Genomic DNA, 72089 nt, shown 5'->3' on the forward strand with positions numbered 1-72089 from the left:
TGGCGAAAGAAAGCGTTTTTGTACAACTTCATAGAAATAGCTGTAACTTTTGATAGAAGACTCAGACAAACATGTTTATGGCCTTATCTTATAGAACTCAAGGTCTCCGTGCTGGGAAAACAGGTTTTGCAGCTGAGTTCCCCATTCAAATGCATGTAACAGTGAGAAACGCACTGTCTTGGCGAAAGAAAGCGTTTTTGTACAACTTCATAGAAATAGCTGTAACTTTTGATAGAAGACTCAGACAAACATGTTTATGGCCTTATCTTATAGAACTCAAGATCTCCGTGCTGGGAAAACAGGTTTTGCAGCTGTTTGAGCTAAGATTTCCAAGTTATTCACATAATGAAAACCTATACTTTGTTTCGGTCGAGTTCCCCATTCAAATGCATGTAACAGTGAGAAACGCACTGTCTTGGCGAAAGAAAGCGTTTTTGTACAACTTCATAGAAATAGCTGTAACTTTTGATAGAAGACTCAGACAAACATGTTTATGGCCTTATATTATAGAACTCAAGGTCTCTGTGCTGGGAAAACAGGTTTTGCAGCTGTTTGAGCTAAGATTTCCAAGTTATTCACATAATGAAAACCTATACTTTGTTTCGGTCGAGTTCCCCATTCAAATGCATGTAACAGTGAGAAACGCACTGTCTTGGCGAAAGAAAGCGTTTTTGTACAACTTCATAGAAATAGCTGTAACTTTTGATAGAAGACTCAGACAAACATGTTTATGGCCTTATATTATAGAACTCAAGGTCTCTGTGCTGGGAAAACAGGTTTTGCAGCTGTTTGAGCTAAGATTTCCAAGTTATTCACATAATGAAAACCTATACTTTGTTTCGGTCGAGTTCCCCATTCAAATGCATGTAACAGTGAGAAACGCACTGTCTTGGCGAAAGAAAGCGTTTTTGTACAACTTCATAGAAATAGCTGTAACTTTTGATAGAAGACTCAGACAAACATGTTTATGGCCTTATCTTATAGAACTCAAGGTCTCCGTGCTGGGAAAACAGGTTTTGCAGCTGAGTTCCCCATTCAAATGCATGTAACAGTGAGAAACGCACTGTCTTGGCGAAAGAAAGCGTTTTTGTACAACTTCATAGAAATAGCTGTAACTTTTGATAGAAGACTCAGACAAACATGTTTATGGCCTTATCTTATAGAACTCAAGGTCTCCGTGCTGGGAAAACAGGTTTTGCAGCTGTTTGAGCTAAGATTTCCAAGTTATTCACATAATGAAAACCTATACTTTGTTTCGGTCGAGTTCCCCATTCAAATGCATGTAACAGTGAGAAACGCACTGTCTTGGCGAAAGAAAGCGTTTTTGTACAACTTCATAGAAATAGCTGTAACTTTTGATAGAAGACTCAGACAAACATGTTTATGGCCTTATATTATAGAACTCAAGGTCTCTGTGCTGGGAAAACAGGTTTTGTAGCTGTTTGAGCTAAGATTTCCAAGTTATTCACATAATGAAAACCTATACTTTGTTTCGGTCGAGTTCCCCATTCAAATGCATGTAACAGTGAGAAACGCACTGTCTTGGCGAAAGAAAGCGTTTTTGTACAACTTCATAGAAATAGCTGTAACTTTTGATAGAAGACTCAGACAAACATGTTTATGGCCTTATATTATAGAACTCAAGGTCTCTGTGCTGGGAAAACAGGTTTTGCAGCTGTTTGAGCTAAGATTTCCAAGTTATTCACATAATGAAAACCTATACTTTGTTTCGGTCGAGTTCCCCATTCAAATGCATGTAACAGTGAGAAACGCACTGTCTTGGCGAAAGAAAGCGTTTTTGTACAACTTCATAGAAATAGCTGTAACTTTTGATAGAAGACTCAGACAAACATGTTTATGGCCTTATCTTATAGAACTCAAGGTCTCCGTGCTGGGAAAACAGGTTTTGCAGCTGTTTGAGCTAAGATTTCCAAGTTATTCACATAATGAAAACCTATACTTTGTTTCGGTCGAGTTCCCCATTCAAATGCATGTAACAGTGAGAAACGCACTGTCTTGGCGAAAGAAAGCGTTTTTGTACAACTTCATAGAAATAGCTGTAACTTTTGATAGAAGACTCAGACAAACATGTTTATGGCCTTATCTTATAGAACTCAAGGTCTCTGTGCTGGGAAAACAGGTTTTGCAGCTGTTTGAGCTAAGATTTCCAAGTTATTCACATAATGAAAACCTATACTTTGTTTCGGTCGAGTTCCCCATTCAAATGCATGTAACAGTGAGAAACGCACTGTCTTGGCGAAAGAAAGCGTTTTTGTACAACTTCATAGAAATAGCTGTAACTTTTGATAGAAGACTCAGACAAACATGTTTATGGCCTTATATTATAGAACTCAAGGTCTCCGTGCTGGGAAAACAGGTTTTGCAGCTGTTTGAGCTAAGATTTCCAAGTTATTCACATAATGAAAACCTATACTTTGTTTCGGTCGAGTTCCCCATTCAAATGCATGTAACAGTGAGAAACGCACTGTCTTGGCGAAAGAAAGCGTTTTTGTACAACTTCATAGAAATAGCTGTAACTTTTGATAGAAGACTCAGACAAACATGTTTATGGCCTTATATTATAGAACTCAAGGTTCCCGTGCTGGGAAAACAGGTTTTGTAGCTGTTTGAGCTAAGATTTCCAAGTTATTCACATAATGAAAACCTATACTTTGTTTCGGTCGAGTTCCCCATTCAAATGCATGTAACAGTGAGAAACGCACTGTCTTGGCGAAAGAAAGCGTTTTTGTACAACTTCATAGAAATAGCTGTAACTTTTGATAGAAGACTCAGACAAACATGTTTATGGCCTTATATTATAGAACTCAAGGTCTCCGTGCTGGGAAAACAGGTTTTGCAGCTGTTTGAGCTAAGATTTCCAAGTTATTCACATAATGAAAACCTATACTTTGTTTCAGTCGAGTTCCCCATTCAAATGCATGTAACAGTGAGAAACGCACTGTCTTGGCGAAAGAAAGCGTTTTTGTACAACTTCATAGAAATAGCTGTAACTTTTGATAGAAGACTCGGATACACATGTTTATGGCTTTATCTTATAGAACTCAAGGTTCCCGTGCTGGGAAAACAGGTTTTGTAGCTGTTTGAGCTAAGATTTCCAAGTTATTCACATAATGAAAACCTATACTTTGTTTCGGTCGAGTTCCCCATTCAAATGCATGTAACAGTGAGAAACGCACTGTCTTGGCGAAAGAAAGCGTTTTTGTACAACTTCATAGAAATAGCTGTAACTTTTGATAGAAGACTCAGACAAACATGTTTATGGCCTTATCTTATAGAACTCAAGGTCTCCGTGCTGGGAAAACAGGTTTTGCAGCTGAGTTCCCCATTCAAATGCATGTAACAGTGAGAAACGCACTGTCTTGGCGAAAGAAAGCGTTTTTGTACAACTTCATAGAAATAGCTGTAACTTTTGATAGAAGACTCAGACAAACATGTTTATGGCTTATAGAACTCAAGGTCTCCGTGCTGGGAAAACAGGTTTTGCAGCTGTTTGAGCTAAGATTTCCAAGTTATTCACATAATGAAAACTTGTACTTTGTTTCGGTGGAGTTCCCCATTCAAATGCATGTAACAGTGAGAAACGCACTGTCTTGGCGAAAGAAAGCGTTTTTGTACAACTTCATAGAAATAGCTGTAACTTTTGATAGAAGACTCAGACAAACATGTTTATGGCCTTATCTTATAGAACTCAAGGTCTCCGTGCTGGGAAAACAGGTTTTGCAGCTGAGTTCCCCATTCAAATGCATGTAACAGTGAGAAACGCACTGTCTTGGCGAAAGAAAGCGTTTTTGTACAACTTCATAGAAATAGCTGTAACTTTTGATAGAAGACTCAGACAAACATGTTTATGGCCTTATATTATAGAACTCAAGGTCTCTGTGCTGGGAAAACAGGTTTTGCAGCTGTTTGAGCTAAGATTTCCAAGTTATTCACATAATGAAAACCTATACTTTGTTTCGGTCGAGTTCCCCATTCAAATGCATGTAACAGTGAGAAACGCACTGTCTTGGCGAAAGAAAGCGTTTTTGTACAACTTCATAGAAATAGCTGTAACTTTTGATAGAAGACTCGGATACACATGTTTATGGCTTTATCTTATAGAACTCAAGGTTCCCGTGCTGGGAAAACAGGTTTTGTAGCTGTTTGAGCTAAGATTTCCAAGTTATTCACATAATGAAAACCTATACTTTGTTTCGGTCGAGTTCCCCATTCAAATGCATGTAACAGTGAGAAACGCACTGTCTTGGCGAAAGAAAGCGTTTTTGTACAACTTCATATGAATAGCTGTAACTTTTGATAGAAGACTCAGACAAACATGTTTATGGCTTTATCTTATAGAACTCAAGGTCTCCGTGCTGGGAAAACAGGTTTTGCAGCTGTTTGAGCTAAGATTTCCAAGTTATTCACATAATGAAAACCTATACTTTGTTTCGGTCGAGTTCCCCATTCAAATGCATGTAACAGTGAGAAACGCACTGTCTTGGCGAAAGAAAGCGTTTTTGTACAACTTCATATGAATAGCTGTAACTTTTGATAGAAGACTCAGACAAACATGTTTATGGCTTTATCTTATAGAACTCAAGGTCTCCGTGCTGGGAAAACAGGTTTTGCAGCTGTTTGAGCTAAGATTTCCAAGTTATTCACATAATGAAAACCTATACTTTGTTTCGGTCGAGTTCCCCATTCAAATGCATGTAACAGTGAGAAACGCACTGTCTTGGCGAAAGAAAGCGTTTTTGTACAACTTCATAGAAATAGCTGTAACTTTTGATAGAAGACTCAGACAAACATGTTTATGGCCTTATATTATAGAACTCAAGGTCTCCGTGCTGGGAAAACAGGTTTTGCAGCTGTTTGAGCTAAGATTTCCAAGTTATTCACATAATGAAAACCTATACTTTGTTTCGGTCGAGTTCCCCATTCAAATGCATGTAACAGTGAGAAACGCACTGTCTTGGCAAAAGAAAGCGTTTTTGTACAACTTCATAGAAATAGCTGTAACTTTTGATAGAAGACTCAGACAAACATGTTTATGGCCTTATATTATAGAACTCAAGGTCTCCGTGCTGGGAAAACAGGTTTTGCAGCTGTTTGAGCTAAGATTTCCAAGTTATTCACATAATGAAAACCTATACTTTGTTTCGGTCGAGTTCCCCATTCAAATGCATGTAACAGTGAGAAACGCACTGTCTTGGCGAAAGAAAGCGTTTTTGTACAACTTCATAGAAATAGCTGTAACTTTTGATAGAAGACTCAGACAAACATGTTTATGGCCTTATATTATAGAACTCAAGGTCTCTGTGCTGGGAAAACAGGTTTTGCAGCTGTTTGAGCTAAGATTTCCAAGTTATTCACATAATGAAAACCTATACTTTGTTTCGGTCGAGTTCCCCATTCAAATGCATGTAACAGTGAGAAACGCACTGTCTTGGCGAAAGAAAGCGTTTTTGTACAACTTCATAGAAATAGCTGTAACTTTTGATAGAAGACTCGGATACACATGTTTATGGCTTTATCTTATAGAACTCAAGGTTCCCGTGCTGGGAAAACAGGTTTTGTAGCTGTTTGAGCTAAGATTTCCAAGTTATTCACATAATGAAAACCTATACTTTGTTTCGGTCGAGTTCCCCATTCAAATGCATGTAACAGTGAGAAACGCACTGTCTTGGCGAAAGAAAGCGTTTTTGTACAACTTCATAGAAATAGCTGTAACTTTTGATAGAAGACTCAGACAAACATGTTTATGGCCTTATCTTATAGAACTCAAGGTCTCCGTGCTGGGAAAACAGGTTTTGCAGCTGTTTGAGCTAAGATTTCCAAGTTATTCACATAATGAAAACCTATACTTTGTTTCGGTCGAGTTCCCCATTCAAATGCATGTAACAGTGAGAAACGCACTGTCTTGGCGAAAGAAAGCGTTTTTGTACAACTTCATAGAAATAGCTGTAACTTTTGATAGAAGACTCAGACAAACATGTTTATGGCCTTATATTATAGAACTCAAGGTCTCCGTGCTGGGAAAACAGGTTTTGCAGCTGTTTGAGCTAAGATTTCCAAGTTATTCACATAATGAAAACCTATACTTTGTTTCGGTCGAGTTCCCCATTCAAATGCATGTAACAGTGAGAAACGCACTGTCTTGGCGAAAGAAAGCGTTTTTGTACAACTTCATAGAAATAGCTGTAACTTTTGATAGAAGACTCAGACAAACATGTTTATGGCCTTATATTATAGAACTCAAGGTTCCCGTGCTGGGAAAACAGGTTTTGTAGCTGTTTGAGCTAAGATTTCCAAGTTATTCACATAATGAAAACCTATACTTTGTTTCGGTCGAGTTCCCCATTCAAATGCATGTAACAGTGAGAAACGCACTGTCTTGGCGAAAGAAAGCGTTTTTGTACAACTTCATAGAAATAGCTGTAACTTTTGATAGAAGACTCAGACAAACATGTTTATGGCCTTATATTATAGAACTCAAGGTCTCCGTGCTGGGAAAACAGGTTTTGCAGCTGTTTGAGCTAAGATTTCCAAGTTATTCACATAATGAAAACCTATACTTTGTTTCAGTCGAGTTCCCCATTCAAATGCATGTAACAGTGAGAAACGCACTGTCTTGGCGAAAGAAAGCGTTTTTGTACAACTTCATAGAAATAGCTGTAACTTTTGATAGAAGACTCGGATACACATGTTTATGGCTTTATCTTATAGAACTCAAGGTTCCCGTGCTGGGAAAACAGGTTTTGTAGCTGTTTGAGCTAAGATTTCCAAGTTATTCACATAATGAAAACCTATACTTTGTTTCGGTCGAGTTCCCCATTCAAATGCATGTAACAGTGAGAAACGCACTGTCTTGGCGAAAGAAAGCGTTTTTGTACAACTTCATAGAAATAGCTGTAACTTTTGATAGAAGACTCAGACAAACATGTTTATGGCCTTATCTTATAGAACTCAAGGTCTCCGTGCTGGGAAAACAGGTTTTGCAGCTGAGTTCCCCATTCAAATGCATGTAACAGTGAGAAACGCACTGTCTTGGCGAAAGAAAGCGTTTTTGTACAACTTCATAGAAATAGCTGTAACTTTTGATAGAAGACTCAGACAAACATGTTTATGGCCTTATATTATAGAACTCAAGGTCTCTGTGCTGGGAAAACAGGTTTTGCAGCTGTTTGAGCTAAGATTTCCAAGTTATTCACATAATGAAAACCTATACTTTGTTTCGGTCGAGTTCCCCATTCAAATGCATGTAACAGTGAGAAACGCACTGTCTTGGCGAAAGAAAGCGTTTTTGTACAACTTCATAGAAATAGCTGTAACTTTTGATAGAAGACTCGGATACACATGTTTATGGCTTTATCTTATAGAACTCAAGGTTCCCGTGCTGGGAAAACAGGTTTTGTAGCTGTTTGAGCTAAGATTTCCAAGTTATTCACATAATGAAAACCTATACTTTGTTTCGGTCGAGTTCCCCATTCAAATGCATGTAACAGTGAGAAACGCACTGTCTTGGCGAAAGAAAGCGTTTTTGTACAACTTCATATGAATAGCTGTAACTTTTGATAGAAGACTCAGACAAACATGTTTATGGCTTTATCTTATAGAACTCAAGGTCTCCGTGCTGGGAAAACAGGTTTTGCAGCTGTTTGAGCTAAGATTTCCAAGTTATTCACATAATGAAAACCTATACTTTGTTTCGGTCGAGTTCCCCATTCAAATGCATGTAACAGTGAGAAACGCACTGTCTTGGCGAAAGAAAGCGTTTTTGTACAACTTCATATGAATAGCTGTAACTTTTGATAGAAGACTCAGACAAACATGTTTATGGCTTTATCTTATAGAACTCAAGGTCTCCGTGCTGGGAAAACAGGTTTTGCAGCTGTTTGAGCTAAGATTTCCAAGTTATTCACATAATGAAAACCTATACTTTGTTTCGGTCGAGTTCCCCATTCAAATGCATGTAACAGTGAGAAACGCACTGTCTTGGCGAAAGAAAGCGTTTTTGTACAACTTCATAGAAATAGCTGTAACTTTTGATAGAAGACTCAGACAAACATGTTTATGGCCTTATATTATAGAACTCAAGGTCTCCGTGCTGGGAAAACAGGTTTTGCAGCTGTTTGAGCTAAGATTTCCAAGTTATTCACATAATGAAAACCTATACTTTGTTTCGGTCGAGTTCCCCATTCAAATGCATGTAACAGTGAGAAACGCACTGTCTTGGCAAAAGAAAGCGTTTTTGTACAACTTCATAGAAATAGCTGTAACTTTTGATAGAAGACTCAGACAAACATGTTTATGGCCTTATATTATAGAACTCAAGGTCTCCGTGCTGGGAAAACAGGTTTTGCAGCTGTTTGAGCTAAGATTTCCAAGTTATTCACATAATGAAAACCTATACTTTGTTTCGGTCGAGTTCCCCATTCAAATGCATGTAACAGTGAGAAACGCACTGTCTTGGCGAAAGAAAGCGTTTTTGTACAACTTCATAGAAATAGCTGTAACTTTTGATAGAAGACTCAGACAAACATGTTTATGGCCTTATATTATAGAACTCAAGGTCTCTGTGCTGGGAAAACAGGTTTTGCAGCTGTTTGAGCTAAGATTTCCAAGTTATTCACATAATGAAAACCTATACTTTGTTTCGGTCGAGTTCCCCATTCAAATGCATGTAACAGTGAGAAACGCACTGTCTTGGCGAAAGAAAGCGTTTTTGTACAACTTCATAGAAATAGCTGTAACTTTTGATAGAAGACTCGGATACACATGTTTATGGCTTTATCTTATAGAACTCAAGGTTCCCGTGCTGGGAAAACAGGTTTTGTAGCTGTTTGAGCTAAGATTTCCAAGTTATTCACATAATGAAAACCTATACTTTGTTTCGGTCGAGTTCCCCATTCAAATGCATGTAACAGTGAGAAACGCACTGTCTTGGCGAAAGAAAGCGTTTTTGTACAACTTCATATGAATAGCTGTAACTTTTGATAGAAGACTCAGACAAACATGTTTATGGCTTTATCTTATAGAACTCAAGGTCTCCGTGCTGGGAAAACAGGTTTTGCAGCTGTTTGAGCTAAGATTTCCAAGTTATTCACATAATGAAAACCTATACTTTGTTTCGGTCGAGTTCCCCATTCAAATGCATGTAACAGTGAGAAACGCACTGTCTTGGCGAAAGAAAGCGTTTTTGTACAACTTCATATGAATAGCTGTAACTTTTGATAGAAGACTCAGACAAACATGTTTATGGCTTTATCTTATAGAACTCAAGGTCTCCGTGCTGGGAAAACAGGTTTTGCAGCTGAGTTCCCCATTCAAATGCATGTAACAGTGAGAAACGCACTGTCTTGGCGAAAGAAAGCGTTTTTGTACAACTTCATAGAAATAGCTGTAACTTTTGATAGAAGACTCAGACAAACATGTTTATGGCCTTATATTATAGAACTCAAGGTCTCTGTGCTGGGAAAACAGGTTTTGCAGCTGTTTGAGCTAAGATTTCCAAGTTATTCACATAATGAAAACCTATACTTTGTTTCGGTCGAGTTCCCCATTCAAATGCATGTAACAGTGAGAAACGCACTGTCTTGGCGAAAGAAAGCGTTTTTGTACAACTTCATAGAAATAGCTGTAACTTTTGATAGAAGACTCGGATACACATGTTTATGGCTTTATCTTATAGAACTCAAGGTTCCCGTGCTGGGAAAACAGGTTTTGTAGCTGTTTGAGCTAAGATTTCCAAGTTATTCACATAATGAAAACCTATACTTTGTTTCGGTCGAGTTCCCCATTCAAATGCATGTAACAGTGAGAAACGCACTGTCTTGGCGAAAGAAAGCGTTTTTGTACAACTTCATATGAATAGCTGTAACTTTTGATAGAAGACTCAGACAAACATGTTTATGGCTTTATCTTATAGAACTCAAGGTCTCCGTGCTGGGAAAACAGGTTTTGCAGCTGTTTGAGCTAAGATTTCCAAGTTATTCACATAATGAAAACCTATACTTTGTTTCGGTCGAGTTCCCCATTCAAATGCATGTAACAGTGAGAAACGCACTGTCTTGGCGAAAGAAAGCGTTTTTGTACAACTTCATATGAATAGCTGTAACTTTTGATAGAAGACTCAGACAAACATGTTTATGGCTTTATCTTATAGAACTCAAGGTCTCCGTGCTGGGAAAACAGGTTTTGCAGCTGTTTGAGCTAAGATTTCCAAGTTATTCACATAATGAAAACCTATACTTTGTTTCGGTCGAGTTCCCCATTCAAATGCATGTAACAGTGAGAAACGCACTGTCTTGGCGAAAGAAAGCGTTTTTGTACAACTTCATAGAAATAGCTGTAACTTTTGATAGAAGACTCAGACAAACATGTTTATGGCCTTATATTATAGAACTCAAGGTCTCCGTGCTGGGAAAACAGGTTTTGCAGCTGTTTGAGCTAAGATTTCCAAGTTATTCACATAATGAAAACCTATACTTTGTTTCGGTCGAGTTCCCCATTCAAATGCATGTAACAGTGAGAAACGCACTGTCTTGGCAAAAGAAAGCGTTTTTGTACAACTTCATAGAAATAGCTGTAACTTTTGATAGAAGACTCAGACAAACATGTTTATGGCCTTATATTATAGAACTCAAGGTCTCCGTGCTGGGAAAACAGGTTTTGCAGCTGTTTGAGCTAAGATTTCCAAGTTATTCACATAATGAAAACCTATACTTTGTTTCGGTCGAGTTCCCCATTCAAATGCATGTAACAGTGAGAAACGCACTGTCTTGGCGAAAGAAAGCGTTTTTGTACAACTTCATAGAAATAGCTGTAACTTTTGATAGAAGACTCAGACAAACATGTTTATGGCCTTATATTATAGAACTCAAGGTCTCTGTGCTGGGAAAACAGGTTTTGCAGCTGTTTGAGCTAAGATTTCCAAGTTATTCACATAATGAAAACCTATACTTTGTTTCGGTCGAGTTCCCCATTCAAATGCATGTAACAGTGAGAAACGCACTGTCTTGGCGAAAGAAAGCGTTTTTGTACAACTTCATAGAAATAGCTGTAACTTTTGATAGAAGACTCGGATACACATGTTTATGGCTTTATCTTATAGAACTCAAGGTTCCCGTGCTGGGAAAACAGGTTTTGTAGCTGTTTGAGCTAAGATTTCCAAGTTATTCACATAATGAAAACCTATACTTTGTTTCGGTCGAGTTCCCCATTCAAATGCATGTAACAGTGAGAAACGCACTGTCTTGGCGAAAGAAAGCGTTTTTGTACAACTTCATAGAAATAGCTGTAACTTTTGATAGAAGACTCAGACAAACATGTTTATGGCTTTATCTTATAGAACTCAAGGTTCCCGTGCTGGGAAAACAGGTTTTGTAGCTGTTTGAGCTAAGATTTCCAAGTTATTCACATAATGAAAACCTATACTTTGTTTCGGTCGAGTTCCCCATTCAAATGCATGTAACAGTGAGAAACGCACTGTCTTGGCGAAAGAAAGCGTTTTTGTACAACTTCATATGAATAGCTGTAACTTTTGATAGAAGACTCAGACAAACATGTTTATGGCTTTATCTTATAGAACTCAAGGTCTCCGTGCTGGGAAAACAGGTTTTGCAGCTGTTTGAGCTAAGATTTCCAAGTTATTCACATAATGAAAACCTATACTTTGTTTCGGTCGAGTTCCCCATTCAAATGCATGTAACAGTGAGAAACGCACTGTCTTGGCGAAAGAAAGCGTTTTTGTACAACTTCATATGAATAGCTGTAACTTTTGATAGAAGACTCAGACAAACATGTTTATGGCTTTATCTTATAGAACTCAAGGTCTCCGTGCTGGGAAAACAGGTTTTGCAGCTGTTTGAGCTAAGATTTCCAAGTTATTCACATAATGAAAACCTATACTTTGTTTCGGTCGAGTTCCCCATTCAAATGCATGTAACAGTGAGAAACGCACTGTCTTGGCGAAAGAAAGCGTTTTTGTACAACTTCATAGAAATAGCTGTAACTTTTGATAGAAGACTCAGACAAACATGTTTATGGCCTTATATTATAGAACTCAAGGTCTCCGTGCTGGGAAAACAGGTTTTGCAGCTGTTTGAGCTAAGATTTCCAAGTTATTCACATAATGAAAACCTATACTTTGTTTCGGTCGAGTTCCCCATTCAAATGCATGTAACAGTGAGAAACGCACTGTCTTGGCAAAAGAAAGCGTTTTTGTACAACTTCATAGAAATAGCTGTAACTTTTGATAGAAGACTCAGACAAACATGTTTATGGCCTTATATTATAGAACTCAAGGTCTCCGTGCTGGGAAAACAGGTTTTGCAGCTGTTTGAGCTAAGATTTCCAAGTTATTCACATAATGAAAACCTATACTTTGTTTCGGTCGAGTTCCCCATTCAAATGCATGTAACAGTGAGAAACGCACTGTCTTGGCGAAAGAAAGCGTTTTTGTACAACTTCATAGAAATAGCTGTAACTTTTGATAGAAGACTCAGACAAACATGTTTATGGCTTTATCTTATAGAACTCAAGGTTCCCGTGCTGGGAAAACAGGTTTTGTAGCTGTTTGAGCTAAGATTTTCAGGTTATTCACATAATGAAAACCTATACTTTGTTTCGGTCGAGTTCCCCATTCAAATGCATGTAACAGTGAGAAACGCACTGTCTTGGCGAAAGAAAGCGTTTTTGTACAACTTCATAGAAATAGCTGTAACTTTTGATAGAAGACTCAGACAAACATGTTTATGGCTTTATCTTATAGAACTCAAGGTTCCCGTGCTGGGAAAACAGGTTTTGTAGCTGTTTGAGCTAAGATTTCCAAGTTATTCACATAATGAAAACCTATACTTTGTTTCGGTCGAGTTCCCCATTCAAATGCATGTAACAGTGAGAAACGCACTGTCTTGGCGAAAGAAAGCGTTTTTGTACAACTTCATATAAATAGCTGTAACTTTTGATAGAAGACTCGGATACACATGTTTATGGCTTTATCTTATAGAACTCAAGGTCTCCGTGCTGGGAAAACAGGTTTTGCAGCTGTTTGAGCTAAGATTTCCAAGTTATTCACATAATGAAAACCTATACTTTGTTTCGGTCGAGTTCCCCATTCAAATGCATGTAACAGTGAGAAACGCACTGTCTTGGCGAAAGAAAGCGTTTTTGTACAACTTCATATAAATAGCTGTAACTTTTGATAGAAGACTCGGATACACATGTTTATGGCTTTATCTTATAGAACTCAAGGTTCCCGTGCTGGGATAACAGGTTTTGTAGCTGTTTGAGCTAAGATTTCCAAGTTATTCACATAATGAAAACCTATACTTTGTTTCGGTCGAGTTCCCCATTCAAATGCATGTAACAGTGAGAAACGCACTGTCTTGGCGAAAGAAAGCGTTTTTGTACAACTTCATAGAAATAGCTGTAACTTTTGATAGAAGACTCGGACAAACATGTTTATGGCCTTATATTATAGAACTCAAGGTCCACATGCTGGGAAAACAGGTTTTGCAGCTGTTTGAGCTAAGATTTTCAAGCTATTCACATAATGAAAACGTATACTTTGTTTCGGTCGAGTTCCCCATTCAAATGCATGTAACAGTGAGAAACGCACTGTCTTGGCGAAAGAAAGCGTTTTTGTACAACTTCATATAAATAGCTGTAACTTTTGATAGAAGACTCGGATACACATGTTTATGGCTTTATCTTATAGAACTCAAGGTTCCCGTGCTGGGAAAACAGGTTTTGTAGCTGTTTGAGCTAAGATTTCCAAGTTATTCACATAATGAAAACCTATACTTTGTTTCGGTCGAGTTCCCCATTCAAATGCATGTAACAGTGAGAAACGCACTGTCTTGGCGAAAGAAAGCGTTTTTGTACAACTTCATAGAAATAGCTGTAACTTTTGATAGAAGACTCAGACAAACATGTTTATGGCCTTATCTTATAGAACTCAAGGTCTCCGTGCTGGGAAAACAGGTTTTGCAGCTGTTTGAGCTAAGACTTCCAAGTTATTCACATAATGAAAACCTATACTTTGTTTCGGTCGAGTTCCCCATTCAAATGCATGTAACAGTGAGAAACGCACTGTCTTGGCGAAAGAAAGCGTTTTTGTACAACTTCATAGAAATAGCTGTAACTTTTGATAGAAGACTCAGACAAACATGTTTATGGCTTTATCTTATAGAACTCAAGGTTCCCGTGCTGGGAAAACAGGTTTTGTAGCTGTTTGAGCTAAGATTTCCAGGTTATTCACATAATGAAAACCTATACTTTGTTTCGGTCGAGTTCCCCATTCAAATGCATGTAACAGTGAGAAACGCACTGTCTTGGCGAAAGAAAGCGTTTTTGTACAACTTCATAGAAATAGCTGTAACTTTTGATAGAAGACTCAGACAAACATGTTTATGGCTTTATCTTATAGAACTCAAGGTTCCCGTGCTGGGAAAACAGGTTTTGTAGCTGTTTGAGCTAAGATTTCCAAGTTATTCACATAATGAAAACCTATACTTTGTTTCGGTCGACTTCCCCATTCAAATGCATGTAACAGTGAGAAACGCACTGTCTTGGCGAAAGAAAGCGTTTTTGTACAACTTCATATAAATAGCTGTAACTTTTGATAGAAGACTCGGATACACATGTTTATGGCTTTATCTTATAGAACTCAAGGTCTCCGTGCTGGGAAAACAGGTTTTGCAGCTGTTTGAGCTAAGATTTCCAAGTTATTCACATAATGAAAACCTATACTTTGTTTCGGTCGAGTTCCCCATTCAAATGCATGTAACAGTGAGAAACGCACTGTCTTGGCGAAAGAAAGCGTTTTTGTACAACTTCATATAAATAGCTGTAACTTTTGATAGAAGACTCGGATACACATGTTTATGGCTTTATCTTATAGAACTCAAGGTTCCCGTGCTGGGATAACAGGTTTTGTAGCTGTTTGAGCTAAGATTTCCAAGTTATTCACATAATGAAAACCTATACTTTGTTTCGGTCGAGTTCCCCATTCAAATGCATGTAACAGTGAGAAACGCACTGTCTTGGCGAAAGAAAGCGTTTTTGTACAACTTCATAGAAATAGCTGTAACTTTTGATAGAAGACTCGGACAAACATGTTTATGGCCTTATATTATAGAACTCAAGGTCCACATGCTGGGAAAACAGGTTTTGCAGCTGTTTGAGCTAAGATTTTCAAGCTATTCACATAATGAAAACGTATACTTTGTTTCGGTCGAGTTCCCCATTCAAATGCATGTAACAGTGAGAAACGCACTGTCTTGGCGAAAGAAAGCGTTTTTGTACAACTTCATATAAATAGCTGTAACTTTTGATAGAAGACTCGGATACACATGTTTATGGCTTTATCTTATAGAACTCAAGGTTCCCGTGCTGGGAAAACAGGTTTTGTAGCTGTTTGAGCTAAGATTTCCAAGTTATTCACATAATGAAAACCTATACTTTGTTTCGGTCGAGTTCCCCATTCAAATGCATGTAACAGTGAGAAACGCACTGTCTTGGCGAAAGAAAGCGTTTTTGTACAACTTCATAGAAATAGCTGTAACTTTTGATAGAAGACTCAGACAAACATGTTTATGGCCTTATCTTATAGAACTCAAGGTCTCCGTGCTGGGAAAACAGGTTTTGCAGCTGTTTGAGCTAAGACTTCCAAGTTATTCACATAATGAAAACCTATACTTTGTTTCGGTCGAGTTCCCCATTCAAATGCATGTAACAGTGAGAAACGCACTGTCTTGGCGAAAGAAAGCGTTTTTGTACAACTTCATATGAATAGCTGTAACTTTTGATAGAAGACTCAGACAAACATGTTTATGGCTTTATCTTATAGAACTCAAGGTCTCCGTGCTGGGAAAACAGGTTTTGCAGCTGTTTGAGCTAAGATTTCCAAGTTATTCACATAATGAAAACCTATACTTTGTTTCGGTCGAGTTCCCCATTCAAATGCATGTAACAGTGAGAAACGCACTGTCTTGGCGAAAGAAAGCGTTTTTGTACAACTTCATATGAATAGCTGTAACTTTTGATAGAAGACTCAGACAAACATGTTTATGGCTTTATCTTATAGAACTCAAGGTCTCCGTGCTGGGAAAACAGGTTTTGCAGCTGTTTGAGCTAAGATTTCCAAGTTATTCACATAATGAAAACCTATACTTTGTTTCGGTCGAGTTCCCCATTCAAATGCATGTAACAGTGAGAAACGCACTGTCTTGGCGAAAGAAAGCGTTTTTGTACAACTTCATAGAAATAGCTGTAACTTTTGATAGAAGACTCAGACAAACATGTTTATGGCCTTATATTATAGAACTCAAGGTCTCCGTGCTGGGAAAACAGGTTTTGCAGCTGTTTGAGCTAAGATTTCCAAGTTATTCACATAATGAAAACCTATACTTTGTTTCGGTCGAGTTCCCCATTCAAATGCATGTAACAGTGAGAAACGCACTGTCTTGGCAAAAGAAAGCGTTTTTGTACAACTTCATAGAAATAGCTGTAACTTTTGATAGAAGACTCAGACAAACATGTTTATGGCCTTATATTATAGAACTCAAGGTCTCCGTGCTGGGAAAACAGGTTTTGCAGCTGTTTGAGCTAAGATTTCCAAGTTATTCACATAATGAAAACCTATACTTTGTTTCGGTCGAGTTCCCCATTCAAATGCATGTAACAGTGAGAAACGCACTGTCTTGGCGAAAGAAAGCGTTTTTGTACAACTTCATAGAAATAGCTGTAACTTTTGATAGAAGACTCAGACAAACATGTTTATGGCTTTATCTTATAGAACTCAAGGTTCCCGTGCTGGGAAAACAGGTTTTGTAGCTGTTTGAGCTAAGATTTTCAGGTTATTCACATAATGAAAACCTATACTTTGTTTCGGTCGAGTTCCCCATTCAAATGCATGTAACAGTGAGAAACGCACTGTCTTGGCGAAAGAAAGCGTTTTTGTACAACTTCATAGAAATAGCTGTAACTTTTGATAGAAGACTCAGACAAACATGTTTATGGCTTTATCTTATAGAACTCAAGGTTCCCGTGCTGGGAAAACAGGTTTTGTAGCTGTTTGAGCTAAGATTTCCAAGTTATTCACATAATGAAAACCTATACTTTGTTTCGGTCGAGTTCCCCATTCAAATGCATGTAACAGTGAGAAACGCACTGTCTTGGCGAAAGAAAGCGTTTTTGTACAACTTCATATAAATAGCTGTAACTTTTGATAGAAGACTCGGATACACATGTTTATGGCTTTATCTTATAGAACTCAAGGTCTCCGTGCTGGGAAAACAGGTTTTGCAGCTGTTTGAGCTAAGATTTCCAAGTTATTCACATAATGAAAACCTATACTTTGTTTCGGTCGAGTTCCCCATTCAAATGCATGTAACAGTGAGAAACGCACTGTCTTGGCGAAAGAAAGCGTTTTTGTACAACTTCATATAAATAGCTGTAACTTTTGATAGAAGACTCGGATACACATGTTTATGGCTTTATCTTATAGAACTCAAGGTTCCCGTGCTGGGATAACAGGTTTTGTAGCTGTTTGAGCTAAGATTTCCAAGTTATTCACATAATGAAAACCTATACTTTGTTTCGGTCGAGTTCCCCATTCAAATGCATGTAACAGTGAGAAACGCACTGTCTTGGCGAAAGAAAGCGTTTTTGTACAACTTCATAGAAATAGCTGTAACTTTTGATAGAAGACTCGGACAAACATGTTTATGGCCTTATATTATAGAACTCAAGGTCCACATGCTGGGAAAACAGGTTTTGCAGCTGTTTGAGCTAAGATTTTCAAGCTATTCACATAATGAAAACGTATACTTTGTTTCGGTCGAGTTCCCCATTCAAATGCATGTAACAGTGAGAAACGCACTGTCTTGGCGAAAGAAAGCGTTTTTATACAACTTCATATAAATAGCTGTAACTTTTGATAGAAGACTCGGATACACATGTTTATGGCTTTATCTTATAGAACTCAAGGTTCCCGTGCTGGGAAAACAGGTTTTGTAGCTGTTTGAGCTAAGATTTCCAAGTTATTCACATAATGAAAACCTATACTTTGTTTCGGTCGAGTTCCCCATTCAAATGCATGTAACAGTGAGAAACGCACTGTCTTGGCGAAAGAAAGCGTTTTTGTACAACTTCATAGAAATAGCTGTAACTTTTGATAGAAGACTCAGACAAACATGTTTATGGCCTTATCTTATAGAACTCAAGGTCTCCGTGCTGGGAAAACAGGTTTTGCAGCTGTTTGAGCTAAGACTTCCAAGTTATTCACATAATGAAAACCTATACTTTGTTTCGGTCGAGTTCCCCATTCAAATGCATGTAACAGTGAGAAACGCACTGTCTTGGCGAAAGAAAGCGTTTTTGTACAACTTCATAGAAATAGCTGTAACTTTTGATAGAAGACTCAGACAAACATGTTTATGGCCTTATCTTATAGAACTCAAGGTCTCCGTGCTGGGAAAACAGGTTTTGCAGCTGTTTGAGCTAAGACTTCCAAGTTATTCACATAATGAAAACCTATACTTTGTTTCGGTCGAGTTCCCCATTCAAATGCATGTAACAGTGAGAAACGCACTGTCTTGGCGAAAGAAAGCGTTTTTGTACAACTTCATAGAAATAGCTGTAACTTTTGATAGAAGACTCAGACAAACATGTTTATGGCTTTATCTTATAGAACTCAAGGTTCCCGTGCTGGGAAAACAGGTTTTGTAGCTGTTTGAGCTAAGATTTCCAGGTTATTCACATAATGAAAACCTATACTTTGTTTCGGTCGAGTTCCCCATTCAAATGCATGTAACAGTGAGAAACGCACTGTCTTGGCGAAAGAAAGCGTTTTTGTACAACTTCATAGAAATAGCTGTAACTTTTGATAGAAGACTCAGACAAACATGTTTATGGCTTTATCTTATAGAACTCAAGGTTCCCGTGCTGGGAAAACAGGTTTTGTAGCTGTTTGAGCTAAGATTTCCAAGTTATTCACATAATGAAAACCTATACTTTGTTTCGGTCGAGTTCCCCATTCAAATGCATGTAACAGTGAGAAACGCACTGTCTTGGCGAAAGAAAGCGTTTTTGTACAACTTCATATAAATAGCTGTAACTTTTGATAGAAGACTCGGATACACATGTTTATGGCTTTATCTTATAGAACTCAAGGTCTCCGTGCTGGGAAAACAGGTTTTGCAGCTGTTTGAGCTAAGATTTCCAAGTTATTCACATAATGAAAACCTATACTTTGTTTCGGTCGAGTTCCCCATTCAAATGCATGTAACAGTGAGAAACGCACTGTCTTGGCGAAAGAAAGCGTTTTTGTACAACTTCATATAAATAGCTGTAACTTTTGATAGAAGACTCGGATACACATGTTTATGGCTTTATCTTATAGAACTCAAGGTTCCCGTGCTGGGATAACAGGTTTTGTAGCTGTTTGAGCTAAGATTTCCAAGTTATTCACATAATGAAAACCTATACTTTGTTTCGGTCGAGTTCCCCATTCAAATGCATGTAACAGTGAGAAACGCACTGTCTTGGCGAAAGAAAGCGTTTTTGTACAACTTCATAGAAATAGCTGTAACTTTTGATAGAAGACTCGGACAAACATGTTTATGGCCTTATATTATAGAACTCAAGGTCCACATGCTGGGAAAACAGGTTTTGCAGCTGTTTGAGCTAAGATTTTCAAGCTATTCACATAATGAAAACGTATACTTTGTTTCGGTCGAGTTCCCCATTCAAATGCATGTAACAGTGAGAAACGCACTGTCTTGGCGAAAGAAAGCGTTTTTGTACAACTTCATATAAATAGCTGTAACTTTTGATAGAAGACTCGGATACACATGTTTATGGCTTTATCTTATAGAACTCAAGGTTCCCGTGCTGGGAAAACAGGTTTTGTAGCTGTTTGAGCTAAGATTTCCAAGTTATTCACATAATGAAAACCTATACTTTGTTTCGGTCGAGTTCCCCATTCAAATGCATGTAACAGTGAGAAACGCACTGTCTTGGCGAAAGAAAGCGTTTTTGTACAACTTCATAGAAATAGCTGTAACTTTTGATAGAAGACTCAGACAAACATGTTTATGGCCTTATCTTATAGAACTCAAGGTCTCCGTGCTGGGAAAACAGGTTTTGCAGCTGTTTGAGCTAAGACTTCCAAGTTATTCACATAATGAAAACCTATACTTTGTTTCGGTCGAGTTCCCCATTCAAATGCATGTAACAGTGAGAAACGCACTGTCTTGGCGAAAGAAAGCGTTTTTGTACAACTTCATATAAATAGCTGTAACTTTTGATAGAAGACTCGGATACACATGTTTATGGCTTTATCTTATAGAACTCAAGGTTCCCGTGCTGGGAAAACAGGTTTTGTAGCTGTTTGAGCTAAGATTTCCAAGTTATTCACATAATGAAAACCTATACTTTGTTTCGGTCGAGTTCCCCATTCAAATGCATGTAACAGTGAGAAACGCACTGTCTTGGCGAAAGAAAGCGTTTTTGTACAACTTCATAGAAATAGCTGTAACTTTTGATAGAAGACTCGGATACACATGTTTATGGCTTTATCTTATAGAACTCAAGGTCTCCGTGCTGGGAAAACAGGTTTTGTAGCTGTTTGAGCTAAGATTTCCAAGTTATTCACATAATGAAAACCTATACTTTGTTTCGGTCGAGTTCCCCATTCAAATGCATGTAACAGTGAGAAACGCACTGTCTTGGCGAAAGAAAGCGTTTTTGTACAACTTCATAGAAATAGCTGTAACTTTTGATAGAAGACTCAGACAAACATGTTTATGGCTTTATCTTATAGAACTCAAGGTCTCCGTGCTGGGAAAACAGGTTTTGCAGCTGTTTGAGCTAAGATTTCCAAGTTATTCACATAATGAAAACGTATACTTTGTTTCGGTCGAGTTCCCCATTCAAATGCATGTAACAGTGAGAAACGCACTGTCTTGGCGAAAGAAAGCGTTTTTGTACAACTTCATATAAATAGCTGTAACTTTTGATAGAAGACTCGGATACACATGTTTATGGCTTTATCTTATAGAACTCAAGGTTCCCGTGCTGGGAAAACAGGTTTTGTAGCTGTTTGAGCTAAGATTTCCAAGTTATTCACATAATGAAAACCTATACTTTGTTTCGGTCGAGTTCCCCATTCAAATGCATGTAACAGTGAGAAACGCACTGTCTTGGCGAAAGAAAGCGTTTTTGTACAACTTCATAGAAATAGCTGTAACTTTTGATAGAAGACTCAGACAAACATGTTTATGGCCTTATCTTATAGAACTCAAGGTCTCCGTGCTGGGAAAACAGGTTTTGCAGCTGTTTGAGCTAAGACTTCCAAGTTATTCACATAATGAAAACCTATACTTTGTTTCGGTCGAGTTCCCCATTCAAATGCATGTAACAGTGAGAAACGCACTGTCTTGGCGAAAGAAAGCGTTTTTGTACAACTTCATATAAATAGCTGTAACTTTTGATAGAAGACTCGGATACACATGTTTATGGCTTTATCTTATAGAACTCAAGGTTCCCGTGCTGGGAAAACAGGTTTTGTAGCTGTTTGAGCTAAGATTTCCAAGTTATTCACATAATGAAAACCTATACTTTGTTTCGGTCGAGTTCCCCATTCAAATGCATGTAACAGTGAGAAACGCACTGTCTTGGCGAAAGAAAGCGTTTTTGTACAACTTCATAGAAATAGCTGTAACTTTTGATAGAAGACTCGGATACACATGTTTATGGCTTTATCTTATAGAACTCAAGGTCTCCGTGCTGGGAAAACAGGTTTTGTAGCTGTTTGAGCTAAGATTTCCAAGTTATTCACATAATGAAAACCTATACTTTGTTTCGGTCGAGTTCCCCATTCAAATGCATGTAACAGTGAGAAACGCACTGTCTTGGCGAAAGAAAGCGTTTTTGTACAACTTCATAGAAATAGCTGTAACTTTTGATAGAAGACTCGGATACACATGTTTATGGCTTTATCTTATAGAACTCAAGGTTCCCGTGCTGGGAAAACAGGTTTTGTAGCTGTTTGAGCTAAGATTTCCAAGTTATTCACATAATGAAAACCTATACTTTGTTTCGGTCGAGTTCCCCATTCAAATGCATGTAACAGTGAGAAACGCACTGTCTTGGCGAAAGAAAGCGTTTTTGTACAACTTCATATAAATAGCTGTAACTTTTGATAGAAGACTCAGACAAACATGTTTATGGCTTTATCTTATAGAACTCAAGGTCTCCGTGCTGGGAAAACAGGTTTTGCAGCTGTTTGAGCTAAGATTTCCAAGTTATTCACATAATGAAAACCTATACTTTGTTTTGGTCGAGTTCCCCATTCAAATGCATGTAACAGTGAGAAACGCACTGTCTTGGCGAAAGAAAGCGTTTTTGTACAACTTCATATAAATAGCTGTAACTTTTGATAGAAGACTCGGATACACATGTTTATGGATTTATCTTATAGAACTCAAGGTTCCCGTGCTGGGAAAACAGGTTTTGTAGCTGTTTGAGCTAAGATTTCCAAGTTATTCACATAATGAAAACCTATACTTTGTTTCGGTCGAGTTCCCCATTCAAATGCATGTAACAGTGAGAAACGCACTGTCTTGGCGAAAGAAAGCGTTTTTGTACAACTTCATAGAAATAGCTGTAACTTTTGATAGAAGACTCAGACAAACATGTTTATGGCTTTATCTTATAGAACTCAAGGTTCCCGTGCTGGGAAAACAGGTTTTGTAGCTGTTTGAGCTAAGATTTCCAAGTTATTCACATAATGAAAACCTATACTTTGTTTCGGTCGAGTTCCCCATTCAAATGCATGTAACAGTGAGAAACGCACTGTCTTGGCGAAAGAAAGCGTTTGTGTACAACTTCATATAAATAGCTGTAACTTTTGATAGAAGACTCAGACAAACATGTTTATGGCTTTATCTTATAGAACTCAAGGTCTCCGTGCTGGGAAAACAGGTTTTGCAGCTGTTTGAGCTAAGATTTCCAAGTTATTCACATAATGAAAACCTATACTTTGTTTCGGTCGAGTTCCCCATTCAAATGCATGTAACAGTGAGAAACGCACTGTCTTGGCGAAAGAAAGCGTTTTTGTACAACTTCATAGAAATAGCTGTAACTTTTGATAGAAGACTCGGATACACATGTTTATGGATTTATCTTATAGAACTCAAGGTTCCCGTGCTGGGAAAACAGGTTTTGTAGCTGTTTGAGCTAAGATTTCCAAGTTATTCACATAATGAAAACCTATACTTTGTTTCGGTCGAGTTCCCCATTCAAATGCATGTAACAGTGAGAAACGCACTGTCTTGGCGAAAGAAAGCGTTTTTGTACAACTTCATAGAAATAGCTGTAACTTTTGATAGAAGACTCAGACAAACATGTTTATGGCTTTATATTATAGAACTCAAGGTCTCTGTGCTGGGAAAACAGGTTTTGCAGCTGTTTGAGCTAAGATTTCCAAGTTATTCACATAATGAAAACCTATACTTTGTTTCGGTCGAGTTCCCCATTCAAATGCATGTAACAGTGAGAAACGCACTGTCTTGGCGAAAGAAAGCGTTTTTGTACAACTTCATATAAATAGCTGTAACTTTTGATAGAAGACTCGGATACACATGTTTATGGATTTATCTTATAGAACTCAAGGTTCCCGTGCTGGGAAAACAGGTTTTGTAGCTGTTTGAGCTAAGATTTCCAAGTTATTCACATAATGAAAACCTATACTTTGTTTCGGTCGAGTTCCCCATTCAAATGCATGTAACAGTGAGAAACGCACTGTCTTGGCGAAAGAAAGCGTTTTTGTACAACTTCATATAAATAGCTGTAACTTTTGATAGAAGACTCGGATACACATGTTTATGGCTTTATCTTATAGAACTCAAGGTCTCCGTGCTGGGAAAACAGGTTTTGCAGCTGTTTGAGCTAAGATTTCCAAGTTATTCACATAATGAAAACCTATACTTTGTTTCGGTCGAGTTCCCCATTCAAATGCATGTAACAGTGAGAAACGCACTGTCTTGGCGAAAGAAAGCGTTTTTGTACAACTTCATATAAATAGCTGTAACTTTTGATAGAAGACTCAGACAAACATGTTTATGGCTTTATCTTATAGAACTCAAGGTTCCCGTGCTGGGAAAACAGGTTTTGTAGCTGTTTGAGCTAAGATTTCCAAGTTATTCACATAATGAAAACCTATACTTTGTTTCGGTCGAGTTCCCCATTCAAATGCATGTAACAGTGAGAAACGCACTGTCTTGGCGAAAGAAAGCGTTTGTGTACAACTTCATAGAAATAGCTGTAACCTTTGATAGAAGACTCAGACAAACATGTTTATGGCTTTATCTTATAGAACTCAAGGTCTCCGTGCTGGGAAAACAGGTTTTGCAGCTGTTTGAGCTAAGATTTCCAAGTTATTCACATAATGAAAACCTATACTTTGTTTCGGTCGAGTTCCCCATTCAAATGCATGTAACAGTGAGAAACGCACTGTCTTGGCGAAAGAAAGCGTTTTTGTACAACTTCATAGAAATAGCTGTAACTTTTGATAGAAGACTCAGACAAACATGTTTATGGCTTTATATTATAGAACTCAAGGTCTCTGTGCTGGGAAAACAGGTTTTGCAGCTGTTTGAGCTAAGATTTCCAAGTTATTCACATAATGAAAACCTATACTTTGTTTCGGTCGAGTTCCCCATTCAAATGCATGTAACAGTGAGAAATCTACTGTCTTGGCGAAAGAAAGCGTTTTTGTACAACTTCATATAAATAGCTGTAACTTTTGATAGAAGACTCAGACAAACATGTTTATGGCTTATAGAACTCAAGGTCTCCGTGCTGGGAAAACAGGTTTTGCAGCTGTTTGAGCTAAGATTTCCAAGTTATTCACATAATGAAAACATATACTCTGTTTCGGTCGAGTTCCCCATTCAAATGCATGTAACAGTGAGAAACGCACTGTCTTGGCGAAAGAAAGCGTTTTTGTACAACTTCATATAAATAGCTGTAACTTTTGATAGAAGACTCAGACAAACATGTTTATGGCTTTATCTTATAGAACTCAAGGTCTCCGTGCTGGGAAAACAGGTTTTGCAGCTGTTTGAGCTAAGATTTCCAAGTTATTCACATAATGAAAACCTATACTTTGTTTCGGTCGAGTTCCCCATTCAAATGCATGTAACAGTGAGAAACGCACTGTCTTGGCGAAAGAAAGCGTTTTTTTACAACTTCATAGAAATAGCTGTAACTTTTGATAGAAGACTCAGACAAACATGTTTATGGCTTTATCTTATAGAACTCAAGGTCTCCGTGCTGGGAAAACAGGTTTTGCAGCTGTTTGAGCTAAGATTTCCAAGTTATTCACATAATGAAAACCTATACTTTGTTTCGGTCGAGTTCCCCATTCAAATGCATGTAACAGTGAGAAACGCACTGTCTTGGCGAAAGAAAGCGTTTTTGTACAACTTCATAGAAATAGCTGTAACTTTTGATAGAAGACTCAGACAAACATGTTTATGGCCTTATATTATAGAACTCAAGGTCTCCGTGCTGGGAAAACAGGTTTTGCAGCTGTTTGAGCTAAGATTTCCAAGTTATTCACATAATGAAAACCTATACTTTGTTTCGGTCGAGTTCCCCATTCAAATGCATGTAACAGTGAGAAACGCACTGTCTTGGCAAAAGAAAGCGTTTTTGTACAACTTCATAGAAATAGCTGTAACTTTTGATAGAAGACTCAGACAAACATGTTTATGGCCTTATATTATAGAACTCAAGGTCTCCGTGCTGGGAAAACAGGTTTTGCAGCTGTTTGAGCTAAGATTTCCAAGTTATTCACATAATGAAAACCTATACTTTGTTTCGGTCGAGTTCCCCATTCAAATGCATGTAACAGTGAGAAACGCACTGTCTTGGCGAAAGAAAGCGTTTTTGTACAACTTCATAGAAATAGCTGTAACTTTTGATAGAAGACTCAGACAAACATGTTTATGGCCTTATATTATAGAACTCAAGGTCTCTGTGCTGGGAAAACAGGTTTTGCAGCTGTTTGAGCTAAGATTTCCAAGTTATTCACATAATGAAAACCTATACTTTGTTTCGGTCGAGTTCCCCATTCAAATGCATGTAACAGTGAGAAACGCACTGTCTTGGCGAAAGAAAGCGTTTTTGTACAACTTCATAGAAATAGCTGTAACTTTTGATAGAAGACTCGGATACACATGTTTATGGCTTTATCTTATAGAACTCAAGGTTCCCGTGCTGGGAAAACAGGTTTTGTAGCTGTTTGAGCTAAGATTTCCAAGTTATTCACATAATGAAAACCTATACTTTGTTTCGGTCGAGTTCCCCATTCAAATGCATGTAACAGTGAGAAACGCACTGTCTTGGCGAAAGAAAGCGTTTTTGTACAACTTCATAGAAATAGCTGTAACTTTTGATAGAAGACTCAGACAAACATGTTTATGGCTTTATCTTATAGAACTCAAGGTTCCCGTGCTGGGAAAACAGGTTTTGTAGCTGTTTGAGCTAAGATTTCCAAGTTATTCACATAATGAAAACCTATACTTTGTTTCGGTCGAGTTCCCCATTCAAATGCATGTAACAGTGAGAAACGCACTGTCTTGGCGAAAGAAAGCGTTTTTGTACAACTTCATATGAATAGCTGTAACTTTTGATAGAAGACTCAGACAAACATGTTTATGGCTTTATCTTATAGAACTCAAGGTCTCCGTGCTGGGAAAACAGGTTTTGCAGCTGTTTGAGCTAAGATTTCCAAGTTATTCACATAATGAAAACCTATACTTTGTTTCGGTCGAGTTCCCCATTCAAATGCATGTAACAGTGAGAAACGCACTGTCTTGGCGAAAGAAAGCGTTTTTGTACAACTTCATATGAATAGCTGTAACTTTTGATAGAAGACTCAGACAAACATGTTTATGGCTTTATCTTATAGAACTCAAGGTCTCCGTGCTGGGAAAACAGGTTTTGCAGCTGTTTGAGCTAAGATTTCCAAGTTATTCACATAATGAAAACCTATACTTTGTTTCGGTCGAGTTCCCCATTCAAATGCATGTAACAGTGAGAAACGCACTGTCTTGGCGAAAGAAAGCGTTTTTGTACAACTTCATAGAAATAGCTGTAACTTTTGATAGAAGACTCAGACAAACATGTTTATGGCCTTATATTATAGAACTCAAGGTCTCCGTGCTGGGAAAACAGGTTTTGCAGCTGTTTGAGCTAAGATTTCCAAGTTATTCACATAATGAAAACCTATACTTTGTTTCGGTCGAGTTCCCCATTCAAATGCATGTAACAGTGAGAAACGCACTGTCTTGGCAAAAGAAAGCGTTTTTGTACAACTTCATAGAAATAGCTGTAACTTTTGATAGAAGACTCAGACAAACATGTTTATGGCCTTATATTATAGAACTCAAGGTCTCCGTGCTGGGAAAACAGGTTTTGCAGCTGTTTGAGCTAAGATTTCCAAGTTATTCACATAATGAAAACCTATACTTTGTTTCGGTCGAGTTCCCCATTCAAATGCATGTAACAGTGAGAAACGCACTGTCTTGGCGAAAGAAAGCGTTTTTGTACAACTTCATAGAAATAGCTGTAACTTTTGATAGAAGACTCAGACAAACATGTTTATGGCTTTATCTTATAGAACTCAAGGTTCCCGTGCTGGGAAAACAGGTTTTGTAGCTGTTTGAGCTAAGATTTTCAGGTTATTCACATAATGAAAACCTATACTTTGTTTCGGTCGAGTTCCCCATTCAAATGCATGTAACAGTGAGAAACGCACTGTCTTGGCGAAAGAAAGCGTTTTTGTACAACTTCATAGAAATAGCTGTAACTTTTGATAGAAGACTCAGACAAACATGTTTATGGCTTTATCTTATAGAACTCAAGGTTCCCGTGCTGGGAAAACAGGTTTTGTAGCTGTTTGAGCTAAGATTTCCAAGTTATTCACATAATGAAAACCTATACTTTGTTTCGGTCGAGTTCCCCATTCAAATGCATGTAACAGTGAGAAACGCACTGTCTTGGCGAAAGAAAGCGTTTTTGTACAACTTCATATAAATAGCTGTAACTTTTGATAGAAGACTCGGATACACATGTTTATGGCTTTATCTTATAGAACTCAAGGTCTCCGTGCTGGGAAAACAGGTTTTGCAGCTGTTTGAGCTAAGATTTCCAAGTTATTCACATAATGAAAACCTATACTTTGTTTCGGTCGAGTTCCCCATTCAAATGCATGTAACAGTGAGAAACGCACTGTCTTGGCGAAAGAAAGCGTTTTTGTACAACTTCATATAAATAGCTGTAACTTTTGATAGAAGACTCGGATACACATGTTTATGGCTTTATCTTATAGAACTCAAGGTTCCCGTGCTGGGATAACAGGTTTTGTAGCTGTTTGAGCTAAGATTTCCAAGTTATTCACATAATGAAAACCTATACTTTGTTTCGGTCGAGTTCCCCATTCAAATGCATGTAACAGTGAGAAACGCACTGTCTTGGCGAAAGAAAGCGTTTTTGTACAACTTCATAGAAATAGCTGTAACTTTTGATAGAAGACTCAGACAAACATGTTTATGGCCTTATCTTATAGAACTCAAGGTCTCCGTGCTGGGAAAACAGGTTTTGCAGCTGTTTGAGCTAAGACTTCCAAGTTATTCACATAATGAAAACCTATACTTTGTTTCGGTCGAGTTCCCCATTCAAATGCATGTAACAGTGAGAAACGCACTGTCTTGGCGAAAGAAAGCGTTTTTGTACAACTTCATATAAATAGCTGTAACTTTTGATAGAAGACTCGGATACACATGTTTATGGCTTTATCTTATAGAACTCAAGGTCTCCGTGCTGGGAAAACAGGTTTTGCAGCTGTTTGAGCTAAGATTTCCAAGTTATTCACATAATGAAAACCTATACTTTGTTTCGGTCGAGTTCCCCATTCAAATGCATGTAACAGTGAGAAACGCACTGTCTTGGCGAAAGAAAGCGTTTTTGTACAACTTCATATAAATAGCTGTAACTTTTGATAGAAGACTCGGATACACATGTTTATGGCTTTATCTTATAGAACTCAAGGTTCCCGTGCTGGGATAACAGGTTTTGTAGCTGTTTGAGCTAAGATTTCCAAGTTATTCACATAATGAAAACCTATACTTTGTTTCGGTCGAGTTCCCCATTCAAATGCATGTAACAGTGAGAAACGCACTGTCTTGGCGAAAGAAAGCGTTTTTGTACAACTTCATAGAAATAGCTGTAACTTTTGATAGAAGACTCGGACAAACATGTTTATGGCCTTATATTATAGAACTCAAGGTCCACATGCTGGGAAAACAGGTTTTGCAGCTGTTTGAGCTAAGATTTTCAAGCTATTCACATAATGAAAACGTATACTTTGTTTCGGTCGAGTTCCCCATTCAAATGCATGTAACAGTGAGAAACGCACTGTCTTGGCGAAAGAAAGCGTTTTTGTACAACTTCATATAAATAGCTGTAACTTTTGATAGAAGACTCGGATACACATGTTTATGGCTTTATCTTATAGAACTCAAGGTTCCCGTGCTGGGAAAACAGGTTTTGTAGCTGTTTGAGCTAAGATTTCCAAGTTATTCACATAATGAAAACCTATACTTTGTTTCGGTCGAGTTCCCCATTCAAATGCATGTAACAGTGAGAAACGCACTGTCTTGGCGAAAGAAAGCGTTTTTGTACAACTTCATAGAAATAGCTGTAACTTTTGATAGAAGACTCAGACAAACATGTTTATGGCCTTATCTTATAGAACTCAAGGTCTCCGTGCTGGGAAAACAGGTTTTGCAGCTGTTTGAGCTAAGACTTCCAAGTTATTCACATAATGAAAACCTATACTTTGTTTCGGTCGAGTTCCCCATTCAAATGCATGTAACAGTGAGAAACGCACTGTCTTGGCGAAAGAAAGCGTTTTTGTACAACTTCATAGAAATAGCTGTAACTTTTGATAGAAGACTCGGATACACATGTTTATGGCTTTATCTTATAGAACTCAAGGTCTCCGTGCTGGGAAAACAGGTTTTGTAGCTGTTTGAGCTAAGATTTCCAAGTTATTCACATAATGAAAACCTATACTTTGTTTCGGTCGAGTTCCCCATTCAAATGCATGTAACAGTGAGAAACGCACTGTCTTGGCGAAAGAAAGCGTTTTTGTACAACTTCATAGAAATAGCTGTAACTTTTGATAGAAGACTCAGACAAACATGTTTATGGCTTTATCTTATAGAACTCAAGGTCTCCGTGCTGGGAAAACAGGTTTTGCAGCTGTTTGAGCTAAGATTTCCAAGTTATTCACATAATGAAAACTTGTACTTTGTTTCGGTGGAGTTCCCCATTCAAATGCATGTAACAGTGAGAAACGCACTGTCTTGGCGAAAGAAAGCGTTTTTGTACAACTTCATATAAATAGCTGTAACTTTTGATAGAAGACTCGGATACACATGTTTATGGCTTTATCTTATAGAACTCAAGGTCTCCGTGCTGGGAAAACAGGTTTTGTAGCTGTTTGAGCTAAGATTTCCAAGTTATTCACATAATGAAAACCTATACTTTGTTTCGGTCGAGTTCCCCATTCAAATGCATGTAACAGTGAGAAACGCACTGTCTTGGCGAAAGAAAGCGTTTTTGTACAACTTCATAGAAATAGCTGTAACTTTTGATAGAAGACTCGGATACACATGTTTATGGCTTTATCTTATAGAACTCAAGGTTCCCGTGCTGGGAAAACAGGTTTTGTAGCTGTTTGAGCTAAGATTTCCAAGTTATTCACATAATGAAAACCTATACTTTGTTTCGGTCGAGTTCCCCATTCAAATGCATGTAACAGTGAGAAACGCACTGTCTTGGCGAAAGAAAGCGTTTTTGTACAACTTCATAGAAATAGCTGTAACTTTTGATAGAAGACTCAGACAAACATGTTTATGGCTTTATCTTATAGAACTCAAGGTTCCCGTGCTGGGAAAACAGGTTTTGTAGCTGTTTGAGCTAAGATTTCCAAGTTATTCACATAATGAAAACCTATACTTTGTTTCGGTCGAGTTCCCCATTCAAATGCATGTAACAGTGAGAAACGCACTGTCTTGGCGAAAGAAAGCGTTTGTGTACAACTTCATATAAATAGCTGTAACTTTTGATAGAAGACTCAGACAAACATGTTTATGGCTTTATCTTATAGAACTCAAGGTCTCCGTGCTGGGAAAACAGGTTTTGCAGCTGTTTGAGCTAAGATTTCCAAGTTATTCACATAATGAAAACCTATACTTTGTTTCGGTCGAGTTCCCCATTCAAATGCATGTAACAGTGAGAAACGCACTGTCTTGGCGAAAGAAAGCGTTTTTGTACAACTTCATAGAAATAGCTGTAACTTTTGATAGAAGACTCGGATACACATGTTTATGGATTTATCTTATAGAACTCAAGGTTCCCGTGCTGGGAAAACAGGTTTTGTAGCTGTTTGAGCTAAGATTTCCAAGTTATTCACATAATGAAAACCTATACTTTGTTTCGGTCGAGTTCCCCATTCAAATGCATGTAACAGTGAGAAACGCACTGTCTTGGCGAAAGAAAGCGTTTTTGTACAACTTCATAGAAATAGCTGTAACTTTTGATAGAAGACTCAGACAAACATGTTTATGGCTTTATATTATAGAACTCAAGGTCTCTGTGCTGGGAAAACAGGTTTTGCAGCTGTTTGAGCTAAGATTTCCAAGTTATTCACATAATGAAAACCTATACTTTGTTTCGGTCGAGTTCCCCATTCAAATGCATGTAACAGTGAGAAACGCACTGTCTTGGCGAAAGAAAGCGTTTTTGTACAACTTCATATAAATAGCTGTAACTTTTGATAGAAGACTCGGATACACATGTTTATGGATTTATCTTATAGAACTCAAGGTTCCCGTGCTGGGAAAACAGGTTTTGTAGCTGTTTGAGCTAAGATTTCCAAGTTATTCACATAATGAAAACCTATACTTTGTTTCGGTCGAGTTCCCCATTCAAATGCATGTAACAGTGAGAAACGCACTGTCTTGGCGAAAGAAAGCGTTTTTGTACAACTTCATATAAATAGCTGTAACTTTTGATAGAAGACTCGGATACACATGTTTATGGCTTTATCTTATAGAACTCAAGGTCTCCGTGCTGGGAAAACAGGTTTTGCAGCTGTTTGAGCTAAGATTTCCAAGTTATTCACATAATGAAAACCTATACTTTGTTTCGGTCGAGTTCCCCATTCAAATGCATGTAACAGTGAGAAACGCACTGTCTTGGCGAAAGAAAGCGTTTTTGTACAACTTCATATAAATAGCTGTAACTTTTGATAGAAGACTCAGACAAACATGTTTATGGCTTTATCTTATAGAACTCAAGGTTCCCGTGCTGGGAAAACAGGTTTTGTAGCTGTTTGAGCTAAGATTTCCAAGTTATTCACATAATGAAAACCTATACTTTGTTTCGGTCGAGTTCCCCATTCAAATGCATGTAACAGTGAGAAACGCACTGTCTTGGCGAAAGAAAGCGTTTGTGTACAACTTCATAGAAATAGCTGTAACCTTTGATAGAAGACTCAGACAAACATGTTTATGGCTTTATCTTATAGAACTCAAGGTCTCCGTGCTGGGAAAACAGGTTTTGCAGCTGTTTGAGCTAAGATTTCCAAGTTATTCACATAATGAAAACCTATACTTTGTTTCGGTCGAGTTCCCCATTCAAATGCATGTAACAGTGAGAAACGCACTGTCTTGGCGAAAGAAAGCGTTTTTGTACAACTTCATAGAAATAGCTGTAACTTTTGATAGAAGACTCAGACAAACATGTTTATGGCTTTATATTATAGAACTCAAGGTCTCTGTGCTGGGAAAACAGGTTTTGCAGCTGTTTGAGCTAAGATTTCCAAGTTATTCACATAATGAAAACCTATACTTTGTTTCGGTCGAGTTCCCCATTCAAATGCATGTAACAGTGAGAAATCTACTGTCTTGGCGAAAGAAAGCGTTTTTGTACAACTTCATATAAATAGCTGTAACTTTTGATAGAAGACTCAGACAAACATGTTTATGGCTTATAGAACTCAAGGTCTCCGTGCTGGGAAAACAGGTTTTGCAGCTGTTTGAGCTAAGATTTCCAAGTTATTCACATAATGAAAACATATACTCTGTTTCGGTCGAGTTCCCCATTCAAATGCATGTAACAGTGAGAAACGCACTGTCTTGGCGAAAGAAAGCGTTTTTGTACAACTTCATATAAATAGCTGTAACTTTTGATAGAAGACTCAGACAAACATGTTTATGGCTTTATCTTATAGAACTCAAGGTCTCCGTGCTGGGAAAACAGGTTTTGCAGCTGTTTGAGCTAAGATTTCCAAGTTATTCACATAATGAAAACCTATACTTTGTTTCGGTCGAGTTCCCCATTCAAATGCATGTAACAGTGAGAAACGCACTGTCTTGGCGAAAGAAAGCGTTTTTTTACAACTTCATAGAAATAGCTGTAACTTTTGATAGAAGACTCAGACAAACATGTTTATGGCCTTATCTTATAGAACTCAAGGTCTCCGTGCTGGGAAAACAGGTTTTGTAGCTGTTTGAGCTAAGATTTCCAAGTTATTCACATAATGAAAACCTATACTTTGTTTCGGTCGAGTTCCCCATTCAAATGCATGTAACAGTGAGAAACGCACTGTCTTGGCGAAAGAAAGCGTTTTTGTACAACTTCATAGAAATAGCTGTAACTTTTGATAGAAGACTCAGACAAACATGTTTATGGCCTTATATTATAGAACTCAAGGTCTCTGTGCTGGGAAAACAGGTTTTGCAGCTGTTTGAGCTAAGATTTCCAAGTTATTCACATAATGAAAACCTATACTTTGTTTCGGTCGAGTTCCCCATTCAAATGCATGTAACAGTGAGAAACGCAGTGTCTTGGCGAAAGAAAGCGTTTTTGTACAACTTCATAGAAATAGCTGTAACTTTTGATAGAAGACTCAGACAAACATGTTTATGGCCTTATATTATAGAACTCAAGGTCTCCGTGCTGGGAAAACAGGTTTTGCAGCTGTTTGAGCTAAGATTTCCAAGTTATTCACATAATGAAAACCTATACTTTGTTTCGGTCGAGTTCCCCATTCAAATGCATGTAACAGTGAGAAACGCACTGTCTTGGCGAAAGAAAGCGTTTTTGTACAACTTCATATAAATAGCTGTAACTTTTGATAGAAGACTCGGATACACATGTTTATGGCTTTATCTTATAGAACTCAAGGTTCCCGTGCTGGGAAAACAGGTTTTGTAGCTGTTTGAGCTAAGATTTCCAAGTTATTCACATAATGAAAACCTATACTTTGTTTCGGTCGAGTTCCCCATTCAAATGCATGTAACAGTGAGAAACGCACTGTCTTGGCGAAAGAAAGCGTTTTTGTACAACTTCATATAAATAGCTGTAACTTTTGATAGAAGACTCAGACAAACATGTTTATGGCTTTATCTTATAGAACTCAAGGTCTCCGTGCTGGGAAAACAGGTTTTGTAGCTGTTTGAGCTAAGATTTCCAAGTTATTCACATAATGAAAACCTATACTTTGTTTCGGTCGAGTTCCCCATTCAAATGCATGTAACAGTGAGAAACGCACTGTCTTGGCGAAAGAAAGCGTTTTTGTACAACTTCATAGAAATAGCTGTAACTTTTGATAGAAGACTCAGACAAACATGTTTATGGCCTTATATTATAGAACTCAAGGTCTCTGTGCTGGGAAAACAGGTTTTGCAGCTGTTTGAGCTAAGATTTCCAAGTTATTCACATAATGAAAACCTATACTTTGTTTCGGTCGAGTTCCCCATTCAAATGCATGTAACAGTGAGAAACGCACTGTCTTGGCGAAAGAAAGCGTTTTTGTACAACTTCATAGAAATAGCTGTAACTTTTGATAGAAGACTCGGATACACATGTTTATGGCTTTATCTTATAGAACTCAAGGTTCCCGTGCTGGGAAAACAGGTTTTGTAGCTGTTTGAGCTAAGATTTCCAAGTTATTCACATAATGAAAACCTATACTTTGTTTCGGTCGAGTTCCCCATTCAAATGCATGTAACAGTGAGAAACGCACTGTCTTGGCGAAAGAAAGCGTTTTTGTACAACTTCATAGAAATAGCTGTAACTTTTGATAGAAGACTCAGACAAACATGTTTATGGCTTTATCTTATAGAACTCAAGGTTCCCGTGCTGGGAAAACAGGTTTTGTAGCTGTTTGAGCTAAGATTTCCAAGTTATTCACATAATGAAAACCTATACTTTGTTTCGGTCGAGTTCCCCATTCAAATGCATGTAACAGTGAGAAACGCACTGTCTTGGCGAAAGAAAGCGTTTTTGTACAACTTCATATGAATAGCTGTAACTTTTGATAGAAGACTCAGACAAACATGTTTATGGCTTTATCTTATAGAACTCAAGGTCTCCGTGCTGGGAAAACAGGTTTTGCAGCTGTTTGAGCTAAGATTTCCAAGTTATTCACATAATGAAAACCTATACTTTGTTTCGGTCGAGTTCCCCATTCAAATGCATGTAACAGTGAGAAACGCACTGTCTTGGCGAAAGAAAGCGTTTTTGTACAACTTCATATGAATAGCTGTAACTTTTGATAGAAGACTCAGACAAACATGTTTATGGCTTTATCTTATAGAACTCAAGGTCTCCGTGCTGGGAAAACAGGTTTTGCAGCTGTTTGAGCTAAGATTTCCAAGTTATTCACATAATGAAAACCTATACTTTGTTTCGGTCGAGTTCCCCATTCAAATGCATGTAACAGTGAGAAACGCACTGTCTTGGCGAAAGAAAGCGTTTTTGTACAACTTCATAGAAATAGCTGTAACTTTTGATAGAAGACTCAGACAAACATGTTTATGGCCTTATATTATAGAACTCAAGGTCTCCGTGCTGGGAAAACAGGTTTTGCAGCTGTTTGAGCTAAGATTTCCAAGTTATTCACATAATGAAAACCTATACTTTGTTTCGGTCGAGTTCCCCATTCAAATGCATGTAACAGTGAGAAACGCACTGTCTTGGCGAAAGAAAGCGTTTTTGTACAACTTCATAGAAATAGCTGTAACTTTTGATAGAAGACTCAGACAAACATGTTTATGGCCTTATATTATAGAACTCAAGGTCTCTGTGCTGGGAAAACAGGTTTTGCAGCTGTTTGAGCTAAGATTTCCAAGTTATTCACATAATGAAAACCTATACTTTGTTTCGGTCGAGTTCCCCATTCAAATGCATGTAACAGTGAGAAACGCACTGTCTTGGCGAAAGAAAGCGTTTTTGTACAACTTCATAGAAATAGCTGTAACTTTTGATAGAAGACTCAGACAAACATGTTTATGGCTTTATCTTATAGAACTCAAGGTTCCCGTGCTGGGAAAACAGGTTTTGTAGCTGTTTGAGCTAAGATTTCCAAGTTATTCACATAATGAAAACCTATACTTTGTTTCGGTCGAGTTCCCCATTCAAATGCATGTAACAGTGAGAAACGCACTGTCTTGGCGAAAGAAAGCGTTTTTGTACAACTTCATATGAATAGCTGTAACTTTTGATAGAAGACTCAGACAAACATGTTTATGGCTTTATCTTATAGAACTCAAGGTCTCCGTGCTGGGAAAACAGGTTTTGTAGCTGTTTGAGCTAAGATTTCCAAGTTATTCACATAATGAAAACCTATACTTTGTTTCGGTCGAGTTCCCCATTCAAATGCATGTAACAGTGAGAAACGCACTGTCTTGGCGAAAGAAAGCGTTTTTGTACAACTTCATATGAATAGCTGTAACTTTTGATAGAAGACTCAGACAAACATGTTTATGGCTTTATCTTATAGAACTCAAGGTCTCCGTGCTGGGAAAACAGGTTTTGCAGCTGTTTGAGCTAAGATTTCCAAGTTATTCACATAATGAAAACCTATACTTTGTTTCGGTCGAGTTCCCCATTCAAATGCATGTAACAGTGAGAAACGCACTGTCTTGGCGAAAGAAAGCGTTTTTGTACAACTTCATATGAATAGCTGTAACTTTTGATAGAAGACTCAGACAAACATGTTTATGGCTTTATCTTATAGAACTCAAGGTCTCCGTGCTGGGAAAACAGGTTTTGCAGCTGTTTGAGCTAAGATTTCCAAGTTATTCACATAATGAAAACCTATACTTTGTTTCGGTCGAGTTCCCCATTCAAATGCATGTAACAGTGAGAAACGCACTGTCTTGGCGAAAGAAAGCGTTTTTGTACAACTTCATAGAAATAGCTGTAACTTTTGATAGAAGACTCAGACAAACATGTTTATGGCCTTATATTATAGAACTCAAGGTCTCCGTGCTGGGAAAACAGGTTTTGCAGCTGTTTGAGCTAAGATTTCCAAGTTATTCACATAATGAAAACCTATACTTTGTTTCGGTCGAGTTCCCCATTCAAATGCATGTAACAGTGAGAAACGCACTGTCTTGGCGAAAGAAAGCGTTTTTGTACAACTTCATAGAAATAGCTGTAACTTTTGATAGAAGACTCAGACAAACATGTTTATGGCTTTATCTTATAGAACTCAAGGTTCCCGTGCTGGGAAAACGGGTTTTGTAGCTGTTTGAGCTAAGATTTCCAGGTTATTCACATAATGAAAACCTATACTTTGTTTCGGTCGAGTTCCCCATTCAAATGCATGTAACAGTGAGAAACGCACTGTCTTGGCGAAAGAAAGCGTTTTTGTACAACTTCATAGAAATAGCTGTAACTTTTGATAGAAGACTCAGACAAACATGTTTATGGCTTTATCTTATAGAACTCAAGGTTCCCGTGCTGGGAAAACAGGTTTTGTAGCTGTTTGAGCTAAGATTTCCAAGTTATTCACATAATGAAAACCTATACTTTGTTTCGGTCGAGTTCCCCATTCAAATGCATGTAACAGTGAGAAACGCACTGTCTTGGCGAAAGAAAGCGTTTTTGTACAACTTCATATAAATAGCTGTAACTTTTGATAGAAGACTCGGATACACATGTTTATGGCTTTATCTTATAGAACTCAAGGTCTCCGTGCTGGGAAAACAGGTTTTGCAGCTGTTTGAGCTAAGATTTCCAAGTTATTCACATAATGAAAACCTATACTTTGTTTCGGTCGAGTTCCCCATTCAAATGCATGTAACAGTGAGAAACGCACTGTCTTGGCGAAAGAAAGCGTTTTTGTACAACTTCATATAAATAGCTGTAACTTTTGATAGAAGACTCGGATACACATGTTTATGGCTTTATCTTATAGAACTCAAGGTTCCCGTGCTGGGATAACAGGTTTTGTAGCTGTTTGAGCTAAGATTTCCAAGTTATTCACATAATGAAAACCTATACTTTGTTTCGGTCGAGTTCCCCATTCAAATGCATGTAACAGTGAGAAACGCACTGTCTTGGCGAAAGAAAGCGTTTTTGTACAACTTCATAGAAATAGCTGTAACTTTTGATAGAAGACTCAGACAAACATGTTTATGGCTTTATCTTATAGAACTCAAGGTCTCCGTGCTGGGAAAACAGGTTTTGCAGCTGTTTGAGCTAAGATTTCCAAGTTATTCACATAATGAAAACCTATACTTTGTTTCGGTCGAGTTCCCCATTCAAATGCATGTAACAGTGAGAAACGCACTGTCTTGGCGAAAGAAAGCGTTTTTGTACAACTTCATAGAAATAGCTGTAACTTTTGATAGAAGACTCGGACAAACATGTTTATGGCCTTATATTATAGAACTCAAGGTCCACATGCTGGGAAAACAGGTTTTGCAGCTGTTTGAGCTAAGATTTTCAAGCTATTCACATAATGAAAACGTATACTTTGTTTCGGTCGAGTTCCCCATTCAAATGCATGTAACAGTGAGCATCGCACTGTCTTGGCGAAAGAAAGCGTTTTTGTACAACTTCATAGAAATAGCTGTAACTTTTGATAGAAGACTCGGATACACATGTTTATGGCTTTATCTTATAGAACTCAAGGTTCCCGTGCTGGGAAAACAGGTTTTGTAGCTGTTTGAGCTAAGATTTCCAAGTTATTCACATAATGAAAACCTATACTTTGTTTCGGTCGAGTTCCCCATTCAAATGCATGTAACAGTGAGAAACGCACTGTCTTGGCGAAAGAAAGCGTTTTTGTACAACTTCATAGAAATAGCTGTAACTTTTGATAGAAGACTCAGACAAACATGTTTATGGCCTTATCTTATAGAACTCAAGGTCTCCGTGCTGGGAAAACAGGTTTTGCAGCTGTTTGAGCTAAGACTTCCAAGTTATTCACATAATGAAAACCTATACTTTGTTTCGGTCGAGTTCCCCATTCAAATGCATGTAACAGTGAGAAACGCACTGTCTTGGCGAAAGAAAGCGTTTTTGTACAACTTCATATAAATAGCTGTAACTTTTGATAGAAGACTCGGATACACATGTTTATGGCTTTATCTTATAGAACTCAAGGTTCCCGTGCTGGGAAAACAGGTTTTGTAGCTGTTTGAGCTAAGATTTCCAAGTTATTCACATAATGAAAACCTATACTTTGTTTCGGTCGAGTTCCCCATTCAAATGCATGTAACAGTGAGAAACGCACTGTCTTGGCGAAAGAAAGCGTTTTTGTACAACTTCATATAAATAGCTGTAACTTTTGATAGAAGACTCGGATACACATGTTTATGGCTTTATCTTATAGAACTCAAGGTTCCCGTGCTGGGAAAACAGGTTTTGTAGCTGTTTGAGCTAAGATTTCCAAGTTATTCACATAATGAAAACCTATACTTTGTTTCGGTCGAGTTCCCCATTCAAATGCATGTAACAGTGAGAAACGCACTGTCTTGGCGAAAGAAAGCGTTTTTGTACAACTTCATAGAAATAGCTGTAACTTTTGATAGAAGACTCAGACAAACATGTTTATGGCTTTATCTTATAGAACTCAAGGTCTCCGTGCTGGGAAAACAGGTTTTGTAGCTGTTTGAGCTAAGATTTCCAAGTTATTCACATAATGAAAACCTATACTTTGTTTCGGTCGAGTTCCCCATTCAAATGCATGTAACAGTGAGAAACGCACTGTCTTGGCGAAAGAAAGCGTTTTTGTACAACTTCATATAAATAGCTGTAACTTTTGATAGAAGACTCAGACAAACATGTTTATGGCTTTATCTTATAGAACTCAAGGTCTCCGTGCTGGGAAAACAGGTTTTGCAGCTGTTTGAGCTAAGATTTCCAAGTTATTCACATAATGAAAACTTGTACTTTGTTTCGGTGGAGTTCCCCATTCAAATGCATGTAACAGTGAGAAACGCACTGTCTTGGCGAAAGAAAGCGTTTTTGTACAACTTCATATAAATAGCTGTAACTTTTGATAGAAGACTCGGATACACATGTTTATGGCTTTATCTTATAGAACTCAAGGTCTCCGTGCTGGGAAAACAGGTTTTGCAGCTGTTTGAGCTAAGATTTCCAAGTTATTCACATATTGAAAACCTATACTTTGTTTCGGTCGAGTTCCCCATTCAAATGCATGTAACAGTGAGAAACGCACTGTCTTGGCGAAAGAAAGCGTTTTTGTACAACTTCATAGAAATAGCTGTAACTTTTGATAGAAGACTCGGATACACATGTTTATGGCTTTATCTTATAGAACTCAAGGTTCCCGTGCTGGGAAAACAGGTTTTGTAGCTGTTTGAGCTAAGATTTCCAAGTTATTCACATAATGAAAACCTATACTTTGTTTCGGTCGAGTTCCCCATTCAAATGCATGTAACAGTGAGAAACGCACTGTCTTGGCGAAAGAAAGCGTTTTTGTACAACTTCATAGAAATAGCTGTAACTTTTGATAGAAGACTCAGACAAACATGTTTATGGCTTTATCTTATAGAACTCAAGGTCTCCGTGCTGGGAAAACAGGTTTTGTAGCTGTTTGAGCTAAGATTTCCAAGTTATTCACATAATGAAAACCTATACTTTGTTTCGGTCGAGTTCCCCATTCAAATGCATGTAACAGTGAGAAACGCACTGTCTTGGCGAAAGAAAGCGTTTGTGTACAACTTCATAGAAATAGCTGTAACCTTTGATAGAAGACTCAGACAAACATGTTTATGGCTTTATCTTATAGAACTCAAGGTCTCCGTGCTGGGAGAACAGGTTTTGCAGCTGTTTGAGCTAAGATTTCCAAGTTATTCACATAATGAAAACCTATACTTTGTTTCGGTCGAGTTCCCCATTCAAATGCATGTAACAGTGAGAAACGCACTGTCTTGGCGAAAGAAAGCGTTTTTGTACAACTTCATAGAAATAGCTGTAACTTTTGATAGAAGACTCAGACAAACATGTTTATGGCCTTATCTTATAGAACTCAAGGTCTCCGTGCTGGGAAAACAGGTTTTGCAGCTGTTTGAGCTAAGACTTCCAAGTTATTCACATAATGAAAACCTATACTTTGTTTCGGTCGAGTTCCCCATTCAAATGCATGTAACAGTGAGAAACGCACTGTCTTGGCGAAAGAAAGCGTTTTTGTACAACTTCATATAAATAGCTGTAACTTTTGATAGAAGACTCGGATACACATGTTTATGGCTTTATCTTATAGAACTCAAGGTTCCCGTGCTGGGAAAACAGGTTTTGTAGCTGTTTGAGCTAAGATTTCCAAGTTATTCACATAATGAAAACCTATACTTTGTTTCGGTCGAGTTCCCCATTCAAATGCATGTAACAGTGAGAAACGCACTGTCTTGGCGAAAGAAAGCGTTTTTGTACAACTTCATATAAATAGCTGTAACTTTTGATAGAAGACTCGGATACACATGTTTATGGCTTTATCTTATAGAACTCAAGGTCTCCGTGCTGGGAAAACAGGTTTTGCAGCTGTTTGAGCTAAGATTTCCAAGTTATTCACATAATGAAAACCTATACTTTGTTTCGGTCGAGTTCCCCATTCAAATGCATGTAACAGTGAGAAACGCACTGTCTTGGCGAAAGAAAGCGTTTTTGTACAACTTCATATAAATAGCTGTAACTTTTGATAGAAGACTCGGATACACATGTTTATGGCTTTATCTTATAGAACTCAAGGTTCCCGTGCTGGGATAACAGGTTTTGTAGCTGTTTGAGCTAAGATTTCCAAGTTATTCACATAATGAAAACCTATACTTTGTTTCGGTCGAGTTCCCCATTCAAATGCATGTAACAGTGAGAAACGCACTGTCTTGGCGAAAGAAAGCGTTTTTGTACAACTTCATAGAAATAGCTGTAACTTTTGATAGAAGACTCGGACAAACATGTTTATGGCCTTATATTATAGAACTCAAGGTCCACATGCTGGGAAAACAGGTTTTGCAGCTGTTTGAGCTAAGATTTTCAAGCTATTCACATAATGAAAACGTATACTTTGTTTCGGTCGAGTTCCCCATTCAAATGCATGTAACAGTGAGAAACGCACTGTCTTGGCGAAAGAAAGCGTTTTTGTACAACTTCATATAAATAGCTGTAACTTTTGATAGAAGACTCGGATACACATGTTTATGGCTTTATCTTATAGAACTCAAGGTTCCCGTGCTGGGAAAACAGGTTTTGTAGCTGTTTGAGCTAAGATTTCCAAGTTATTCACATAATGAAAACCTATACTTTGTTTCGGTCGAGTTCCCCATTCAAATGCATGTAACAGTGAGAAACGCACTGTCTTGGCGAAAGAAAGCGTTTTTGTACAACTTCATAGAAATAGCTGTAACTTTTGATAGAAGACTCAGACAAACATGTTTATGGCCTTATCTTATAGAACTCAAGGTCTCCGTGCTGGGAAAACAGGTTTTGCAGCTGTTTGAGCTAAGACTTCCAAGTTATTCACATAATGAAAACCTATACTTTGTTTCGGTCGAGTTCCCCATTCAAATGCATGTAACAGTGAGAAACGCACTGTCTTGGCGAAAGAAAGCGTTTTTGTACAACTTCATATAAATAGCTGTAACTTTTGATAGAAGACTCGGATACACATGTTTATGGCTTTATCTTATAGAACTCAAGGTTCCCGTGCTGGGAAAACAGGTTTTGTAGCTGTTTGAGCTAAGATTTCCAAGTTATTCACATAATGAAAACCTATACTTTGTTTCGGTCGAGTTCCCCATTCAAATGCATGTAACAGTGAGAAACGCACTGTCTTGGCGAAAGAAAGCGTTTTTGTACAACTTCATAGAAATAGCTGTAACTTTTGATAGAAGACTCGGATACACATGTTTATGGCTTTATCTTATAGAACTCAAGGTCTCCGTGCTGGGAAAACAGGTTTTGTAGCTGTTTGAGCTAAGATTTCCAAGTTATTCACATAATGAAAACCTATACTTTGTTTCGGTCGAGTTCCCCATTCAAATGCATGTAACAGTGAGAAACGCACTGTCTTGGCGAAAGAAAGCGTTTTTGTACAACTTCATAGAAATAGCTGTAACTTTTGATAGAAGACTCAGACAAACATGTTTATGGCTTTATCTTATAGAACTCAAGGTCTCCGTGCTGGGAAAACAGGTTTTGCAGCTGTTTGAGCTAAGATTTCCAAGTTATTCACATAATGAAAACTTGTACTTTGTTTCGGTGGAGTTCCCCATTCAAATGCATGTAACAGTGAGAAACGCACTGTCTTGGCGAAAGAAAGCGTTTTTGTACAACTTCATATAAATAGCTGTAACTTTTGATAGAAGACTCGGATACACATGTTTATGGCTTTATCTTATAGAACTCAAGGTCTCCGTGCTGGGAAAACAGGTTTTGCAGCTGTTTGAGCTAAGATTTCCAAGTTATTCACATAATGAAAACCTATACTTTGTTTCGGTCGAGTTCCCCATTCAAATGCATGTAACAGTGAGAAACGCACTGTCTTGGCGAAAGAAAGCGTTTTTGTACAACTTCATAGAAATAGCTGTAACTTTTGATAGAAGACTCGGATACACATGTTTATGGCTTTATCTTATAGAACTCAAGGTTCCCGTGCTGGGAAAACAGGTTTTGTAGCTGTTTGAGCTAAGATTTCCAAGTTATTCACATAATGAAAACCTATACTTTGTTTCGGTCGAGTTCCCCATTCAAATGCATGTAACAGTGAGAAACGCACTGTCTTGGCGAAAGAAAGCGTTTTTGTACAACTTCATATAAATAGCTGTAACTTTTGATAGAAGACTCAGACAAACATGTTTATGGCTTTATCTTATAGAACTCAAGGTCTCCGTGCTGGGAAAACAGGTTTTGCAGCTGTTTGAGCTAAGATTTCCAAGTTATTCACATAATGAAAACCTATACTTTGTTTTGGTCGAGTTCCCCATTCAAATGCATGTAACAGTGAGAAACGCACTGTCTTGGCGAAAGAAAGCGTTTTTGTACAACTTCATATAAATAGCTGTAACTTTTGATAGAAGACTCGGATACACATGTTTATGGATTTATCTTATAGAACTCAAGGTTCCCGTGCTGGGAAAACAGGTTTTGTAGCTGTTTGAGCTAAGATTTCCAAGTTATTCACATAATGAAAACCTATACTTTGTTTCGGTCGAGTTCCCCATTCAAATGCATGTAACAGTGAGAAACGCACTGTCTTGGCGAAAGAAAGCGTTTTTGTACAACTTCATAGAAATAGCTGTAACTTTTGATAGAAGACTCAGACAAACATGTTTATGGCTTTATCTTATAGAACTCAAGGTTCCCGTGCTGGGAAAACAGGTTTTGTAGCTGTTTGAGCTAAGATTTCCAAGTTATTCACATAATGAAAACCTATACTTTGTTTCGGTCGAGTTCCCCATTCAAATGCATGTAACAGTGAGAAACGCACTGTCTTGGCGAAAGAAAGCGTTTGTGTACAACTTCATATAAATAGCTGTAACTTTTGATAGAAGACTCAGACAAACATGTTTATGGCTTTATCTTATAGAACTCAAGGTCTCCGTGCTGGGAAAACAGGTTTTGCAGCTGTTTGAGCTAAGATTTCCAAGTTATTCACATAATGAAAACCTATACTTTGTTTCGGTCGAGTTCCCCATTCAAATGCATGTAACAGTGAGAAACGCACTGTCTTGGCGAAAGAAAGCGTTTTTGTACAACTTCATAGAAATAGCTGTAACTTTTGATAGAAGACTCGGATACACATGTTTATGGATTTATCTTATAGAACTCAAGGTTCCCGTGCTGGGAAAACAGGTTTTGTAGCTGTTTGAGCTAAGATTTCCAAGTTATTCACATAATGAAAACCTATACTTTGTTTCGGTCGAGTTCCCCATTCAAATGCATGTAACAGTGAGAAACGCACTGTCTTGGCGAAAGAAAGCGTTTTTGTACAACTTCATAGAAATAGCTGTAACTTTTGATAGAAGACTCAGACAAACATGTTTATGGCTTTATATTATAGAACTCAAGGTCTCTGTGCTGGGAAAACAGGTTTTGCAGCTGTTTGAGCTAAGATTTCCAAGTTATTCACATAATGAAAACCTATACTTTGTTTCGGTCGAGTTCCCCATTCAAATGCATGTAACAGTGAGAAACGCACTGTCTTGGCGAAAGAAAGCGTTTTTGTACAACTTCATATAAATAGCTGTAACTTTTGATAGAAGACTCGGATACACATGTTTATGGATTTATCTTATAGAACTCAAGGTTCCCGTGCTGGGAAAACAGGTTTTGTAGCTGTTTGAGCTAAGATTTCCAAGTTATTCACATAATGAAAACCTATACTTTGTTTCGGTCGAGTTCCCCATTCAAATGCATGTAACAGTGAGAAACGCACTGTCTTGGCGAAAGAAAGCGTTTTTGTACAACTTCATATAAATAGCTGTAACTTTTGATAGAAGACTCGGATACACATGTTTATGGCTTTATCTTATAGAACTCAAGGTCTCCGTGCTGGGAAAACAGGTTTTGCAGCTGTTTGAGCTAAGATTTCCAAGTTATTCACATAATGAAAACCTATACTTTGTTTCGGTCGAGTTCCCCATTCAAATGCATGTAACAGTGAGAAACGCACTGTCTTGGCGAAAGAAAGCGTTTTTGTACAACTTCATATAAATAGCTGTAACTTTTGATAGAAGACTCAGACAAACATGTTTATGGCTTTATCTTATAGAACTCAAGGTTCCCGTGCTGGGAAAACAGGTTTTGTAGCTGTTTGAGCTAAGATTTCCAAGTTATTCACATAATGAAAACCTATACTTTGTTTCGGTCGAGTTCCCCATTCAAATGCATGTAACAGTGAGAAACGCACTGTCTTGGCGAAAGAAAGCGTTTGTGTACAACTTCATAGAAATAGCTGTAACCTTTGATAGAAGACTCAGACAAACATGTTTATGGCTTTATCTTATAGAACTCAAGGTCTCCGTGCTGGGAAAACAGGTTTTGCAGCTGTTTGAGCTAAGATTTCCAAGTTATTCACATAATGAAAACCTATACTTTGTTTCGGTCGAGTTCCCCATTCAAATGCATGTAACAGTGAGAAACGCACTGTCTTGGCGAAAGAAAGCGTTTTTGTACAACTTCATAGAAATAGCTGTAACTTTTGATAGAAGACTCAGACAAACATGTTTATGGCTTTATATTATAGAACTCAAGGTCTCTGTGCTGGGAAAACAGGTTTTGCAGCTGTTTGAGCTAAGATTTCCAAGTTATTCACATAATGAAAACCTATACTTTGTTTCGGTCGAGTTCCCCATTCAAATGCATGTAACAGTGAGAAATCTACTGTCTTGGCGAAAGAAAGCGTTTTTGTACAACTTCATATAAATAGCTGTAACTTTTGATAGAAGACTCAGACAAACATGTTTATGGCTTATAGAACTCAAGGTCTCCGTGCTGGGAAAACAGGTTTTGCAGCTGTTTGAGCTAAGATTTCCAAGTTATTCACATAATGAAAACATATACTCTGTTTCGGTCGAGTTCCCCATTCAAATGCATGTAACAGTGAGAAACGCACTGTCTTGGCGAAAGAAAGCGTTTTTGTACAACTTCATATAAATAGCTGTAACTTTTGATAGAAGACTCAGACAAACATGTTTATGGCTTTATCTTATAGAACTCAAGGTCTCCGTGCTGGGAAAACAGGTTTTGCAGCTGTTTGAGCTAAGATTTCCAAGTTATTCACATAATGAAAACCTATACTTTGTTTCGGTCGAGTTCCCCATTCAAATGCATGTAACAGTGAGAAACGCACTGTCTTGGCGAAAGAAAGCGTTTTTTTACAACTTCATAGAAATAGCTGTAACTTTTGATAGAAGACTCAGACAAACATGTTTATGGCCTTATCTTATAGAACTCAAGGTCTCCGTGCTGGGAAAACAGGTTTTGTAGCTGTTTGAGCTAAGATTTCCAAGTTATTCACATAATGAAAACCTATACTTTGTTTCGGTCGAGTTCCCCATTCAAATGCATGTAACAGTGAGAAACGCACTGTCTTGGCGAAAGAAAGCGTTTTTGTACAACTTCATAGAAATAGCTGTAACTTTTGATAGAAGACTCAGACAAACATGTTTATGGCCTTATATTATAGAACTCAAGGTCTCTGTGCTGGGAAAACAGGTTTTGCAGCTGTTTGAGCTAAGATTTCCAAGTTATTCACATAATGAAAACCTATACTTTGTTTCGGTCGAGTTCCCCATTCAAATGCATGTAACAGTGAGAAACGCAGTGTCTTGGCGAAAGAAAGCGTTTTTGTACAACTTCATAGAAATAGCTGTAACTTTTGATAGAAGACTCAGACAAACATGTTTATGGCCTTATATTATAGAACTCAAGGTCTCCGTGCTGGGAAAACAGGTTTTGCAGCTGTTTGAGCTAAGATTTCCAAGTTATTCACATAATGAAAACCTATACTTTGTTTCGGTCGAGTTCCCCATTCAAATGCATGTAACAGTGAGAAACGCACTGTCTTGGCGAAAGAAAGCGTTTTTGTACAACTTCATATAAATAGCTGTAACTTTTGATAGAAGACTCGGATACACATGTTTATGGCTTTATCTTATAGAACTCAAGGTTCCCGTGCTGGGAAAACAGGTTTTGTAGCTGTTTGAGCTAAGATTTCCAAGTTATTCACATAATGAAAACCTATACTTTGTTTCGGTCGAGTTCCCCATTCAAATGCATGTAACAGTGAGAAACGCACTGTCTTGGCGAAAGAAAGCGTTTTTGTACAACTTCATAGAAATAGCTGTAACTTTTGATAGAAGACTCAGACAAACATGTTTATGGCTTTATCTTATAGAACTCAAGGTCTCCGTGCTGGGAAAACAGGTTTTGTAGCTGTTTGAGCTAAGATTTCCAAGTTATTCACATAATGAAAACCTATACTTTGTTTCGGTCGAGTTCCCCATTCAAATGCATGTAACAGTGAGAAACGCACTGTCTTGGCGAAAGAAAGCGTTTGTGTACAACTTCATAGAAATAGCTGTAACCTTTGATAGAAGACTCAGACAAACATGTTTATGGCTTTATCTTATAGAACTCAAGGTCTCCGTGCTGGGAAAACAGGTTTTGCAGCTGTTTGAGCTAAGATTTCCAAGTTATTCACATAATGAAAACCTATACTTTGTTTCGGTCGAGTTCCCCATTCAAATGCATGTAACAGTGAGAAACGCACTGTCTTGGCGAAAGAAAGCGTTTTTGTACAACTTCATAGAAATAGCTGTAACTTTTGATAGAAGACTCAGACAAACATGTTTATGGCCTTATATTATAGAACTCAAGGTCTCTGTGCTGGGAAAACAGGTTTTGCAGCTGTTTGAGCTAAGATTTCCAAGTTATTCACATAATGAAAACCTATACTTTGTTTCGGTCGAGTTCCCCATTCAAATGCATGTAACAGTGAGAAACGCACTGTCTTGGCGAAAGAAAGCGTTTTTGTACAACTTCATAGAAATAGCTGTAACTTTTGATAGAAGACTCGGATACACATGTTTATGGCTTTATCTTATAGAACTCAAGGTTCCCGTGCTGGGAAAACAGGTTTTGTAGCTGTTTGAGCTAAGATTTCCAAGTTATTCACATAATGAAAACCTATACTTTGTTTCGGTCGAGTTCCCCATTCAAATGCATGTAACAGTGAGAAACGCACTGTCTTGGCGAAAGAAAGCGTTTTTGTACAACTTCATAGAAATAGCTGTAACTTTTGATAGAAGACTCAGACAAACATGTTTATGGCTTTATCTTATAGAACTCAAGGTTCCCGTGCTGGGAAAACAGGTTTTGTAGCTGTTTGAGCTAAGATTTCCAAGTTATTCACATAATGAAAACCTATACTTTGTTTCGGTCGAGTTCCCCATTCAAATGCATGTAACAGTGAGAAACGCACTGTCTTGGCGAAAGAAAGCGTTTTTGTACAACTTCATATGAATAGCTGTAACTTTTGATAGAAGACTCAGACAAACATGTTTATGGCTTTATCTTATAGAACTCAAGGTCTCCGTGCTGGGAAAACAGGTTTTGCAGCTGTTTGAGCTAAGATTTCCAAGTTATTCACATAATGAAAACCTATACTTTGTTTCGGTCGAGTTCCCCATTCAAATGCATGTAACAGTGAGAAACGCACTGTCTTGGCGAAAGAAAGCGTTTTTGTACAACTTCATATGAATAGCTGTAACTTTTGATAGAAGACTCAGACAAACATGTTTATGGCTTTATCTTATAGAACTCAAGGTCTCCGTGCTGGGAAAACAGGTTTTGCAGCTGTTTGAGCTAAGATTTCCAAGTTATTCACATAATGAAAACCTATACTTTGTTTCGGTCGAGTTCCCCATTCAAATGCATGTAACAGTGAGAAACGCACTGTCTTGGCGAAAGAAAGCGTTTTTGTACAACTTCATATGAATAGCTGTAACTTTTGATAGAAGACTCAGACAAACATGTTTATGGCTTTATCTTATAGAACTCAAGGTCTCCGTGCTGGGAAAACAGGTTTTGCAGCTGTTTGAGCTAAGATTTCCAAGTTATTCACATAATGAAAACCTATACTTTGTTTCGGTCGAGTTCCCCATTCAAATGCATGTAACAGTGAGAAACGCACTGTCTTGGCGAAAGAAAGCGTTTTTGTACAACTTCATAGAAATAGCTGTAACTTTTGATAGAAGACTCAGACAAACATGTTTATGGCCTTATATTATAGAACTCAAGGTCTCCGTGCTGGGAAAACAGGTTTTGCAGCTGTTTGAGCTAAGATTTCCAAGTTATTCACATAATGAAAACCTATACTTTGTTTCGGTCGAGTTCCCCATTCAAATGCATGTAACAGTGAGAAACGCACTGTCTTGGCGAAAGAAAGCGTTTTTGTACAACTTCATAGAAATAGCTGTAACTTTTGATAGAAGACTCAGACAAACATGTTTATGGCTTTATCTTATAGAACTCAAGGTTCCCGTGCTGGGAAAACGGGTTTTGTAGCTGTTTGAGCTAAGATTTCCAGGTTATTCACATAATGAAAACCTATACTTTGTTTCGGTCGAGTTCCCCATTCAAATGCATGTAACAGTGAGAAACGCACTGTCTTGGCGAAAGAAAGCGTTTTTGTACAACTTCATAGAAATAGCTGTAACTTTTGATAGAAGACTCAGACAAACATGTTTATGGCTTTATCTTATAGAACTCAAGGTTCCCGTGCTGGGAAAACAGGTTTTGTAGCTGTTTGAGCTAAGATTTCCAAGTTATTCACATAATGAAAACCTATACTTTGTTTCGGTCGAGTTCCCCATTCAAATGCATGTAACAGTGAGAAACGCACTGTCTTGGCGAAAGAAAGCGTTTTTGTACAACTTCATATAAATAGCTGTAACTTTTGATAGAAGACTCGGATACACATGTTTATGGCTTTATCTTATAGAACTCAAGGTCTCCGTGCTGGGAAAACAGGTTTTGCAGCTGTTTGAGCTAAGATTTCCAAGTTATTCACATAATGAAAACCTATACTTTGTTTCGGTCGAGTTCCCCATTCAAATGCATGTAACAGTGAGAAACGCACTGTCTTGGCGAAAGAAAGCGTTTTTGTACAACTTCATATAAATAGCTGTAACTTTTGATAGAAGACTCGGATACACATGTTTATGGCTTTATCTTATAGAACTCAAGGTTCCCGTGCTGGGATAACAGGTTTTGTAGCTGTTTGAGCTAAGATTTCCAAGTTATTCACATAATGAAAACCTATACTTTGTTTCGGTCGAGTTCCCCATTCAAATGCATGTAACAGTGAGAAACGCACTGTCTTGGCGAAAGAAAGCGTTTTTGTACAACTTCATAGAAATAGCTGTAACTTTTGATAGAAGACTCAGACAAACATGTTTATGGCTTTATCTTATAGAACTCAAGGTCTCCGTGCTGGGAAAACAGGTTTTGCAGCTGTTTGAGCTAAGATTTCCAAGTTATTCACATAATGAAAACCTATACTTTGTTTCGGTCGAGTTCCCCATTCAAATGCATGTAACAGTGAGAAACGCACTGTCTTGGCGAAAGAAAGCGTTTTTGTACAACTTCATAGAAATAGCTGTAACTTTTGATAGAAGACTCGGACAAACATGTTTATGGCCTTATATTATAGAACTCAAGGTCCACATGCTGGGAAAACAGGTTTTGCAGCTGTTTGAGCTAAGATTTTCAAGCTATTCACATAATGAAAACGTATACTTTGTTTCGGTCGAGTTCCCCATTCAAATGCATGTAACAGTGAGCATCGCACTGTCTTGGCGAAAGAAAGCGTTTTTGTACAACTTCATAGAAATAGCTGTAACTTTTGATAGAAGACTCGGATACACATGTTTATGGCTTTATCTTATAGAACTCAAGGTTCCCGTGCTGGGAAAACAGGTTTTGTAGCTGTTTGAGCTAAGATTTCCAAGTTATTCACATAATGAAAACCTATACTTTGTTTCGGTCGAGTTCCCCATTCAAATGCATGTAACAGTGAGAAACGCACTGTCTTGGCGAAAGAAAGCGTTTTTGTACAACTTCATAGAAATAGCTGTAACTTTTGATAGAAGACTCAGACAAACATGTTTATGGCCTTATCTTATAGAACTCAAGGTCTCCGTGCTGGGAAAACAGGTTTTGCAGCTGTTTGAGCTAAGACTTCCAAGTTATTCACATAATGAAAACCTATACTTTGTTTCGGTCGAGTTCCCCATTCAAATGCATGTAACAGTGAGAAACGCACTGTCTTGGCGAAAGAAAGCGTTTTTGTACAACTTCATATAAATAGCTGTAACTTTTGATAGAAGACTCGGATACACATGTTTATGGCTTTATCTTATAGAACTCAAGGTTCCCGTGCTGGGAAAACAGGTTTTGTAGCTGTTTGAGCTAAGATTTCCAAGTTATTCACATAATGAAAACCTATACTTTGTTTCGGTCGAGTTCCCCATTCAAATGCATGTAACAGTGAGAAACGCACTGTCTTGGCGAAAGAAAGCGTTTTTGTACAACTTCATATAAATAGCTGTAACTTTTGATAGAAGACTCGGATACACATGTTTATGGCTTTATCTTATAGAACTCAAGGTTCCCGTGCTGGGAAAACAGGTTTTGTAGCTGTTTGAGCTAAGATTTCCAAGTTATTCACATAATGAAAACCTATACTTTGTTTCGGTCGAGTTCCCCATTCAAATGCATGTAACAGTGAGAAACGCACTGTCTTGGCGAAAGAAAGCGTTTTTGTACAACTTCATAGAAATAGCTGTAACTTTTGATAGAAGACTCAGACAAACATGTTTATGGCTTTATCTTATAGAACTCAAGGTCTCCGTGCTGGGAAAACAGGTTTTGTAGCTGTTTGAGCTAAGATTTCCAAGTTATTCACATAATGAAAACCTATACTTTGTTTCGGTCGAGTTCCCCATTCAAATGCATGTAACAGTGAGAAACGCACTGTCTTGGCGAAAGAAAGCGTTTTTGTACAACTTCATAGAAATAGCTGTAACTTTTGATAGAAGACTCAGACAAACATGTTTATGGCTTTATCTTATAGAACTCAAGGTCTCCGTGCTGGGAAAACAGGTTTTGCAGCTGTTTGAGCTAAGATTTCCAAGTTATTCACATAATGAAAACTTGTACTTTGTTTCGGTGGAGTTCCCCATTCAAATGCATGTAACAGTGAGAAACGCACTGTCTTGGCGAAAGAAAGCGTTTTTGTACAACTTCATATAAATAGCTGTAACTTTTGATAGAAGACTCGGATACACATGTTTATGGCTTTATCTTATAGAACTCAAGGTCTCCGTGCTGGGAAAACAGGTTTTGCAGCTGTTTGAGCTAAGATTTCCAAGTTATTCACATATTGAAAACCTATACTTTGTTTCGGTCGAGTTCCCCATTCAAATGCATGTAACAGTGAGAAACGCACTGTCTTGGCGAAAGAAAGCGTTTTTGTACAACTTCATAGAAATAGCTGTAACTTTTGATAGAAGACTCGGATACACATGTTTATGGCTTTATCTTATAGAACTCAAGGTTCCCGTGCTGGGAAAACAGGTTTTGTAGCTGTTTGAGCTAAGATTTCCAAGTTATTCACATAATGAAAACCTATACTTTGTTTCGGTCGAGTTCCCCATTCAAATGCATGTAACAGTGAGAAACGCACTGTCTTGGCGAAAGAAAGCGTTTTTGTACAACTTCATAGAAATAGCTGTAACTTTTGATAGAAGACTCAGACAAACATGTTTATGGCTTTATCTTATAGAACTCAAGGTCTCCATGCTGGGAAAACAGGTTTTGTAGCTGTTTGAGCTAAGATTTCCAAGTTATTCACATAATGAAAACCTATACTTTGTTTCGGTCGAGTTCCCCATTCAAATGCATGTAACAGTGAGAAACGCACTGTCTTGGCGAAAGAAAGCGTTTGTGTACAACTTCATAGAAATAGCTGTAACCTTTGATAGAAGACTCAGACAAACATGTTTATGGCTTTATCTTATAGAACTCAAGGTCTCCGTGCTGGGAAAACAGGTTTTGCAGCTGTTTGAGCTAAGATTTCCAAGTTATTCACATAATGAAAACCTATACTTTGTTTCGGTCGAGTTCCCCATTCAAATGCATGTAACAGTGAGAAACGCACTGTCTTGGCGAAAGAAAGCGTTTTTGTACAACTTCATAGAAATAGCTGTAACTTTTGATAGAAGACTCAGACAAACATGTTTATGGCCTTATCTTATAGAACTCAAGGTCTCCGTGCTGGGAAAACAGGTTTTGCAGCTGTTTGAGCTAAGACTTCCAAGTTATTCACATAATGAAAACCTATACTTTGTTTCGGTCGAGTTCCCCATTCAAATGCATGTAACAGTGAGAAACGCACTGTCTTGGCGAAAGAAAGCGTTTTTGTACAACTTCATATAAATAGCTGTAACTTTTGATAGAAGACTCGGATACACATGTTTATGGCTTTATCTTATAGAACTCAAGGTTCCCGTGCTGGGAAAACAGGTTTTGTAGCTGTTTGAGCTAAGATTTCCAAGTTATTCACATAATGAAAACCTATACTTTGTTTCGGTCGAGTTCCCCATTCAAATGCATGTAACAGTGAGAAACGCACTGTCTTGGCGAAAGAAAGCGTTTTTGTACAACTTCATAGAAATAGCTGTAACTTTTGATAGAAGACTCAGACAAACATGTTTATGGCTTTATCTTATAGAACTCAAGGTTCCCGTGCTGGGAAAACAGGTTTTGTAGCTGTTTGAGCTAAGATTTCCAAGTTATTCACATAATGAAAACCTATACTTTGTTTCGGTCGAGTTCCCCATTCAAATGCATGTAACAGTGAGAAACGCACTGTCTTGGCGAAAGAAAGCGTTTTTGTACAACTTCATATAAATAGCTGTAACTTTTGATAGAAGACTCGGATACACATGTTTATGGCTTTATCTTATAGAACTCAAGGTTCCCGTGCTGGGAAAACAGGTTTTGTAGCTGTTTGAGCTAAGATTTCCAAGTTATTCACATAATGAAAACCTATACTTTGTTTCGGTCGAGTTCCCCATTCAAATGCATGTAACAGTGAGAAACGCACTGTCTTGGCGAAAGAAAGCGTTTTTGTACAACTTCATAGAAATAGCTGTAACTTTTGATAGAAGACTCAGACAAACATGTTTATGGCTTTATCTTATAGAACTCAAGGTCTCCGTGCTGGGAAAACAGGTTTTGTAGCTGTTTGAGCTAAGATTTCCAAGTTATTCACATAATGAAAACCTATACTTTGTTTCGGTCGAGTTCCCCATTCAAATGCATGTAACAGTGAGAAACGCACTGTCTTGGCGAAAGAAAGCGTTTTTGTACAACTTCATAGAAATAGCTGTAACTTTTGATAGAAGACTCAGACAAACATGTTTATGGCTTTATCTTATAGAACTCAAGGTCTCCGTGCTGGGAAAACAGGTTTTGCAGCTGTTTGAGCTAAGATTTCCAAGTTATTCACATAATGAAAACTTGTACTTTGTTTCGGTGGAGTTCCCCATTCAAATGCATGTAACAGTGAGAAACGCACTGTCTTGGCGAAAGAAAGCGTTTTTGTACAACTTCATATAAATAGCTGTAACTTTTGATAGAAGACTCGGATACACATGTTTATGGCTTTATCTTATAGAACTCAAGGTCTCCGTGCTGGGAAAACAGGTTTTGCAGCTGTTTGAGCTAAGATTTCCAAGTTATTCACATATTGAAAACCTATACTTTGTTTCGGTCGAGTTCCCCATTCAAATGCATGTAACAGTGAGAAACGCACTGTCTTGGCGAAAGAAAGCGTTTTTGTACAACTTCATAGAAATAGCTGTAACTTTTGATAGAAGACTCGGATACACATGTTTATGGCTTTATCTTATAGAACTCAAGGTTCCCGTGCTGGGAAAACAGGTTTTGTAGCTGTTTGAGCTAAGATTTCCAAGTTATTCACATAATGAAAACCTATACTTTGTTTCGGTCGAGTTCCCCATTCAAATGCATGTAACAGTGAGAAACGCACTGTCTTGGCGAAAGAAAGCGTTTTTGTACAACTTCATAGAAATAGCTGTAACTTTTGATAGAAGACTCAGACAAACATGTTTATGGCTTTATCTTATAGAACTCAAGGTCTCCGTGCTGGGAAAACAGGTTTTGTAGCTGTTTGAGCTAAGATTTCCAAGTTATTCACATAATGAAAACCTATACTTTGTTTCGGTCGAGTTCCCCATTCAAATGCATGTAACAGTGAGAAACGCACTGTCTTGGCGAAAGAAAGCGTTTGTGTACAACTTCATAGAAATAGCTGTAACCTTTGATAGAAGACTCAGACAAACATGTTTATGGCTTTATCTTATAGAACTCAAGGTCTCCGTGCTGGGAAAACAGGTTTTGCAGCTGTTTGAGCTAAGATTTCCAAGTTATTCACATAATGAAAACCTATACTTTGTTTCGGTCGAGTTCCCCATTCAAATGCATGTAACAGTGAGAAACGCACTGTCTTGGCGAAAGAAAGCGTTTTTGTACAACTTCATAGAAATAGCTGTAACTTTTGATAGAAGACTCAGACAAACATGTTTATGGCCTTATATTATAGAACTCAAGGTTCCCGTGCTGGGAAAACAGGTTTTGCAGCTGTTTGAGCTAAGATTTCCAAGTTATTCACATAATGAAAACCTATACTTTGTTTCGGTCGAGTTCCCCATTCAAATGCATGTAACAGTGAGAAACGCACTGTCTTGGCGAAAGAAAGCGTTTTTGTACAACTTCATAGAAATAGCTGTAACTTTTGATAGAAGACTCAGACAAACATGTTTATGGCTTTATCTTATAGAACTCAAGGTTCCCGTGCTGGGAAAACAGGTTTTGTAGCTGTTTGAGCTAAGATTTCCAAGTTATTCACATAATGAAAACCTATACTTTGTTTCGGTCGAGTTCCCCATTCAAATGCATGTAACAGTGAGAAACGCACTGTCTTGGCGAAAGAAAGCGTTTTTGTACAACTTCATATGAATAGCTGTAACTTTTGATAGAAGACTCAGACAAACATGTTTATGGCTTTATCTTATAGAACTCAAGGTCTCCGTGCTGGGAAAACAGGTTTTGCAGCTGTTTGAGCTAAGATTTCCAAGTTATTCACATAATGAAAACCTATACTTTGTTTCGGTCGAGTTCCCCATTCAAATGCATGTAACAGTGAGAAACGCACTGTCTTGGCGAAAGAAAGCGTTTTTGTACAACTTCATAGAAATAGCTGTAACTTTTGATAGAAGACTCAGACAAACATGTTTATGGCCTTATATTATAGAACTCAAGGTCTCTGTGCTGGGAAAACAGGTTTTGCAGCTGTTTGAGCTAAGATTTCCAAGTTATTCACATAATGAAAACCTATACTTTGTTTCGGTCGAGTTCCCCATTCAAATGCATGTAACAGTGAGAAACGCACTGTCTTGGCGAAAGAAAGCGTTTTTGTACAACTTCATAGAAATAGCTGTAACTTTTGATAGAAGACTCGGATACACATGTTTATGGCTTTATCTTATAGAACTCAAGGTTCCCGTGCTGGGAAAACAGGTTTTGTAGCTGTTTGAGCTAAGATTTCCAAGTTATTCACATAATGAAAACCTATACTTTGTTTCGGTCGAGTTCCCCATTCAAATGCATGTAACAGTGAGAAACGCACTGTCTTGGCGAAAGAAAGCGTTTTTGTACAACTTCATAGAAATAGCTGTAACTTTTGATAGAAGACTCAGACAAACATGTTTATGGCTTTATCTTATAGAACTCAAGGTTCCCGTGCTGGGAAAACAGGTTTTGTAGCTGTTTGAGCTAAGATTTCCAAGTTATTCACATAATGAAAACCTATACTTTGTTTCGGTCGAGTTCCCCATTCAAATGCATGTAACAGTGAGAAACGCACTGTCTTGGCGAAAGAAAGCGTTTTTGTACAACTTCATATGAATAGCTGTAACTTTTGATAGAAGACTCAGACAAACATGTTTATGGCTTTATCTTATAGAACTCAAGGTCTCCGTGCTGGGAAAACAGGTTTTGCAGCTGTTTGAGCTAAGATTTCCAAGTTATTCACATAATGAAAACCTATACTTTGTTTCGGTCGAGTTCCCCATTCAAATGCATGTAACAGTGAGAAACGCACTGTCTTGGCGAAAGAAAGCGTTTTTGTACAACTTCATAGAAATAGCTGTAACTTTTGATAGAAGACTCAGACAAACATGTTTATGGCCTTATATTATAGAACTCAAGGTCTCCGTGCTGGGAAAACAGGTTTTGCAGCTGTTTGAGCTAAGATTTCCAAGTTATTCACATAATGAAAACCTATACTTTGTTTCGGTCGAGTTCCCCATTCAAATGCATGTAACAGTGAGAAACGCACTGTCTTGGCAAAAGAAAGCGTTTTTGTACAACTTCATAGAAATAGCTGTAACTTTTGATAGAAGACTCAGACAAACATGTTTATGGCCTTATATTATAGAACTCAAGGTCTCCGTGCTGGGAAAACAGGTTTTGCAGCTGTTTGAGCTAAGATTTCCAAGTTATTCACATAATGAAAACCTATACTTTGTTTCGGTCGAGTTCCCCATTCAAATGCATGTAACAGTGAGAAACGCACTGTCTTGGCGAAAGAAAGCGTTTTTGTACAACTTCATAGAAATAGCTGTAACTTTTGATAGAAGACTCAGACAAACATGTTTATGGCTTTATCTTATAGAACTCAAGGTTCCCGTGCTGGGAAAACGGGTTTTGTAGCTGTTTGAGCTAAGATTTCCAGGTTATTCACATAATGAAAACCTATACTTTGTTTCGGTCGAGTTCCCCATTCAAATGCATGTAACAGTGAGAAACGCACTGTCTTGGCGAAAGAAAGCGTTTTTGTACAACTTCATAGAAATAGCTGTAACTTTTGATAGAAGACTCAGACAAACATGTTTATGGCTTTATCTTATAGAACTCAAGGTTCCCGTGCTGGGAAAACAGGTTTTGTAGCTGTTTGAGCTAAGATTTCCAAGTTATTCACATAATGAAAACCTATACTTTGTTTCGGTCGAGTTCCCCATTCAAATGCATGTAACAGTGAGAAACGCACTGTCTTGGCGAAAGAAAGCGTTTTTGTACAACTTCATAGAAATAGCTGTAACTTTTGATAGAAGACTCAGACAAACATGTTTATAGCCTTATATTATAGAACTCAAGGTCTCCGTGCTGGGAAAACAGGTTTTGCAGCTGTTTGAGCTAAGATTTCCAAGTTATTCACATAATGAAAACCTATACTTTGTTTCGGTCGAGTTCCCCATTCAAATGCATGTAACAGTGAGAAACGCACTGTCTTGGCGAAAGAAAGCGTTTTTGTACAACTTCATAGAAATAGCTGTAACTTTTGATAGAAGACTCAGACAAACATGTTTATGGCCTTATATTATAGAACTCAAGGTTCCCGTGCTGGGAAAACAGGTTTTGTAGCTGTTTGAGCTAAGATTTCCAAGTTATTCACATAATGAAAACCTATACTTTGTTTCGGTCGAGTTCCCCATTCAAATGCATGTAACAGTGAGAAACGCACTGTCTTGGCGAAAGAAAGCGTTTTTGTACAACTTCATAGAAATAGCTGTAACTTTTGATAGAAGACTCAGACAAACATGTTTATGGCCTTATCTTATAGAACTCAAGGTCTCCGTGCTGGGAAAACAGGTTTTGCAGCTGTTTGAGCTAAGACTTCCAAGTTATTCACATAATGAAAACCTATACTTTGTTTCGGTCGAGTTCCCCATTCAAATGCATGTAACAGTGAGAAACGCACTGTCTTGGCGAAAGAAAGCGTTTTTGTACAACTTCATATAAATAGCTGTAACTTTTGATAGAAGACTCGGATACACATGTTTATGGCTTTATCTTATAGAACTCAAGGTTCCCGTGCTGGGAAAACAGGTTTTGTAGCTGTTTGAGCTAAGATTTCCAAGTTATTCACATAATGAAAACCTATACTTTGTTTCGGTCGAGTTCCCCATTCAAATGCATGTAACAGTGAGAAACGCACTGTCTTGGCGAAAGAAAGCGTTTTTGTACAACTTCATAGAAATAGCTGTAACTTTTGATAGAAGACTCAGACAAACATGTTTATGGCTTTATCTTATAGAACTCAAGGTCTCCGTGCTGGGAAAACAGGTTTTGTAGCTGTTTGAGCTAAGATTTCCAAGTTATTCACATAATGAAAACCTATACTTTGTTTCGGTCGAGTTCCCCATTCAAATGCATGTAACAGTGAGAAACGCACTGTCTTGGCGAAAGAAAGCGTTTTTGTACAACTTCATATAAATAGCTGTAACTTTTGATAGAAGACTCGGATACACATGTTTATGGCTTTATCTTATAGAACTCAAGGTTCCCGTGCTGGGAAAACAGGTTTTGTAGCTGTTTGAGCTAAGATTTCCAAGTTATTCACATAATGAAAACCTATACTTTGTTTCGGTCGAGTTCCCCATTCAAATGCATGTAACAGTGAGAAACGCACTGTCTTGGCGAAAGAAAGCGTTTTTGTACAACTTCATAGAAATAGCTGTAACTTTTGATAGAAGACTCAGACAAACATGTTTATGGCTTTATCTTATAGAACTCAAGGTCTCCGTGCTGGGAAAACAGGTTTTGTAGCTGTTTGAGCTAAGATTTCCAAGTTATTCACATAATGAAAACCTATACTTTGTTTCGGTCGAGTTCCCCATTCAAATGCATGTAACAGTGAGAAACGCACTGTCTTGGCGAAAGAAAGCGTTTTTGTACAACTTCATAGAAATAGCTGTAACTTTTGATAGAAGACTCAGACAAACATGTTTATGGCTTTATCTTATAGAACTCAAGGTCTCCGTGCTGGGAAAACAGGTTTTGCAGCTGTTTGAGCTAAGATTTCCAAGTTATTCACATAATGAAAACTTGTACTTTGTTTCGGTGGAGTTCCCCATTCAAATGCATGTAACAGTGAGAAACGCACTGTCTTGGCGAAAGAAAGCGTTTTTGTACAACTTCATATAAATAGCTGTAACTTTTGATAGAAGACTCGGATACACATGTTTATGGCTTTATCTTATAGAACTCAAGGTCTCCGTGCTGGGAAAACAGGTTTTGCAGCTGTTTGAGCTAAGATTTCCAAGTTATTCACATAATGAAAACCTATACTTTGTTTCGGTCGAGTTCCCCATTCAAATGCATGTAACAGTGAGAAACGCACTGTCTTGGCGAAAGAAAGCGTTTTTGTACAACTTCATAGAAATAGCTGTAACTTTTGATAGAAGACTCAGACAAACATGTTTATGGCTTTATCTTATAGAACTCAAGGTCTCCGTGCTGGGAAAACAGGTTTTGTAGCTGTTTGAGCTAAGATTTCCAAGTTATTCACATAATGAAAACCTATACTTTGTTTCGGTCGAGTTCCCCATTCAAATGCATGTAACAGTGAGAAACGCACTGTCTTGGCGAAAGAAAGCGTTTGTGTACAACTTCATAGAAATAGCTGTAACCTTTGATAGAAGACTCAGACAAACATGTTTATGGCTTTATCTTATAGAACTCAAGGTCTCCGTGCTGGGAAAACAGGTTTTGCAGCTGTTTGAGCTAAGATTTCCAAGTTATTCACATAATGAAAACCTATACTTTGTTTCGGTCGAGTTCCCCATTCAAATGCATGTAACAGTGAGAAACGCACTGTCTTGGCGAAAGAAAGCGTTTTTGTACAACTTCATAGAAATAGCTGTAACTTTTGATAGAAGACTCAGACAAACATGTTTATGGCTTTATATTATAGAACTCAAGGTCTCTGTGCTGGGAAAACAGGTTTTGCAGCTGTTTGAGCTAAGATTTCCAAGTTATTCACATAATGAAAACCTATACTTTGTTTCGGTCGAGTTCCCCATTCAAATGCATGTAACAGTGAGAAACGCACTGTCTTGGCGAAAGAAAGCGTTTTTGTACAACTTCATATAAATAGCTGTAACTTTTGATAGAAGACTCGGATACACATGTTTATGGCTTTATCTTATAGAACTCAAGGTTCCCGTGCTGGGAAAACAGGTTTTGTAGCTGTTTGAGCTAAGATTTCCAAGTTATTCACATAATGAAAACCTATACTTTGTTTCGGTCGAGTTCCCCATTCAAATGCATGTAACAGTGAGAAACGCACTGTCTTGGCGAAAGAAAGCGTTTTTGTACAACTTCATAGAAATAGCTGTAACTTTTGATAGAAGACTCAGACAAACATGTTTATGGCTTTATCTTATAGAACTCAAGGTCTCCGTGCTGGGAAAACAGGTTTTGCAGCTGTTTGAGCTAAGATTTCCAAGTTATTCACATAATGAAAACTTGTACTTTGTTTCGGTGGAGTTCCCCATTCAAATGCATGTAACAGTGAGAAACGCACTGTCTTGGCGAAAGAAAGCGTTTTTGTACAACTTCATATAAATAGCTGTAACTTTTGATAGAAGACTCGGATACACATGTTTATGGCTTTATCTTATAGAACTCAAGGTCTCCGTGCTGGGAAAACAGGTTTTGCAGCTGTTTGAGCTAAGATTTCCAAGTTATTCACATAATGAAAACCTATACTTTGTTTCGGTCGAGTTCCCCATTCAAATGCATGTAACAGTGAGAAACGCACTGTCTTGGCGAAAGAAAGCGTTTGTGTACAACTTCATAGAAATAGCTGTAACCTTTGATAGAAGACTCAGACAAACATGTTTATGGCTTTATCTTATAGAACTCAAGGTCTCCGTGCTGGGAAAACAGGTTTTGTAGCTGTTTGAGCTAAGATTTCCAAGTTATTCACATAATGAAAACCTATACTTTGTTTCGGTCGAGTTCCCCATTCAAATGCATGTAACAGTGAGAAACGCACTGTCTTGGCGAAAGAAAGCGTTTGTGTACAACTTCATAGAAATAGCTGTAACCTTTGATAGAAGACTCAGACAAACATGTTTATGGCTTTATCTTATAGAACTCAAGGTCTCCGTGCTGGGAAAACAGGTTTTGCAGCTGTTTGAGCTAAGATTTCCAAGTTATTCACATAATGAAAACCTATACTTTGTTTCGGTCGAGTTCCCCATTCAAATGCATGTAACAGTGAGAAACGCACTGTCTTGGCGAAAGAAAGCGTTTTTGTACAACTTCATAGAAATAGCTGTAACTTTTGATAGAAGACTCAGACAAACATGTTTATGGCTTTATATTATAGAACTCAAGGTCTCTGTGCTGGGAAAACAGGTTTTGCAGCTGTTTGAGCTAAGATTTCCAAGTTATTCACATAATGAAAACCTATACTTTGTTTCGGTCGAGTTCCCCATTCAAATGCATGTAACAGTGAGAAACGCACTGTCTTGGCGAAAGAAAGCGTTTTTGTACAACTTCATATAAATAGCTGTAACTTTTGATAGAAGACTCGGATACACATGTTTATGGCTTTATCTTATAGAACTCAAGGTTCCCGTGCTGGGAAAACAGGTTTTGTAGCTGTTTGAGCTAAGATTTCCAAGTTATTCACATAATGAAAACCTATACTTTGTTTCGGTCGAGTTCCCCATTCAAATGCATGTAACAGTGAGAAACGCACTGTCTTGGCGAAAGAAAGCGTTTTTGTACAACTTCATATAAATAGCTGTAACTTTTGATAGAAGACTCAGACAAACATGTTTATGGCTTATAGAACTCAAGGTCTCCGTGCTGGGAAAACAGGTTTTGCAGCTGTTTGAGCTAAGATTTCCAAGTTATTCACATAATGAAAACATATACTTTGTTTCGGTCGAGTTCCCCATTCAAATGCATGTAACAGTGAGAAACGCACTGTCTTGGCGAAAGAAAGCGTTTGTGTACAACTTCATAGAAATAGCTGTAACCTTTGATAGAAGACTCAGACAAACATGTTTATGGCTTTATCTTATAGAACTCAAGGTCTCCGTGCTGGGAAAACAGGTTTTGCAGCTGTTTGAGCTAAGATTTCCAAGTTATTCACATAATGAAAACCTATACTTTGTTTCGGTCGAGTTCCCCATTCAAATGCATGTAACAGTGAGAAACGCACTGTCTTGGCGAAAGAAAGCGTTTTTGTACAACTTCATATAAATAGCTGTAACTTTTGATAGAAGACTCAGACAAACATGTTTATGGCTTATAGAACTCAAGGTCTCCGTGCTGGGAAAACAGGTTTTGCAGCTGTTTGAGCTAAGATTTCCAAGTTATTCACATAATGAAAACCTATACTTTGTTTCGGTCGAGTTCCCCATTCAAATGCATGTAACAGTGAGAAACGCACTGTCTTGGCGAAAGAAAGCGTTTTTGTACAACTTCATAGAAATAGCTGTAACTTTTGATAGAAGACTCAGACAAACATGTTTATGGCCTTATCTTATAGAACTCAAGGTCTCCGTGCTGGGAAAACAGGTTTTGCAGCTGTTTGAGCTAAGATTTCCAAGTTATTCACATAATGAAAACCTATACTTTGTTTCGGTCGAGTTCCCCATTCAAATGCATGTAACAGTGAGAAACGCACTGGCTTGGCGAAAGAAAGCGTTTTTGTACAACTTCATAGAAATAGCTGTAACTTTTGATAGAAGACTCAGACAAACATGTTTATGGCTTTATCTTATAGAACTCAAGGTTCCCGTGCTGGGAAAACAGGTTTTGTAGCTGTTTGAGCTAAGATTTCCAAGTTATTCACATAATGAAAACCTATACTTTGTTTCGGTCGAGTTCCCCATTCAAATGCATGTAACAGTGAGAAACGCACTGTCTTGGCGAAAGAAAGCGTTTTTGTACAACTTCATAGAAATAGCTGTAACTTTTGATAGAAGACTCAGACAAACATGTTTATGGCCTTATATTATAGAACTCAAGGTCCCCGTGCTGGGAAAACAGGTTTTGCAGCTGTTTGAGCTAAGATTTCCAAGTTATTCACATAATGAAAACCTATACTTTGTTTCGGTCGAGTTCCCCATTCAAATGCATGTAACAGTGAGAAACGCACTGTCTTGGCGAAAGAAAGCGTTTTTGTACAACTTCATATAAATAGCTGTAACTTTTGATAGAAGACTCGGATACACATGTTTATGGCTTTATCTTATAGAACTCAAGGTCTCCGTGCTGGGAAAACAGGTTTTGCAGCTGTTTGAGCTAAGATTTCCAAGTTATTCACATAATGAAAACCTATACTTTGTTTCGGTCGAGTTCCCCATTCAAATGCATGTAACAGTGAGAAACGCACTGTCTTGGCGAAAGAAAGCGTTTTTGTACAACTTCATAGAAATAGCTGTAACTTTTGATAGAAGACTCGGATACACATGTTTATGGCTTTATCTTATAGAACTCAAGGTTCCCGTGCTGGGAAAACAGGTTTTGTAGCTGTTTGAGCTAAGATTTCCAAGTTATTCACATAATGAAAACCTATACTTTGTTTCGGTCGAGTTCCCCATTCAAATGCATGTAACAGTGAGAAACGCACTGTCTTGGCGAAAGAAAGCGTTTTTGTACAACTTCATAGAAATAGCTGTAACTTTTGATAGAAGACTCAGACAAACATGTTTATGGCTTTATCTTATAGAACTCAAGGTCTCCGTGCTGGGAAAACAGGTTTTGTAGCTGTTTGAGCTAAGATTTCCAAGTTATTCACATAATGAAAACCTATACTTTGTTTCGGTCGAGTTCCCCATTCAAATGCATGTAACAGTGAGAAACGCACTGTCTTGGCGAAAGAAAGCGTTTGTGTACAACTTCATAGAAATAGCTGTAACCTTTGATAGAAGACTCAGACAAACATGTTTATGGCTTTATCTTATAGAACTCAAGGTCTCCGTGCTGGGAAAACAGGTTTTGCAGCTGTTTGAGCTAAGATTTCCAAGTTATTCACATAATGAAAACCTATACTTTGTTTCGGTCGAGTTCCCCATTCAAATGCATGTAACAGTGAGAAACGCACTGTCTTGGCGAAAGAAAGCGTTTTTGTACAACTTCATAGAAATAGCTGTAACTTTTGATAGAAGACTCAGACAAACATGTTTATGGCTTTATATTATAGAACTCAAGGTCTCTGTGCTGGGAAAACAGGTTTTGCAGCTGTTTGAGCTAAGATTTCCAAGTTATTCACATAATGAAAACCTATACTTTGTTTCGGTCGAGTTCCCCATTCAAATGCATGTAACAGTGAGAAACGCACTGTCTTGGCGAAAGAAAGCGTTTTTGTACAACTTCATATAAATAGCTGTAACTTTTGATAGAAGACTCGGATACACATGTTTATGGCTTTATCTTATAGAACTCAAGGTTCCCGTGCTGGGAAAACAGGTTTTGTAGCTGTTTGAGCTAAGATTTCCAAGTTATTCACATAATGAAAACCTATACTTTGTTTCGGTCGAGTTCCCCATTCAAATGCATGTAACAGTGAGAAACGCACTGTCTTGGCGAAAGAAAGCGTTTTTGTACAACTTCATATAAATAGCTGTAACTTTTGATAGAAGACTCAGACAAACATGTTTATGGCTTATAGAACTCAAGGTCTCCGTGCTGGGAAAACAGGTTTTGCAGCTGTTTGAGCTAAGATTTCCAAGTTATTCACATAATGAAAACATATACTTTGTTTCGGTCGAGTTCCCCATTCAAATGCATGTAACAGTGAGAAACGCACTGTCTTGGCGAAAGAAAGCGTTTTTGTACAACTTCATAGAAATAGCTGTAACTTTTGATAGAAGACTCAGACAAACATGTTTATGGCCTTATATTATAGAACTCAAGGTCTCCGTGCTGGGAAAACAGGTTTTGCAGCTGTTTGAGCTAAGATTTCCAAGTTATTCACATAATGAAAACATATACTCTGTTTCGGTCGAGTTCCCCATTCAAATGCATGTAACAGTGAGAAACGCACTGTCTTGGCGAAAGAAAGCGTTTTTGTACAACTTCATATAAATAGCTGTAACTTTTGATAGAAGACTCAGACAAACATGTTTATGGCTTTATCTTATAGAACTCAAGGTCTCCGTGCTGGGAAAACAGGTTTTGTAGCTGTTTGAGCTAAGATTTCCAAGTTATTCACATAATGAAAACCTATACTTTGTTTCGGTCGAGTTCCCCATTCAAATGCATGTAACAGTGAGAAACGCACTGTCTTGGCGAAAGAAAGCGTTTTTGTACAACTTCATAGAAATAGCTGTAACTTTTGATAGAAGACTCAGACAAACATGTTTATGGCCTTATCTTATAGAACTCAAGGTCTCCGTGCTGGGAAAACAGGTTTTGTAGCTGTTTGAGCTAAGATTTCCAAGTTATTCACATAATGAAAACCTATACTTTGTTTCGGTCGAGTTCCCCATTCAAATGCATGTAACAGTGAGAAACGCACTGTCTTGGCGAAAGAAAGCGTTTTTGTACAACTTCATAGAAATAGCTGTAACTTTTGATAGAAGACTCAGACAAACATGTTTATGGCCTTATCTTATAGAACTCAAGGTCTCCGTGCTGGGAAAACAGGTTTTGTAGCTGTTTGAGCTAAGATTTCCAAGTTATTCACATAATGAAAACCTATACTTTGTTTCGGTCGAGTTCCCCATTCAAATGCATGTAACAGTGAGAAACGCACTGTCTTGGCGAAAGAAAGCGTTTTTGTACAACTTCATATAAATAGCTGTAACTTTTGATAGAAGACTCGGATACACATGTTTATGGCTTTATCTTATAGAACTCAAGGTTCCCGTGCTGGGAAAACAGGTTTTGTAGCTGTTTGAGCTAAGATTTCCAAGTTATTCACATAATGAAAACCTATACTTTGTTTCGGTCGAGTTCCCCATTCAAATGCATGTAACAGTGAGAAACGCACTGTCTTGGCGAAAGAAAGCGTTTTTGTACAACTTCATAGAAATAGCTGTAACTTTTGATAGAAGACTCAGACAAACATGTTTATGGCTTTATCTTATAGAACTCAAGGTTCCCGTGCTGGGAAAACAGGTTTTGTAGCTGTTTGAGCTAAGATTTCCAAGTTATTCACATAATGAAAACCTATACTTTGTTTCGGTCGAGTTCCCCATTCAAATGCATGTAACAGTGAGAAACGCACTGTCTTGGCGAAAGAAAGCGTTTTTGTACAACTTCATAGAAATAGCTGTAACTTTTGATAGAAGACTCAGACAAACATGTTTATGGCTTTATCTTATAGAACTCAAGGTCTCCGTGCTGGGAAAACAGGTTTTGTAGCTGTTTGAGCTAAGATTTCCAAGTTATTCACATAATGAAAACCTATACTTTGTTTCGGTCGAGTTCCCCATTCAAATGCATGTAACAGTGAGAAACGCACTGTCTTGGCGAAAGAAAGCGTTTTTGTACAACTTCATAGAAATAGCTGTAACTTTTGATAGAAGACTCAGACAAACATGTTTATGGCTTTATCTTATAGAACTCAAGGTCTCCGTGCTGGGAAAACAGGTTTTGTAGCTGTTTGAGCTAAGATTTCCAAGTTATTCACATAATGAAAACCTATACTTTGTTTCGGTCGAGTTCCCCATTCAAATGCATGTAACAGTGAGAAACGCACTGTCTTGGCGAAAGAAAGCGTTTTTGTACAACTTCATAGAAATAGCTGTAACTTTTGATAGAAGACTCAGACAAACATGTTTATGGCTTTATCTTATAGAACTCAAGGTCTCCGTGCTGGGAAAACAGGTTTTGCAGCTGTTTGAGCTAAGATTTCCAAGTTATTCACATAATGAAAACTTGTACTTTGTTTCGGTGCAGTTCCCCATTCAAATGCATGTAACAGTGAGAAACGCACTGTCTTGGCGAAAGAAAGCGTTTTTGTACAACTTCATATAAATAGCTGTAACTTTTGATAGAAGACTCGGATACACATGTTTATGGCTTTATCTTATAGAACTCAAGGTCTCCGTGCTGGGAAAACAGGTTTTGCAGCTGTTTGAGCTAAGATTTCCAAGTTATTCACATAATGAAAACCTATACTTTGTTTCGGTCGAGTTCCCCATTCAAATGCATGTAACAGTGAGAAACGCACTGTCTTGGCGAAAGAAAGCGTTTTTGTACAACTTCATAGAAATAGCTGTAACTTTTGATAGAAGACTCGGATACACATGTTTATGGCTTTATCTTATAGAACTCAAGGTTCCCGTGCTGGGAAAACAGGTTTTGTAGCTGTTTGAGCTAAGATTTCCAAGTTATTCACATAATGAAAACCTATACTTTGTTTCGGTCGAGTTCCCCATTCAAATGCATGTAACAGTGAGAAACGCACTGTCTTGGCGAAAGAAAGCGTTTGTGTACAACTTCATAGAAATAGCTGTAACCTTTGATAGAAGACTCAGACAAACATGTTTATGGCTTTATCTTATAGAACTCAAGGTCTCCGTGCTGGGAAAACAGGTTTTGTAGCTGTTTGAGCTAAGATTTCCAAGTTATTCACATAATGAAAACCTATACTTTGTTTCGGTCGAGTTCCCCATTCAAATGCATGTAACAGTGAGAAACGCACTGTCTTGGCGAAAGAAAGCGTTTGTGTACAACTTCATAGAAATAGCTGTAACCTTTGATAGAAGACTCAGACAAACATGTTTATGGCTTTATCTTATAGAACTCAAGGTCTCCGTGCTGGGAAAACAGGTTTTGCAGCTGTTTGAGCTAAGATTTCCAAGTTATTCACATAATGAAAACCTATACTTTGTTTCGGTCGAGTTCCCCATTCAAATGCATGTAACAGTGAGAAACGCACTGTCTTGGCGAAAGAAAGCGTTTTTGTACAACTTCATAGAAATAGCTGTAACTTTTGATAGAAGACTCAGACAAACATGTTTATGGCTTTATATTATAGAACTCAAGGTCTCTGTGCTGGGAAAACAGGTTTTGCAGCTGTTTGAGCTAAGATTTCCAAGTTATTCACATAATGAAAACCTATACTTTGTTTCGGTCGAGTTCCCCATTCAAATGCATGTAACAGTGAGAAACGCACTGTCTTGGCGAAAGAAAGCGTTTTTGTACAACTTCATATAAATAGCTGTAACTTTTGATAGAAGACTCGGATACACATGTTTATGGCTTTATCTTATAGAACTCAAGGTTCCCGTGCTGGGAAAACAGGTTTTGTAGCTGTTTGAGCTAAGATTTCCAAGTTATTCACATAATGAAAACCTATACTTTGTTTCGGTCGAGTTCCCCATTCAAATGCATGTAACAGTGAGAAACGCACTGTCTTGGCGAAAGAAAGCGTTTTTGTACAACTTCATATAAATAGCTGTAACTTTTGATAGAAGACTCAGACAAACATGTTTATGGCTTATAGAACTCAAGGTCTCCGTGCTGGGAAAACAGGTTTTGCAGCTGTTTGAGCTAAGATTTCCAAGTTATTCACATAATGAAAACATATACTTTGTTTCGGTCGAGTTCCCCATTCAAATGCATGTAACAGTGAGAAACGCACTGTCTTGGCGAAAGAAAGCGTTTGTGTACAACTTCATAGAAATAGCTGTAACCTTTGATAGAAGACTCAGACAAACATGTTTATGGCTTTATCTTATAGAACTCAAGGTCTCCGTGCTGGGAAAACAGGTTTTGCAGCTGTTTGAGCTAAGATTTCCAAGTTATTCACATAATGAAAACCTATACTTTGTTTCGGTCGAGTTCCCCATTCAAATGCATGTAACAGTGAGAAACGCACTGTCTTGGCGAAAGAAAGCGTTTTTGTACAACTTCATAGAAATAGCTGTAACTTTTGATAGAAGACTCAGACAAACATGTTTATGGCTTTATATTATAGAACTCAAGGTCTCTGTGCTGGGAAAACAGGTTTTGCAGCTGTTTGAGCTAAGATTTCCAAGTTATTCACATAATGAAAACCTATACTTTGTTTCGGTCGAGTTCCCCATTCAAATGCATGTAACAGTGAGAAACGCACTGTCTTGGCGAAAGAAAGCGTTTTTGTACAACTTCATATAAATAGCTGTAACTTTTGATAGAAGACTCGGATACACATGTTTATGGCTTTATCTTATAGAACTCAAGGTTCCCGTGCTGGGAAAACAGGTTTTGTATCTGTTTGAGCTAAGATTTCCAAGTTATTCACATAATGAAAACCTATACTTTGTTTCGGTCGAGTTCCCCATTCAAATGCATGTAACAGTGAGAAACGCACTGTCTTGGCGAAAGAAAGCGTTTTTGTACAACTTCATATAAATAGCTGTAACTTTTGATAGAAGACTCAGACAAACATGTTTATGGCTTATAGAATTCAAGGTCTCCGTGCTGGGAAAACAGGTTTTGCAGCTGTTTGAGCTAAGATTTCCAAGTTATTCACATAATGAAAACATATACTTTGTTTCGGTCGAGTTCCCCATTCAAATGCATGTAACAGTGAGAAACGCACTGTCTTGGCGAAAGAAAGCGTTTTTGTACAACTTCATAGAAATAGCTGTAACTTTTGATAGAAGACTCAGACAAACATGTTTATGGCCTTATATTATAGAACTCAAGGTCTCCGTGCTGGGAAAACAGGTTTTGCAGCTGTTTGAGCTAAGATTTCCAAGTTATTCACATAATGAAAACATATACTCTGTTTCGGTCGAGTTCCCCATTCAAATGCATGTAACAGTGAGAAACGCACTGTCTTGGCGAAAGAAAGCGTTTTTGTACAACTTCATATAAATAGCTGTAACTTTTGATAGAAGACTCAGACAAACATGTTTATGGCTTTATCTTATAGAACTCAAGGTCTCCGTGCTGGGAAAACAGGTTTTGCAGCTGTTTGAGCTAAGATTTCCAAGTTATTCACATAATGAAAACCTATACTTTGTTTCGGTCGAGTTCCCCATTCAAATGCATGTAACAGTGAGAAACGCACTGTCTTGGCGAAAGAAAGCGTTTTTTTACAACTTCATAGAAATAGCTGTAACTTTTGATAGAAGACTCAGACAAACATGTTTATGGCCTTATCTTATAGAACTCAAGGTCTCCGTGCTGGGAAAACAGGTTTTGTAGCTGTTTGAGCTAAGATTTCCAAGTTATTCACATAATGAAAACCTATACTTTGTTTCGGTCGAGTTCCCCATTCA

Source organism: Copadichromis virginalis, linkage group LG5 (assembly GCF_057382275.1).
Source record: "Copadichromis virginalis isolate Kocher_CV1m ecotype Utaka linkage group LG5, C_Virginalis_male_GT1.1, whole genome shotgun sequence".
NCBI lineage: Eukaryota > Metazoa > Chordata > Actinopteri > Cichliformes > Cichlidae > Copadichromis > Copadichromis virginalis.